A 72,089-nucleotide genomic window follows, 5' to 3' on the forward strand; every position below is an offset into this window, starting at 1 on the left:
ACCCATCCTGAGTAAGCTGTCATCATTGTCCGCTATTGTTGATATGCTGGAGCAGAATGGCGTCTAAGCAGTTGTGGTGCTCTGTTCTAGGGTGAATAATGAACACAGCAATCATTTTGATGTTCCTAAATTTGAATCAATGAAGACGCAGTGGCTGAGTTTTGTTTTCGAAGGGAATCTTCCCCACGATCAACGTCAATGCTTTCATGTTTTCATGCATGACTGCTTTATAAACGTGGGTCAGTATAAGCTGATTTTGCTATGAAGCTGCTCCTGAAAAAGAATGGCACCAACTATTTATGTACTTCCTGCTGCACCTCCAGACGAAGTGTGTAAAGTTTTATTAACCTTTATACTAATCTTTGCAAATCGTGAAAAGGTGATTTAAAAAAAAAAAAAAAAATTCCATGACCATTAGTTGTAACGTCAATCTGTCAACGTAACGTATACATCAGTAAACATAGTGTTCGTATCTCACTCTACCCTGACAGTATAGATAGATCAAAGTGACAGTTAACCAACCATTCAGAAATGTTCTGTTTGAGCTTTAATTGTCAAACTTCTTTGCGGCCTTCATCTTATTCCGGGTGCGACTCCGGTTGTAACTGATACATTGCACAGGGACTCCCCCGCTGCAATACTTTCTCCAAAATATACCCTCAACTGGTGATCGAAGCTCATTATCATTTAAAGGCATGTGCACTGAAACGGCGTGCTGAAAACAGCTGTTTTTGACTACGTACGTTTAGGGTTTTCTTAAAATGCTAATGAGAATTGTTTTATAAGTATATTATAAAGTTTTCATTGACCCTAAACATTCTTCAAAAATGGCATTATATGACCCCTTTAAGAGTTTAGCTCCAAGGAAAATGTGAGCGGGCTATTTGTTGCCTGAAAAGTCAGAACATTACCTCTGTTCAATATAAAACAAGACAATATAAAGGATTGTGGAAACAGAGCAAAGCCATCCTGGAGATTGTACTGGTCAAATGACTGGTGTCACTGTGATGTAATTTTAATGAAATTAATCATAAATCATTAACGTCACTGATAATGGAAACTGATATTAACACAACACTTTCCAAGGCTGTCAATAATTTGTCACTCATATGCTTTATTTCAGATATATTATTAGTAAAGTACCCTAAAAAGACTCTGAATATTAAGAGCTTTTAAAATGGTTACTGGTGTTTTTTGTTTGTTTGTTTTGTTTTGCAAATTTACGACAGCTGCCTACTTATTTCAATAATATCTGTCTGCAGAGCCGCAGAGCCACAGTTTCACCCCAGCAGTTTTACACCAGCAGTTTTACCCCGCGCATGCGCCGTTTCACCACAACAGTTTTAACCAGTTTTATCCGCGCATTCGCAGTTTCAATATAGAAGTTTTACCCGCGCATATTGTTCAGTATTAAAACGATCTAATGGTTATTGCTACCAATTATTTTTGCTTATTACTTATTAGTCTGCAGAGCCACAGTTTCACCCCAGCAGTTTCACCCCGCACATGCGCAGTTTCACCTCAACAGTTTTACCCGTGCACGCGCAGTTTCAATATAGTTTTTGTTACCAATTATTTTTGCTTATTAGGTTTTTGTTTTTTTTCTTTGCTGTTGCTCGCAGGCCTTCAGGTTCCTTTACTGAAATAAAACAGTGCTTGTATCAGGAACACACTCTTTTACATTTTTCCTCCAAAAAATAAAAAGCCTGGCCTACATACACTTAATTGCTCAATGCCTGGTATTACACAAACTTCTGATTAGACATTCAAAGGCGAACTACTGCGGCTCTGCAGTCAGACCCTTCTCACTTATTTGACCTAAGATGTTGTAGCAGAACCACGTGAACAATTCCAGAATGCGCATTTTTTCATTGGTTGCTGCGTTAAATCTTACTCAGATACAATATTGATATTTTCTGATTGGCTATTGTGAAGCCCCTTTCTTTTTTTTTGATTGGGCAGTCTCGACTAAGAACTCCAGGGAAGTCGACGTGCTTGTTCAAAGTGAGAGAGGCGCGACCAAACAAACATTGTGCGCTGCGGCATATTATATATAGTATAAATATTTTTTTTCCGCCTGAGAAATACAATGTGTGGCAGCATGTGCTTGACAAAAGACCGAAATGAGTGACTGTCAAGCGTGACACTTGAGAGCCCTGCTGGACTGACAGGTGAGTAGGCCCTATAGCCTAAATAATGTTGATTTAGGGGTGAACGTCGAAATGATCGTAGGAACGTTAGCTATGAGTTTCCTATTTAAAAAATAGACATGAACGCCTTCTCAAATTGGAATTTTCCACTGGGAAGCTCGGGGATAATTTTGAGACCCGAGAATTTGTGCGGGTCGTATGGTAGTAATCGATTGTCACACGTGTCAAAAAGTAGGCTAACTAATCCATATTTCAATATGAATAATTATTGGAGCTCATTCCAGAATGCCATCAAGCTGATCTATCTAGATAGCACGGTGAATGATTCTATGGTTGACAATGAATGTAACGTTTACTCTAAATATAATTTTGGCTTTATTAAGATTTTCCCTAAAAACAGTGTCCTCCATAATTCTTAACGACAGCAAAGCAGTTGAATGCGAGGAGCTAACGACTTCAGAAGTGGGACTATGAAATTTTCCTTTAGCACAGAAGGCAGCACAGTTTTTACTGAGACTGTGACATCCTGAATATATATATTTTTTTCATCTACTTATTTTCTTGTTATAGGTAATCTTTACTCTGAATTCTAATAAACTTAATTGTAGATTGTATAGACCAGGGTTGGCAGTGTATATTCTTATTTTTATTTATTTATTTTGCCTCTAATTTTAGTATGTTTGTCATTTTTCCTAGTTTAGGGATAGTTCCAAAAAAGAAAATTCGGTCATAATTTACACACTGTCAAGTTTTTCCAAACCTGTAATATCTTTCTTCTGCTGAACACAAATTATTTTGAAAAATATGGGTAACCAAACAGTTGACGGTGCCCCATTGACTTCCAGAGTATGGAGAAAATACTTCTGGGAGTCAATGGGGCCCCCACCCATCAACAGGCATTTACAGACGTTTTCCAAAATATCATCTTTTGTCTTTAGCAAAAGAAAAGAAAGAAATTCATACAGGTTTGAAACAACTTGAGTTATGACAGAAATTTCATCTTTAGGTGAACCAATTGTCTCTGTATGAACTAACTATCCCTTAAAATTAAGGATCATGGTGCCTTATGCCAGAACTTGAATTTTTAGACAGGAATGTTGTTCCAGGATCAACAAATTATGTTGACTTAGGAATGTTTCTTGCTTGGCAAAAGCAGGATGAGCTTCTTTATGGTAGATTATTTTAACCTGCAGTTTTAATTCCAACCATTATCACCACTAGGGGGCAGAAAAGACCAATTAAAAATATCATGAAACCTTGTGGCCCCAAACCAGTTAGTAAGTAACACCAAGAAACATTGATAGCAGATATACTCAATCAAACAGGTCCAGAGACTGTATGTATGGGTCAGTTTGTTTATGTTGAAGGGACCAAATGTCATCACAAGAATAGCAAAAGCTGAATTCCCGTGGAATATGGTGTTTAAAAAGGATAAAATCAATAGATGTCAATGGAAAGTCCCCACCACTATAGATAAACCCATTTGTATGTCAGTGTACGATAATTATTTGAACAATTACAGATTGCAACCATTAATCAAAGAACTAGCTTGACAAACTGTTACATCTACCATGTAACATTTTGCAATAATTCTAAGTGTGAAAGTAAATTTTTCTTTGAAAATAGATTTTATTTTTACTGTGTAGGCTGAAGTTTATTTTAATGTTGTGGTGGAAGTGCCAAAAAAATTGAAAAACTAAGCAGTCTTTGATCACTCTGAGTTTTAATAAGCTTTCACTGGATCATTGTGTATTATGAGCTGTGGAGGAAAGCAGCAGTCCTCTTGTATGACCCTTGACTCAGGTCAGATTGTCCACTCCATTAGTGATATTATTTTGGGCAGCAGTGTTCTCCACAATCTGACCACTATTGATCATTGATAACCCACAAGTTTGGATGAAAGACGAAAGAGACTGGCTGGATACAATCATTTGGCTATTTTTTTTTTACAGCTCTTGACAAAACAAATAAAATGAACTCTAAATGGACTAAATGGTTAGAGTGCGGATGAGGCGGGCGGAGGGTCTAGCTAGCGTCCGTTTTGCTTGACAATACTTTAAACTTCAACAAGAAGTGACGTCACCCGACATCGATCACCTTTAAGCAATTCAACTGACACACAGATAATGTGCCATAGTTTGCTTTGCATGTCAGATCCCCGAGTGCGTAAATAAATGGACACAGAAAGAAATCTTTGCATTGTCAAAAACATTGTAAGCTTAGCATATGCTCTTCTGCAATAATGCTGCCCAGCACCCTAAATTCACTATCCCTACGCAGAGCCTTTTAATGTTAAGTCAGTTGACCTAAAAATGTCAGGCAATTCCCACGTTGTGCCCTTTTCTCCTTTTGGTTTTTGTATGCAGAGGAAATTAGGACTTCCGAAGATACACATCAGCGGTGTTCACACATCAGAACTGCACAGAGATGTTTTTGACAGCCTCTTGTTATTGTAGGAGAGATTTTCTAATCAAAATAGCACACAACATCCTCAATTTTTTGCTGAGAGATGACAATCTCTATGCACATCTGAACGAGAACACAAGGCTGTTTTGATTAAGCATAATATTAAACCTTTCTATGAATGACATATTAATATACCTCTCTGAGATTTGACTCACGATGAGCTGGCCACACTCTGATGGAGTATGACACTGCAGACACACACCCCTCCACACACATTATTCATGGCTCTCTGCTCCATTTTCTCAAACACATTTCTCACTATGTCTGCCTCCTTTTCACCTGCTCTTCCTAGAATCCTCTGAGAAATACAGATGTTCCTTATTTCTGTGGGTGGATGGAGAGACAAGTGTGTGTGCATGACTCATCCATTGTTTGTCTTTTGCTGTAATCTCTCTGAGGGAAAACCATATTGTTTCAGGGAGATGGATTTCAGGTCTGGGCTTATATCTCTCTGACCAAAAGAATGTAGATAAAAGTGGAGTTTTGATTGGCTGTTTGGGGTATTGTATTGCAGATCAGAACATATGCTCTTTGCATCTTTGGTGGTTTGTTGGTGGATCCTGTCTTTGACGTTCTTGCAGCATTCAGTGGTTTTGATGTTTGTGGAATTCAGCTCTGCAGCTGAATGTTCAAATGGGTTAAGGCCCCGATATATTCATGGCAAATTTTTTTTTTTTGCTTGGTGGTAAAAAGAAGTTTGAAATAGCTTTGCAGAGGTTTAGATCTATTGTTAGCAAACATCTTGACACCATCCTTGCTGCTGTGAGCAGTTTTTAGATTATATGTGTGAATATGTGCTTTAGGGCTGCACGATTTGGGGAAAATGTCATATTGCGATTATTGAGGTCAATATTGCGATTGCGATATAATTAATGGTTTCATGTCAACTTGCTTGCTTGGTTGTAAAGCAAAATGCACACACAGATTAGTGATAATTCTGAAATGTGTATTTTTCAACTCAAACTAACAACTACATGAATGATCACATCTATAATGATCAATTAGCCATTGATATCTGGATAAATTAAAAGCTGTTATTTTTTGAAGCCTAATAATATTTTTTTAGGGCAATTTTTAAGTGAACTGCGCAGAGACGATCTCTTCAACATTAAACACAATGCTTGAAACGTGGAAAATTGTCAAATTCAAGGTCCATGCAGTTGTCGGAGACGATGCAATAAACATTACAAAGGCAATGGATGTCAGTGATGTCACGAGTTTACCCTGCTTAGCTTTACAATATGTTAGACAATGTTGGCTATTTAATTAATTTGTATATTTTGATTAGATTACGTTTTAGTTAACCGAATATTTTCAGTTTATTTATTTTTTATTGATTTGTTAGATTACGCATAGGCGAGGACCCAGTTTAAGTCGATGAGGATGTGGAAGATTTGAGTTCATCTAGATACTAAAAGTTCATTGAGTTTAAGTCAGTTCATTGTTTTGTAATTAATTTAATAATTGTATTTTGCAACATTGTTCATATTCGCCTGTTCAGGGACAAAGATGGTGTTTTAGTGGCCAACAAAAACAAAAGCTACTAAATGCTAAAATGTAATTAATATAGGACAATTAAATGATGTGTAATAATAGATTATTATGATATTATCTTTAATAAATTATATTATAAATGATATACAATGAAAAATCCAACCACAGCATAACTTGTTTTCATCTCTAAATGCTAATCTCAAAATTAAATTGTTTACATTGTACATTATAATGCTGTGATACTTGCATTTAGTTTATTTTGATTATTTTATTTAGACAAAATAAATATTTACATTTTCTTGCTTTTATATTTGAAAAAGTTTGTGAAGTTTTCAATTTTCACCTCTAGCCTGATTTCCTTGTGCTAGAATGCAGTGACACACACACACACACACACACACACACACACACACACACACACACACACACACACACACACACACACACACACACACACACACACACACACACACACACACACACACACACACACACACACACACACACACACCACTTTCACCCTGCCCACAGTGGTAATTTAGGCTTGATAGAGAGTGCTTTGGGCTGCAGGGCATCCTCAGATGGATGATTTTGTGATCCATTCAGACAATAATGAGTATGAATTTGATTCATTGGCCGCTGTGGGGGAGAGAAGACAGCCACAGATGAGTTTGATTGGTTCAAAAGCAGTTTATGACTTCATGATGTTCTTCAATCCTGTTCAATTTACTAAAGGACACCTATTCTCAAGACTGTTGCCAACTTAAAGGCTGGCATTCTATCCTAAAATAATAATTAATGTAAAGATGTAAAAATGTATGTGAAGCATGCATATAAATTAATAGATAAAATGCTGAACCTGTTGACTTTAGGTGTTGGAAAACAGACATTAACATTTATATATTTCAGACAGGCACATTCCCTGTGAATGTTCACTGGCCAAGATCTAGGCCTATTATTCATACTGTAGAATATTTTATGGTTCGTTGCTAAAGACTGGCTGAAGCTCTATATTGTAAACATTTGGCATATTGCCTTGTAGCATGAAAAAAAGGAGTATTATAACAGTATTTACTTTTATTTATTTATTTATTTATTTATAAGTTAGCGGTTTGCACTTATTTAAAAAGCCCAGATGATCTCTAAATTTCAGCTCTGATACCACCACACAAATATATTTGCTACATGTCAGATAAAATACTCTTATTCAATTACCTGTGTTGACAGTTTCATGAGACTGAATCTCTGCCAGTGTACTGTAGATTTGCATTTGTTTCTTTTAAGACGAGCCCTGGGATGTCATGACAATTTAATAAAAACTTTTATTTTAATATGAATTTCTTTCCAGAGATGAATTATATTATAATGAATTATTCAAATGTGCTCCAAGTAACTGGAGAAGTTATAGTCGATGATTGAAATCTCTCTGCATAAATTGTGAATATTTCTGTTTAGAAATTGCATAGGACAATATAATTCATTATTCATGCAGTTGTGCATCCTAAAGCCCTCTTCACACCGCCAGCGATGTCACTGTATGTCTCTAGTCTCTGTACTGTGAAGTCGCTTGTGGGCGTTTGTGGTGCTGTCGCTCTAATGTTATTGGTAGACTGCATGTCTGGCCATATCTCAAAAGAAACTGTATGCTGTTGGGAGCTTTTTTTTTTATATCACCACAGCAGTATTCAGTGCATTAAATAATTTACTAGACTAACGATTGATCAATCAACAAATTAAACTCACTCAGCTTACCCAACAAACACACGACGTAACAGTTACGTAATGACTTTACTAATTGACAACGTAACTACAACGTCGCATGCTCGTAATCACAACGTTACATCACAGTTACTTACTAACAATGTTACAAAGTTACATCGTGGCAACAAACCCAGGAATTTCACTTTTCAAGTTGTCACAACGTAACTAGTTACGTTGCCACGATCCGGAGCAAATTAAATGAGTGAGAAAAGGGTTTCTGTGTCAACTCGCTGTTGGAGAGATTAGAGAGAGAGAGAACGCGTAGCTGGTATCTTCTGTATTCTGCGGAAGAGTTTCAGATATTGTATCGAAAAATCTATATTTTTGACAACACTAGATTGCACTTAGTTTATTTCAGATGTCTTTTTATAAGACTACAATTGAAAAATCAACCGGTGTTGGCGGGATGTCAATCCCTGAATACAATGAATAATTGTATGTCTGATTGGCCCAGATGCTACAACATGACGTCAACAGATGTAAACATTCTTACTATGATGTCAACAGATGTACAAATTTTTAATTGATTTGTTATTCACAGAGCGGTTGCTGAGAAATTAATTATTTTACGGAATAATCCAGGTTGGTAAAACATTTGGTACATTTTCCTGTTTTCAGACCACTTGTGGTTTTTAAATTGCATCTTCCGGATGTTTTGCACCTCCATATGGTCTTCAGTACCAATATCTTTAATGGAGAATTGCTTTTAGAAAGAAGAGGGAGACATTAGAAATTAACATCTGTATGAGAAATATTTGTCATTGTCACGCAATACAATGTACAACAGCCAAGGGAATACAATTCCTTGACCATCTCTGAAAAATTCTATTTCCACTGAAAGCTAACCTTTACCTATGAATAAATGTTAGGATAATAAAACTTAGTTTGCTTGAAAATAAAATAAAAAAAAAATTCAGCTCAGTGTTTTATAAAATTAAGCTTCAAGTAGGCAGAAGAAATAAGCAAAACAGCTATAATACTTTGTTATAGGAGACAAGAAAAAAATATTCAGGGCTCGCTGTCTAATGTTGTCCTCAGTGCTTTTATAAAGTGTAATAATAATTACCAAAGTTTTTGCCTCTAATTTTGGGGTCTCTGAAGTATTCATTCATGATGATACTGCAGCGGCTCCTTTTCAAGCCAACTACAGGCTTCAACCCATTTGCATTCTTTTCTTCTTGTCCTTGTTCTTCTACTTCATCTTCCTAAATTGCATTGACTTTTTAAAGGGGGGGGTTGACTGCGATTTCACTTTTTTCATTTTAGATAGTGTGTAATGTTGCTGTTGGTGCATGAACAGTATCTGCAAATTTGCAGCGCTGAAAGTTCAGTATAAGCACTAAGCAGAGATATCGTCTTTTAAAAATAAGGAAGTTGAATGCCTACAAAAACGACTCGATTGGGACTACAGCTGGGTTTTAGACGTCACTAACCCATAGATTTGCATCAACCCTCCCTCCGGAAAATGCAAAAAAGGGCATGCGCATATTTCTGTGGCCCGTCGAGTGTGTTGTGTTCACCAACAAGCAGTGTATGTTTACTCCCCATAATACACTTCTCCAAACTCCCCGCAGACACCATCTTCACTTTGTGGTGCCCAATGAGTGATTCTAGAGCATTTGCACTAGTTTTGATGCCCAAATAAGGAATAGGTTTCTTAGCTAACATTACAACTAAATAAAACTTTAAACCAAAAAAATGGGGGTGGGTGGGTAGGTGAGAGTAATCTTTTTAAAGACACGGTGGGCACAAAAGACCACACTGCTCACTCAACAAACGCCCACATATGCGCACAGAAATATATATATATATATATATATAGAGAGAGAGAATACATATACTATATTTCCAATGCTTGCTTACACTTGTAATGATGCTTGGGCATTATCATGTCTGCCTACACATGTAGCCTGTGATAAACTATTAGTCATTCTTCCCCATCTTCTTGGAATTTAATCTCTGCCATAACCCCGGAAATCCCTCTTCAGGCTGACTGCATCTGAGAGCATGACAACATTTTTGAACTTCTTGGCATTAGACTGTTGCGGACGGTTCTTGTCATTATCGTCCATAAGATAAATCAGACAACAATTTAAAATTACACAGTAAGGCTTTATCAAATCTGATACACTTATGGGAACATCATCTTTTAATATGTATTTAATACTTGACAACAAGTATCAATATGTATTTAATACTTGAGAATACTACTTATAAAAATGCTATTAAAAGGTGAGTGTGGTTTTGTTTTCTTAAGGACTATTTCAAGAACCGTTTAAGCACCCGAACCTTTAAAAAAATACAGAGTTGGTACAGGTATCAGATAAAACACAACCGATACCCAACCCTATCGATCAGTAATATAATCCCTTCCCACGCCCAAAATAAGTGTCTGTGGCTAAGAGTATGAAGTTAAGTCTGAAGTGCTCCACTTCACAGACTATGTAAATTTATCCAATCTGGAGTAGACCTTTTTTGCATTTAGTTAAAGGAGTGTGAGACAGCAGGCTAAAGAAAGAATTGAGGACTCAATAACTAACCTTCATCTGAGTTTGAGCAAATGTGCAGTCTGCTGTGGTTGATCTGAGGTACGACTTCATTTCTGAGTTCAAGCCCAGAGTATCAGTTTAATTAACCTGTTCCATACTCATTTTCTGAAAGGCTTTGCAAAATTAAAAAGAACCTCTCTGGAAATAAGAGACTGCACATATTAATGAACTAATCAATGTTATTAAGCATTTGTTTACAAAGAAGTCCATTGAAACTTTATATCATTCATAACCTGAAATAACCTGATATTTAAACCTGCAATTTAGTATGGTAATGACAAAGACTAGTAATACTTCTTGTTTATTTTAATACAATTAATAATACGCATATTAAGCAAATTAATTGGTCACATCAAAAACAAAACAACTAACCAAAAGTTACTCCTCCTTAAAAAAAGCTAAGTCTGAAAAGTTTGCTGTCTGTTTTAACTATTGTTACCTTAGCAACTGTCTGTACATACATATCTCCCCCTTCTTCACCTTCTGTTCTATACCTCTCAATTTCTCACTAAGCTTTAAACTTTTAACAGCAAATGACTAACCCACTGACTAAACCTGATGATTGTTTTTTCAGTCATGAGATGTAAATACTGATTCATTTTAATTTCTCTTAAATAATTTATTTCATAAGTTCATTTTCTTTTTTTTGTGTGTGTCTAATTGACCATTATTCAATTTACTCCTATGTTTTCAGTTCTGAGTAATAGTACCATGAGTCATACACAAAAGGGGGTTGGCTGGTATCTTTCCAAGGCCAAATGGAAGCGTTTAAAGAAACGTTGGACAAAGGAAAGTAAAGAAAAGGACATTGTGTTTTGCCCTTTGTAACTTAAATATATTTTTCACCTTGTCATTGGTGACCTTGCAAACTACAAGAGTCAGCCTGTTGTTCTGAGTCATAATAATTTAATTAAGGTTTACTCATTCCTACTTCTTCCTGCAGAGTTCACTTCCAACTGTGCTGTGGGGGAAAATTGAACCCAAAAACTTAGTTAATTGGTTCAAGTGAGTTTAATTAGTTGGAACTAAACTCTGCAGGAAAATTGGAGCAACCATGATTCAATTAATGTTTTTTATTTTATTTTTATTTTTTTACTGTATTGAACCATAGATTATTTTTTTATTTAAACACAGAAATTGTCTTGTCTAGATCCGTTCTCTGGTTTTTGTCAGTTAGCAGACTCTTTATCCAATGTACACCTATTTTCTTTTACAGACCCTGAGAAACAATGACTGTCTGAATGGTTTTAATGTTTCCAAAATTTGACACGGCACATTCTTGCCTCATCCGAAGAACTGTCTCGATCATTTTCATGCTGAAGGTCACAAACACATAAATTCAAGTCCCAATGCCCCAGGGGGGCCTGGTGACATTTATAGGAAAGAGCATCCAACTGTTATTCAGAAAGCAGATTGAACACCTTTTATCTTCAGCAATGCAACAGTTCTTCTTAAAATGCTGTACTACTCTGACGTTCCTGTGCAGCCCACGATAAGTGATGTGTCTTTAATTGATGGGCAAGCATTAATCTGAGAATGATGGGAATTGCACCAGGGCATTATGAGGGGACTCAGGTTAATTGATTTTAGTGGGCGGCATGATAATTCCTGGCTTCTCTCTTTGCCTCTGACATTCAAGGCTCGTGAATTTCAACATGAAGTGAAAGAGTGATTCAGACCTTTTGTTTGAACTCGCCATATAGATCTGAATAATTGCGCTTTTCCACTACACAGCACCAGCTCGACTCGGCTCGCCTTTGTTTGGTTTTCCACTGTGTAAAAGTTGTACCTGTACCTGCTTTTGGGTACTTTTTTTTATATCACCTTCGGGGCGAGGTTCTGAGGCAATATTAAAATGTGACGTGAAAACAATGTCGTCTGCTGATTGGTTGGAGATAATCGTCACTATTCACTACGACATCATTGCACGTCATTGATACTCACCAGATGGAGTGTCCAGAATAACCCCGCCATTTTTAAATAGTTTGGCCAGAGATAGTTACTGCTATTATCATGGCTCGGAAGAATACGCCGTGGTTCTGAAGTTCTGAACCCACTGTGCGTTTGTGAAACCAGGAACAATAACATCCCAACACTCGAAAGCCCAAACAGATGGTCTGCCGCGGCGAAACAGATCTGAAACACATAAAGCATGCACATTTTAGTACATAACACTGGTAGCTATAAAGTTGATTAAATACTTTGTATATAGTAGTATAGTATTTACACATGCAAACGTTAGCATAACTTACCCTTTGCGTCGGCTTTGAACAATTGGATGCGTCTCGTTGGCTGAACGTTTTGCTGCCCTTGACACCTGATGTGATCTGCTTCTGTAACCAATCTGCTTCAAAATCCAGCTCTTCTGAATACCTTGGTTGTAACGAGTGGTTATTTTAGATATTGCTGTCATTTACTTGAGATATTGAGTCATTGGTCATATTTAGATGATATTTTCTGATGATGTTATATTATTAAAAACCATGAAAATACATTGTGCTTTGAGTGACAGCCACATCAGTGGGTGCACATGGTTAATTTGTTATGGCTTCAGCTACTGTCATGAGAATCATCGCTTAAAACGTCATTGCTGATATGACGCAGTAGATGCAATTATTTGCAAATTGGGACTTTAATTTTCCTGTTTGATTAAGTGATTAAAGTGTGTTAATTAACATATGCACTCGCACACATCCGCCTACACTTTTCCATGCACACAAAATACACACAGTGGTTTTAGTAATTATGTATCCTTCGGAAGTCAGTTTAATGGCCACTGTTCTCTCTCTCTCTCTCTCTCTTTCACTCTCCCCACTCTCTATATTTCTTTCAGCTAATTGCATACATTTTCATTCCCTGATTGATATCACCTTTTTTTATACAGTATGTAGAAAAATTTAAGTGAGTTCACTAGTGTAACAGCGTAAGCTTCTGTTGTACGTCACGCATCACACACATGACCAGCGTCGGCCAGTAGTGAGCCTACGTGTGACGTAGCTCTATGCTATCACACTACGTTAACTGACTAGAGTCCCAGAGAGAAGGAAATGAATAGTTGAAATAAAGTCGTTTTTTGTTTGTTTTTGCGCTCAAAAAGTATTTTTGCGCTGTTACCCGGGGGCTTGTGGATTCTTATTTCATGGGTTTTACATTCTGAATTCATTAACAGAACCATGGTGAATTCTAAAGCTGAACAAAATCTCTATAGGAAGATCCTCAGAGGGTATGTCTCCTTGGTGACGGCCATGGACTTGACCCAGTCAGACAGTCATAGGAATCTGAAAAGTGCAAGAGTGACCCAGCCTCAACTCACTGCTTAACCTTCATCATATCAAATTTCACCTCCCATCAGACTGACAGGGATATAATGGTGATGTGTGTTTGTGTGTCTGCAGATAATGAAAACAGGTTAATGTGTTTTTCTGTGTGTGTGTGTGCCGCTCCAAGGTTGATAAACTAAGTGGGTTTTGTGTGTGTGTGTGTGTGTGTGTGTGTGAATTTTGATTCTTCCCTCAAGCTAACTTCCAGGCTTTAGGTGCTTTTATTTTAGAGATTTGGATCGTACTTTCTGGACCCTTATCAAAAATGGCAATCAAACACAATCATGCAAACAGCATCGCCACAATTTCCCTGCATTCATAATGCAATTTTTTTTCCAGCTATGGATGATGAGGTTCATAAACTACCCTCAGGATCTGGCCTGATGAAGCTTGCATCTGCTTCACTGATTCGGACCATTTGGTGAGTTAACTATTATGCTATTCCTGTCTTTGTGTGTGTTAAATGTAATGCTATTAACAGAATAACAGATGTTTCTATAATGACTCATTTGAATGGATGATTAAAATATGCATCAGATATGTTTGTTGACTTGCTAAGATTTGATCCATGAATTAACAAAGACCAGAGTTGTAATTTAAGGTTTTAGATGCACAGTTGTACTTGTGTAATTGTATGTCTTGCCTTAAGCATTACATACTTTTTTACAGTACACATAATTACATTTAATGCCAGTTAATTAACTATTGATTAACGAGTAAGCTGTGAGTGACTTAGTATAGGCAATGATGATTATATCTCAATTATGTGATTGACCTTGTGGAAATATGGTCTCCATAGATGCAAGCCACTATTATATAGCTCAATCTTACACCTGGACTATTAGACTTATGGTTTACGACATTTTTTTTAATCAAATAGATCTAAAATGGCTAATCATGGTTTCCCTTGAACAACTCAGTTGGAAGCTTTTGGCGACTTGCAAATCACTCCTTGTAAAACTGAGCAAGATTTAATCCATAATGCATAGTAGTGAAGGAATGTACAGGGGAGGAAGGGGAAAATCGCAATTAAGGTCCAAGTTTTGACTCCTTCCCACTGGTCTTTTGGGTTGCTATGGAAACAATGAGCACTAATTGCTTGGATGCTGAGGATATCTTTTGAACAACCTATCAAGTTTCTGCGTGGGGTGTGTATGTATGCGTGTGTGTGTGTGTGTTTCTGAGTGCTAAACTCCTGGCAATTTGACACCACTTTCCAAGGCTTATTTTAAGCTAAAAGCGCAGTTGAGTAATGCTGGAAGGAGGTATATTTTGTTCTTTTGTATAGTGCATCTCATAGCATCTTTAATGTACTGAAGTAAGTGAATTACTTGCTTGAGATGACAAAACAAGTTCCTTCTACAGAGGGATGAGACTCATTTGCTATAGTTTCCATACTATGTTCTATAAATACTATATTATTGATTATTAATATATTGACTATTAATAATACCGACTATTTCTATGAAAACTTCCTTAATCCAAACAAATGTTATACAGGCTTGCAAACTAAGTGAGATGAGAACCTAACAAAACAAACAGCAAAACTGTACATAGCTGTTTAACATACACAAACAGACGCTGCAAACTTCTGTCTGTTTTACAACCCAATTGTATTTGTTTTCTCACTGTGAGGAATTAGTATTCTCAGTCTCTTTCCTTCTGTCTGGGACTTTGCTTTCCTTGGGGTGAATTCATACTTTGCAGTCACGCGACTACCATGGATAACGATCTTGTCAACAATCCGAAGTAAGGATCACGTCCAACAAAAACAATGTTGCACGTGATCCTTACGTTATGAAGAGGACCGATTTTCAACTGAATTGAGAGATTTGCTTCCCATCAAGGCTGTAGATATCAGCAACTAACTCGTCTTACAGACATACTTTGACTTTACAAAGTTCGGAAACTGGTACGTTACACAAACAGCCACATAAGTGTATTTAAACACCTGAATAATGTAATTATAAGCCACATAAATAATGTTTGATGAAGTGATCACTGCACACACACACACACAGGCATTTTCCCATTCGGCTCCTCTCGACCGCAGACGTAGGTTTGCAAGGCATTTTTCCCGGTGTTTTTCTGTCAATTACTTGTATTTTTCCCCCTTATGAACAACAACTTTTGGCACCTGATAAAAACTACTCGTGTTTTGATCGATTTGAGCAACCATAAACGACGCAAAACATGGGCATTTTGAGTTTGTTATAGTGCTTCCTAAATATAGAAAGTCACTTCCTGCCATCCATCTGCATTTTGCGCCATGGCAACGCAGTGGTGTGACGTCATATGTAAACAAGCTATATCAAATCAAATCACGTTCAAATGAATGCGTTCTCGCCACCTACTGGCGAACGTGTAAGCATGATTACACGATTGACATTAGTGCATCCAATCGCACAACAACTATCTGGCATGTCGTTTACACCCCAAAACACCATTTTTTTTTTTGTATATTAAAACTGGCGATGTCCAGGCAAGATCCTTGAATAGTTTACTGGATTTCGTTGCTAGAGAACGACGTTCTTGCCCTCCAGCCAATACTTGTGACGTCACATGCAAAGTATGAATAGAGAGAGGTTGAATTGTCTGTGCAGCTACTACTAAAACAAACTACAATAGAGCTGCATGGTTAAACGTTAAAAGATTGCAATCTCTTGAGTATTTGTCATGTATGTGTAACGGCTTCACAAACAGTCTTTTCAACCATACAGTATTGTTATTTCTGTTACAAATATTCAAATTATCACATAAGTACTGAGATAAAGGTTTATAGTTCAGATATAAGCACTGATGTGTACGGATTACGAAAGTGATCAAAATAGAGCAGATCACCTTTTGAGAGTAAATTGGCGCTTTACTAAGTGAAGTTATGACATAGTCCCAAAAGACAGTACTTTTAAAAATGTATTTGTCAATTTATTAATTCAATCAAAAGTTTTGTTTATTAATTTATTTGTTTATTCATTTATTGAAAAACGCTTATTCATACAGTAATGAAACAAGTGAAGTCTTCATGAGCGAGTCAATGAATCATTGTATGACAAACATGCAAATTTTATTTAGTTGAATTTTCTTGTCATCTATTTTTTACAAAAACACTTAATTTTAATTAAAAAAATTAAGGATGTTTGATAAATCGGTGTCTCAATGGTAACTGACTGTTTTTCATTTGTATTTTTAATTGGTATCGGTCGATACTGGATACATATTGGTCTATATTAGATATTCAGTTGTTAACATTTCTCACTTACCCTTATTTTACATTTAGAGCATCATCTAACATTTAAAAAAAATCTTAAATTTGTTGAATGTAATCTTGAGCAAATATTAAATTATATTATATCTGTTCATATAGTTTTAATGTTCCATTATATACTGTATATAATGTAATAAATTCACTTTATTTATTTTTCATTTGTTTAGACTAAATATTATAGAATTCAAGCATATAAATGAAAATAAGTACCAAACTTATATGCTTTAGCCAGTGAATCCCTTATACAAATTATAAAACTTACCATATCAGTTCAACCTAGCGATACATTTTATTGGAATAGTTTAAGCCGAGAAAAAGTACCATTGTTCATGTTATTGCCCCAATTCAGATTTTCCTTTCATCTCTCTCACTGTCTCTCGGTATCTTATTTCTCCAGGGATTTAGCTGTATTATCTCAAATAAACCTTTGACTTCATTTATAAGGGAGCTCACAGCAGTCTATTCCTATTCTCAATCTATCATCAGTGTGTGTGTGTGTGTGTGTGTGTGTGTGTGTGTGTGTGTGTCTGCACTGATCATTTTAAATGTCCTTCTCATGTGGATACACGGTTTCAAAGCCTTAAAGGGGCGTACCAAGTTATCTCATGTTCAGGTCCCAATTACATTTTACCAATTACAGCAAAGATTGGTGGTATGAGAAGAACAAAGCATCACTGCATTATCTTCTGGAAGCTCCAGACAGGGATTTGTAGTAATAAGTGAGTGAAAACAACCCTTCTTATATGTCATAAATAATTTCTAAAAGAGTTTGTTAACACCCCAAAAATCAATCTTTAAAACGATTCCTTTTTGTTTTGTGAGGAACGCTTGTGGTATCAGAGGGGATGCATTTCATTTCAGCTTGACCCGAAACAGTTGCAGAATTGTCTTAGAAGTCTCTGAAGAGTTACTCTCTCATGAGTTGCGCTGTTGTACTGCTATGAAGCTCTGCTGTACATGGGTGGAAATCAGAGAACAGACATTCCTTCTCTTTTCTACCCCCCCTCTCTCTTTCTGTCTATCCGCTTGCTCGGTTTTTAATTGGGCTCACTGTGTGCGTCCCTGAAGCTCTCTGTGCTGTGTTTTGTGTGGGTGAGTCTTGGAGTGAATCATAGTAATTTAGGAATTTGGGCTTGTGTGTGTGATTGTGTGTGTAAAAGAGGTTAAATTTTTAAACAAGTATGTCCTTAAATGACTGTTTAAAAGTGTTTGTGTGTTGACTATGTCTAGAATATATTATGTAGAGCTTATTTCATCCAGACTGTAAACCACGTCCTGTTCAACAAAAGCTAACGGTGGCATTGGAGGTAGTTTAGTATATAACATAACTTTATTCAAGATGGCAATAATAACATTTTTATATTTAGTAATTTAGCAGAGATGGTTATTCAAAGCGAAAAGAAACCCCACAAGCAATTTATTGAACAAGAGCAAACAACACTCAGTGTGAGTTTCTAAGCTACAGTAATTTATTTTTCTTTAATGGAATTCATTTTTAGAAAATGCCTTTGGTTATGGTTGGTAGTTTTAGATTTACCCCTGGTTTTACAGACAGGGCTTAGATTAAGCCAGGAGTAGGCCTAGTTAGCTTTAACATGCCTTAAAATACATTAATGGTGTGCACTCTTGAGACAAAACAATGGCACTGACTTAATAAATGTCAGTTCAAGTTGCTTTCCGTTAAGACAGCTCAAACATGCATTTTAGAATGGGACTAGGTTCACATTCTCATGATAATTTGTGGATCAATCTTTCAATCAAAGCCGTGATTAAACGGATGTTTTTTTTATTTTTGTTTAAAAAAAAAAAATGAGTGAAGACGATATATTAGGTATTTTGCTTTTGTGTTACTGGTATCAATACTACTTAAGTATTGTCAATCTATAAGAGCTAAATTTGCTGTTATTACATGGGTCTCTGGAATACTGCGGTAAAATATTTTTTTTCTGTTTAATTGACAGTTGTCCCAGGCCACTTAACTGGTATAGCGTATGAATATATATATATATATATATATATATATATATATATATTAGGGATGGGACGGTATGAAAATTTCATATCACGATTATAGTGTCCAAAATAATCGTGATTATCAATATTATCACGGTTTTTGTTAAAAATTTATGAAAGTGCTCAAAAAGAACTGATGCTCACACTGAAAACATTTCATTTCATTTTATAATTGAAAATCAACAAACAACAAATAAAACAAGTCTCTCTATGCAGTTTTTTAAGCAAGATTCTACTCTATGGCATTTGCTTCTTTATAATGCCCGTCATCAATAGCAACGCATTATTACACAGCGCACATCCATAACATTCACAATGGACGCGCGCTCTTGTTTCATTCAAATGCAACTTGCCGTCTTGCGTCTCCGGTTTTTGATTGTATTGCAAAAATGAAATCAGAGTTGATTTATTTTTTACATAGTTTGATAATATTGGTGTGATATATCTTGTCTGGACGATTGTTTTACAAAATGAATTCATAAACAGGTAAGATTTAAAACATTAGCTAATCTCATTATCAATTCAATATGTCCCCGTAATTATGTGGTAAAAATAAAATCGGTTTAATACGTGATGTATCTATACTTTACTATCCCTTAAAATATCACTCTTAATAATAGTCTTGTTTGAAGTTGTTCGTTCGTCTTTGGCTCAAAGCCACTTGCTACGAACTTTTCTTCGCGGAAGCTTGACGTCTATTTCAAGTGAGTGACATAAAATGTTTCAACTCAAAACAACAATTCGTGCCCAATTGTTTCCCAGACGTAGTTTTGGTATTGAGGTCAAAGTTAACTTGCCTTGCGTTCGGGTGATGATCACACAAGACGACTCGGCAGATTTGAAGTGTTTCTATTGCAGTGACTTTTTGTTCGGCAGACAAGGTGACCATCCTCGATCAAGTTTCCCTCAGGACTTTTGTAAAACCCAAAATATGACCACACCTCAGATTTGGTCCTCTTAAAAGGCTGAAAAACCTCCTGAGCACGGTCACTGCCTTCCACCATTCTATCTCGAATTTAAAAAAATATTGCGTGCTGCGCGCCTGCGTCAGACTGGCCGACAGGATTCAGTGAGTTATTTAAAATCGCGATAATCAAACACGGTTTTAATGATAATTAAATTTTAAACGATAATACTAACCGTCAGTACATTTTATCACGGTTTATAGTGAAACCGGTTATCGTCCCATCCCTAATATATATATATATATATATATATATATATATATATATATATATATATATATTTTGTATAAAAACACCAAGGAACTTTTCCTCTGCGGTCACCGTACAAGTTGGAAGTGGAATTGTCCATTACTGCTGTCATAAATAATTTAGCCTATACCCTACCGCGTCCTACTGTTCTGCGCGCTCTCACGTGCTCTCTGTTTATCCAGCACTGGCTTTGGAATCAACATTGGCCACAGACAAGGTAGAGTATATGATGAATGATTTAATGAAAGTGTTGTAGTCTACTGTCGAGTACGCTCCACCTGTCGTACGCGTGCCATAAAGCAAGTCAAATTTGTAGTTTTCTTAGGTCTCATTCGCACTACAGAAACACAATGCGATCTGGCAATTTTATATAGCATGGATATATCAGATAAAGGACCGGAATGCGGTGGCATAAGTTCATTTCACCATGTCACGACTTGAACCACTGAAACGATTTTGAAAACATTATTTTAAGGTAAAATGGGTTGGTATGGTTACTGTCTATTATGCTATGAAGCTGTTGAATGCTTGAATCTGATTGGACGATGAACGTTCAAAGGTGTGGAAATTACTTTAAAACTACTTTAGCGAGCGGCTAAAGTAGTTCACAGCAGGTGTTGACCACATTACAGTTCTATATCACTCCGCCAAACTATTTCAGTTATTTCAAAGGTCCTTACAGACCAAAACCCACAACTATACTGACCCAGCAAATATTGTAAAGAATAGGATAAACGACAAATTATTTCTATGTTTTTAACTACAAAATTATGTTTTTATGTACGGGAAGCACATACTCTTTCTCCCGGAGTACGGTACGGACACACACTCACATGGAAAGATGTAGTCAGTAAAAAAAAAAAAAAAAATTCAGTAAGATAGTAGTTTAACAGCCTAAAAGCTACATGACAGGTAATAATGGTGTTATTCTTGGAGAAGATAAACTTACAGTTTCGATTTTATTAGAGGCGCTGCTGTTGAGACTGAGAGACGTACAGTCCTCAGGTTATTCACTATAATCTCTCTCTCTTTCCGCTTCGCGTCGTGGCCACATTACCACCTCGGGTGTGCATTATTTTTCTAATAATTCAACGGCCTATGTTGTCAATTATTTCTTTACATGCCTTTGTGGAGCAGTATTTATGGATCACCGAGAAATGGGGATGACATACTTGGCAGTGAAAAAAAAATCCATTAAAATTAAACAAACGCAGTAGAGGAAGAGAAGACCTGAGTAAGGATATAATCTGGGGGCTGTCAGGGCTGGATTTTGATGAATCTTTCTTTTGTTCTTGTTTGCATTGCAAGTGGGGGTGGTGATAATTACCTAGAATTCTTTAGTGGTCTCATTTCTTGCTGTTCTTTAACATCTGCCTTCCAACTCTACCTTTCGTTTTATCTTCCCTCTTTTCTTTTTCTTCTGAACGTGCAATTACAGAGACTTCTTGACTCTTTCTCTCTCTATTGTGAGCTTTCTGAGGCGTAGCATGAGTGCAAAGCTTCGTTTCAGCTGAACAGAGGAGGGATGAAATCTGTTTTAAAGAGTTTCAGAAAGTAATTGTCTCTCCCACATTCCCATCATTCTCTCTCTCTTTCTTTCTCCTACTGTACTTTAGGACTGAAATTTCCATGCATTTCTCTTCCTTTCGCAGGAAACTTGGAAGGCGAGGACTCTGTCGAAGACCGAATATACCAGTAATGCAAATACAAATCAGACCTTGTTGCTTATTCATTTCTTTTGTGTTTTCTGCTCTACATAAATCTGTCAAACAACAAAAATCTCTTTTCAAATCCACTGTTTATTGTCATCAAAGTCACAAAGATATTTATGTAGCAAAATTTAAAACTACACTTTTTTCTGTTTAACAAAAATAGACATGTTTCTTTCTAAGGCTTTACATTTGCACAAAAGAAAAACATTTAAACATGTATTTTTTATACAGAAACACCCTTAAAGTGTAATAATACTCCCACTTTCAAATATCACAGTCGCACACATACTCATACGTGCACGCTACAATAAATAAAACGATACAAATTTACTATAGAGTGACATTCAGATATAAATTACTCTGTAGAAATGATTTACTTTTTAAAAATACAAAAATGTTTATGTATATATACACTGACAAAGAACAGCATTGTAAAACTAAAAAGGAAAATTGGGAAAGAAAAACATTTTGTTCTTTTGCACGTATTCTTTTTTTCCTGTATCTTGTGGCCAGTGTTCCCACACAGAATGTTAATTAAATTCACATGACAGAAATTCAGGCACTTGCACAATATTTCCACACATAATTTTCAGAGGCAAGTTTGAAAAAGAGTGTTTATGCTGTCACAATTTAATCTAACATTTTTTTGAGTCCTTTTTGATTTCACACTCAAATATTTAATTTATGTCCTTTGTTTGTACCCTTTGGTTTACACAACATTTCTTTACAATTCTCTGCTGAAATGAGCTTGTTAATTTCAGATAACTTCATATAAAATTCAGTCTATAGAGGTTTCATTTTAAATAAATAATAAAATAAAATAAAGGCACCGTAAGAACAGGTCTGCCAATTGCTTTGCAATCTAAACCCGGAAGATACAATACATGCTACAAAAAAATCAAAGCCACGTGCCATTGAGTTCCACTAAAACATCATCTAGAAAATATTGTTTCTTATTCTGTTTTTGAAAAACTCACAATTTTAGAAGCAATCTTCTGTTTTCTCACAATTGACCATGTTACTTAGTTGAAGTCAAAGCAATCACCTATTCATAAGTCTACACAGCACTTTATCACTAAACCATAAGAGACAAATCAGACCACGATAATTAATAAGTCCAACGGATTCTCTTTGACTGTTGGCTAACTAGCAGCTCTCGTGGATTTCAGCTTTACAGTAGATTGACTTCAAAATGGATCGGAGAATGAAAGAGGAAGAAAGAGAGAAAAAAGAGAGTTTGAATTTTTTTTTTTCTTTTGCTACTTTAACCTCTTTTGCTACAGTAACATCTTGGATTCTTTTTGAGCTGAGAAATGCAGAGCCTGGTATCCCGCTGTCTTTTCCACTTTCATTCTTCTCTCTCCTTCCAGTCGAAGCTCTACCTTTGTGATTGTTCATCTCTATAGCAACAGGAGACTTCAGTCTGTAGGTCTAGCTTCGACTTCCCCATCCTTTACTATTTCCTTAGCTCTCCCAATCTTTCCATTTTCCTGCTGATGCCTGGAGTCGTTCGGGGAACTGCGCTTCATGAGTCGATTGATTATGTCACTGCAGGTTTTCCGGTACTGGTGTCGCAGAAGAGAGTAGACGAAAGGGTCGCATGCAGCTTTGCTGTAAGCCAGACTCTTACACAGCACGCCCCAATATGGATTAAATGGCTCTGTCATAAACAGCTCCACGATCCTAAAGACATGACACAGATATGAGGAAGATCCAAATACCTAATAAGTCTAAATACCTAATGTTTTACTCTGCAGTTATCACATTTTCGGTATATATATATATATATATATATATATATATATATAGCATATAGAAGGTTATACATTTGTTTTGAAGAGGTAGTGAATGCAGAATAATTTCTATTTTCAGTGTGGTTATGCGAGGGATAATTTGTGACCTGGAGGTCACTAACGGTTGCTCTTAAAAATTGCTTTTGACAGGGGCTTTGAGGAAGAAAACCTACAGCAAGTGTCAGGGATATACAAGACAGTTCATCCTTTCATCTTCTCTAAGCTCACCGAGGTTATGTAACATGCCAAGACAGGAGGCCCGTCTTCATTCAGTCCAGCGCAGTCTCATCCCAAGACTTCATATACTGTAACTGACGTCTTGGGAAGTCTTTTCACCATACGTCAACATCCGCCTTTTTAGGGTACCCTTAAACGTCAGTTAGATGACGTTATCAGATCCTAACCCTACCTACCCCAGACCTAAACCTACCCCATCACCTAACTGACATTAAAGGTAAAGCGTCAGTTGTATGACGGCCCCGGATCGTCAACTAACCGACGTTTAAGGGTACCCTAAAAAGGCGGATGTTGACGTATGGTCTATGTTGACCTATCTATCTATCTATCTATCTATCTATCTATCTATCTATCTATCTATCTATCTATCTATCTATCTATCTATCTATCTATCTATCTATCTATCTATCTATCTATCTATCTATCTATCTATCTATCTATTAGGGGTGTCAAAATTAATGCATTTATGCTTTTGACACATTTTGTTCAGTTTAAAGCATTAAAAATATTTTGTGCAATTAACACAGCATTGTTTTTTCCCCTTATTCTTTTACATTATATGATCGCACTCTTTTGCATGCAAATGCTTTTCAACCGTTCAAGCGCGACAAGACAAGTCTTAAACGAATTAAATGTAGTCTTAAATGATCGTAAAGAGTTGCGATAAAATGGGATCCATGGGATTCTTTAAGTGACGGCAGCCTAATAAACTCGCTGCTGTCTTTCTTTTAGGATAACCAAAGAAAAAAAGAAAATCACTCGTTGCGCTTGACTGAATTACTTTGGTAGTTTTAATAAGCATCAATCTGTATTTCATTTATAAATTATGCAGTGAAGACAGAAGTGTTTGGTAACTATTAAATTGCTGTATATATCCTACCCGTTAGACTTACCTGAAAAATCTTAAAGCACAAGATTACATGGGTCAAAAACTATGAAAACAATAACTTGTGCATTTTTACAAGGCAAGTAAAAATCTCAACTGGTCTGGCTGGGCCAATAGAAAAACTGAGTCCTGATATATTGAAGGACAGGTATATTTGATATTTATTATAATGGGTATATGTGAAAATTGTTTAAGTTCATTTAAATTAAGTTTTATTTTTAAAGCCTTAATGTTAAAATGTATAGCTTCAAGTAGCAAATAAATATGCAATTAATTAGTTATTTTTTTAATCAATTGACAGCACAAAAAATATATATTGATATTCGTGTGTTTTAAACACACATTGTTCCTCATATCTACAAGAATTATTGTCATAAAGGTGAAAAATATTAAGTAATGTCTGGTAACAAACTGTACATTTTTATTTATTTATTATTACAAATTCCCCAGTCAACCTTAAACAATACACAGTGTCCTCCAGCTTTTGAGTTAAAGTAAAAAATGCAGTTAATTACATTCAAAGAACTCAATCTGGCCAACACATCAAAACTGTAATAATAGCATGACTCTCTAAGAGCCCAAGGAAGAAAAGCAGATGGCTCACCTGGTGATGACGTAAGGGGTGAAACAGATGACGAAGGTTCCGATGAAGGTACTAATTTTGCGGGTGGCTCTCTGTTTCCTCCTTTTCTGCTCCTCCAGACAGCGCTGACGAACACTGGACAAAAGATAGACCTCCATTTAGATGATTTCTCTCACTGTATTATGCTTGTTGCATGTGAGATGAGCACATTAGATTGACTTTTATACAGCAGACATTATTTAAAACTGTCTTTATGGACCAGATGAACATGCATACTTAACTACTGACAACATAGGAACCTTCTGACAAAATATTAAAGAGACATTACAGAAGTTTCCATGGAGAGATGATTTTTGCCTAAGCTGTTTTCAGCGAATCATTGAAATGTCAGATTGACTGATTCACATGGTCAGTGTTTTACACAGAAGTGCGGTGTGTTTTGTTGATTGCTATATCAGTCTATAAAAAGCTAGTTTTTTCTTTTTTTACATGAATACCAAAAGAGCCAACAGCTGGAAGTAATTTTCTTTTCAATTTGCATTTGTGGAGTCCTTTGACTCTGATACATCCCCTGCCTGAACACCAGATGTGCTCTTTACATGTGTTGTATAGGACTATTGTAATTTGTCATTGTTGGTTAATAAGTTATGGTGGACACATTGCCATTGAAAGTCATGGTGCTCTGGGCAATGAGATGATGATCTTCACTCTCTGACAAGCACAAATGTCTCTTGATATCTGTTGGCACACTAGAGAGGTGTGTTTAGGTCAGCCACTAACCTTTTTCAGCCTCATTAGTTGAATAACATGTGCAACATTTTTGGGGTGTAACAGTACACAAAACAGTACGTCCCTCGGTTTTGACGTCACGGTTCATACAGCAGGAGGAAAGGAAACTAAACATAAAATTGCCTTAAAAGTGGTTTACTGAACAAATTGAGGCACTGTCTTTAAATTGATATAATTAAAAGTTTCTTAAGGATACACTTTTCTCTAACAATATCTCTGATAATGCTGTAAACTATATAGGGAGCCCTTACTTGCACATTACTATAATATTGAAAGTTAACAACAGAGCCCAAACTATTTGCCTATTCTGTTAATGTTATTTATTTTTTAGATCTAATAATCAACACTCAAATAAAAAAAAAATGAATGCCAAAATAGAAACTGCACATAAGGCAAGTTTTGCATTGTTGAAATATAATCATTACACACTGGCTGTCATTTCAATGAATGACATATATTTTAAACATACATTAAAAATCAAGACATCACTAACAGGTTAAGTAAAATATAATGAATATATAGGTTTATACAGTGAGTTAATTTCTCTTGCTGAGTAACAAGCTGTTTTACTGATGTCTTTCCACCACTGAAACACTGATTGAGCGATTACACGAGATTTAAAACGTTTCAGTAAGTTGTCCCTTAACATACCTTCAGATGTTAATTTGTTTATGAAATCCACAGGAGCGTCAAAATGGCATTCATTGTTTAATTTTCGTGATAAAATGAACATTATTTGAAAAATCGTGCATGCTTATTGCTATTATTGGTAGATAATGGTGGTAGATAATGGTAGATTATGGCGGTTAGGCTACAACACTGTATCGGTCTTCGAAAATTCGCGGCACGAATGGCTACGTGTACCGTTACACCCCTAATACTATTTAATTAAATATTAAGGGAAAAATAGTTTTGTGACCAGGTAAAGTGAGGTCAACCTGGGCTAAGGCTCGGTGTGTTAGCAGGGGGCGGGGTGTGTTCGGTATGCCACGAGAGTATCGCGGTATGTACCGTGGGTGGTGTATTGCAGTTTTTCGGTTTGTTTTGAATATTGTTACACCCTAGCTCTTTTTATGTATTGTGTCATCGCTCCAGACCAGTTACATTTGTGACAGAAATGTAGTTCTTAGGTGTCCAGTAAGAATCTACTATGAATAGTCACATGACCTGAGCTGCTTTAGTTTGATCATTGTGATGCTTTTTTTTTTTTTAAAGATCAATCCAATCGTAAATAAATCACAGGGCACATATAAAGTGCCAATTTTCAGATTTGTGAGTTTTCTACTCTGTAGTTTCCCAGTAATTACAATGTTGACTAATGATGTTTTAAATTATGTTTACTCTTTTTTTCATCATTACACTCAAAAAATTGCTTGGTTGTTTTAACCCAACTTTGGGTCAAATATGGACAAACCCATCCATTGGGTTACATTTTTTAATTACATTTTTAACCCAACGTTTGGGTTTGTCCATATTTGACCCAAAGTTGGGTTAAAACAACCCAGCATTTTTAGAGTGTATTATTATTATTATGTATATGTTGTTTGATTCAGTGGTATATCCAAAAAGTAAAATCCATGTGTTCACTTAGTTTTAGTAACTGTATGATTCAACAGGTTAGATTCCTGTGGACCGAAATGGTGGTGCTGAAACACAGTAAGAGTTTCTCTGGGTTCTATTTAAACTTGAGTAGCCTACTGAATATGTGATTTAATATCTATTTGTATCCATTTGAAATTTATAGATTCAAAGTACATCACAAAAAAAAAAAAAAATCCAAAATGAATTCCCTGTACAAACCATATTAGCTTCAGTTGCATTGTATGTTATTTATTTAGTGTATAATGCTCAGCGCAATACTTATTGTTACTGACTTAATTTGTTGCATTGGACACTTTTTGTGCAGGTGAAATGGGCCATCATGCTTGTATCATTTTCATTGTATTTCTCTGGTAAAGTTCTGGCAACCACCCCTGCCTGTTTCTTTATATATTGATCTCTTACCGGTAAAAATCTGAATATTCGCCTTCATTCTTACCTCGGGTGAATGTCCACTAGCAATAAGAGCGTTTGCATGGTGATCACGTCTATGCGCTTGCAGTGAAAGCGCGCTACTTTGAGCACTTTCAGGTACGTGACGCAGAGCACCACTGATACCAGCAGGAACGTGAGCGTGTGCAGCACCAGCGTGTAAATCGCGAACTGCGTCTTGGAATGGAGCGCCCTGCCGTTACAGAGCGTGCACGAAGCGTACAGCTGATGGTAGCCCACCCAGGAGAGGCACGCGGCAACCACAGAGAAGGACAAGGAGTGCACCCACGTGTAAGCCAGAGCGAGCACAGCGTCCCGGTGTCGGATCCTGGAATGATAACTCAGAGGGAACACCACAGCAACCCACCGATCGATGCTGAGCGCAGCCATACTCAGCATGGAGTTTGTGGTCAGGAAAGTGTCCAGAAACCCGACCACCTGACAGAAAACGTGTCCTCCGGGATGTGCATTACTCAAAACCGCGAAAAGTGTCAGCGGCATGCTGGAGGCGGACAGAAGCAGGTCGCAGAACGTCAGGTTGAGTATAAACAACCCAGGAACCTGCTTGCGAATTTCGGCATTGTACAGAAAGCAGATCAGCACCAGCACGTTGGACAGCAGCGACACTACGATGATCACGACGAGTAGGAAAGAGAGCGCGAGCTCTGCGGTGTGCATGGTGTTCCCCGCTCTTAAAGCCTCCAACTTCGTACCTCAACTCTTGGACAGTTCATTACGGGGAACTAAATTGTGTCAGTACAACTTGTACTGGACGTTGTAACCCTGGACGTGATATCCAGCTGTGCACGGCTGGTCGATGCACGGCTCTCCATGACTCTGACCTCCGTTTATTCCTCGAAGAGTTGGCATAATCCATCCGAGCTGTTGGAACGCGAAATCTGTAGACTGGACTTTTAATCACGCAATCCCTCGCGAGTCGCAACCCTATGAATGCCTCGCAACCCTTGATGAATGCATCGCGCAATTGCGCAGTTCGGGTTTGCGTGCGCTTCTGATGCAGAATTCGTCCTTGAAGCAGCTTTATATGTCAAAATGTCACCCCCCCCCCCCCCCACACACACACACACCCCCTCACACGTGACTAGCGTCAAAGAAATCGTCAGGGAATTGATATTGTGAGGGCACTAAATTTAGAAAGGGTTTATATTTGTCGAAGGGAACTCTTTCACGTCACGATGAGGCAAAAGCCCGAGTCTCGGGGTCCAATTTTAGATTCGCTCACAGCCTCGCACACACATCTTTATACTTATGACGCTCATCCTAAAAGAGTAGAGCAGTCTTTTTTTATGTATTTTAGAAACAAGATTTGTTGCCCGTTTAATTTCAATATTTGAAACTTGGTGGTTTGTAGAAATATGTCTCAAACTTTGATAAAACATTGCCTATAGGCTACTATGAATAAATTTAGAAATTCCTAAACTGCATTAATTAGTGTCAAGTACACAAAACATGATGGGCCAGAATGTATTTCGGTAATGAAATACAGATATGCTAAAGATATGAATATCGGCCACATATTAATTGTCCTCCCCATTTAACATGCTTGCTGAGAGACACGCTGGAGATTTTTTTTAATTGTAATCTCTCATATTGATCAAACGTTTGATTGTCCAAAAAAAGACAGTAAAAAAAATGAGAGCAGCTCTTTTCAACAGCAAATGGAAGAGCTAGGGGCAGACACAAAGATGGAGAGTAAGGGAGAGATTTGAGGTCTAGCACGTTGTGACTTCTAATCAAAGCTTTGGTAAAGTATTGATTCAAGCTACCTTGGGGAGAAAATAGGATGTATTTATTGTTCATTGCCAAATCGTTTCCATTTTGTGTGCTCTTTATTGAACAGAAAATCATATTTCTGTTGAATTCTATTAATGTTTACAATGTTTTGAGATTGATGTAATATTTTAACCAACACACTATTATAGTACTTGAAGGTTATGTTGAGTTCAAAACGCTTCACACATTGCACATTTACTTTGGCATGTTTTTAAATGTCATCTCCCAATAATGAATCACTGCTTATGCTGTGACTTGGCTATAGCCTACTTTTAAATATGAATATAGAGATAGAGTTAGAGGCGAGAGCCATGCTTGATGCATTTGGCTCTTGCTTGCTTGGCTGCGGGATATCAGAAGGATTTCCTGTCACTTTGTGTAAGTGAATTTGTTCATGTGCACGTGTCTGTGTGAGTGCACGCGTGCATGGTTGCATGTTGACATGTAGTCATGGGCTGTGCTATAGTGCTAGTAGGTGCTTCAGCACCCCCAAGAGAGACCAAAGCACCCCGATAGCACCCCCAAAAATATTAATTTCAAGATAATATCTCGTTATTTCAACATAGAGTTTTCCTGCATTGTTTTTTTTTTTTTTTTTTGGTGGTGGTGGTTGAAAAAAAAATCAATTGACACGATAGTAAAAGGTCGGAAGACCGCAATTTCACGTGGAGCATTTGGAGATTTTTTTTCTCTCCCAAATTACCGTGGTGTGTGAATTGCGTTAAAAAACACGTTGCAACTTCTCTAAAAAGCATTCCGCACATTCAGCTGACAACCACATTTCACTAAAACGAAAAAAAAACCTATCTAGTGATTAAATGTTTTCTGTATTGACGCAAATCTTGTGCGATTTCCTAAACTGCTGAGATAATCACACAAGCGTGCTGTAGGCTGGACGTCCAATGATGCGTCACACGTCCAAACTAATTTTAACCATTCACTAATGAATTAAAACAACTGACCTGTCCAACACTGAACTCGTGAGATTTAAAAAAAATCGATAACTTAATTAGATTAGTTAACATTTATTATTAATAAACTGCACTTCTACTGCATTGTTAATAATTTCAATATTTAAAGAGTCTACTCTGTAGGCCCACCATATGTGCCATTTAGTTTCATTTTTGTTAAAACATTGTTTTTTTGTTATATTACGCAATATATTGAAGATATGATGGGCCAGACATGATTTTGATCACTAAATTCAGTTTTGTTTTGTAGAAAGCCTTTCTTTAATGTGGATTTCGTTTTGTATAAATTGTATTTTAATTTTAAATCAATTTTTCAACAACCAATTGCCTGGATTTAATAAATAAGAAGCAAATATAGCAGACAAGGATCATGAAATGGAGGCGCGGGCGCAATTGCATAGCACGTGAACTGGAGTACATCTCATCATAAATTTTGCTCATTTAAATAACAGTGTGTGCATGTTTGTGTGTATACCTTATAATTGCGCAGCTCCCCCTTGTCAATGATCTTGCCCCTGTGTTAAAAAAGATCTGGCGCTGCTTTAATGTCTCACTATGAACTCAAACTGGACAATTCTTGTTGTTTTTGGAATATCGCATTATTAAAAATGACTTCCCTTCTCTTCTCTGATTGGGTTTACTGGCACAAAGACAACCTGCCACTCAAATGAGATGACAGCAATAGCAAACCATGACCATCCAATCAATTCCCATTGGACAAAATCAAGTTCTGCCCTATATTGTTTCTTGTTCCTGATGCTGTTTTACTTGGATATATTTCACAATAGGGAAGAAAAGACTATCGCAAGACTTCCGTTTCATGCTTTAACTGTAGGTCTATTCATAATGATTGCACTTTTTGACTGGCACGGACATGACATTTGAAGTTTGAAGTTCCTTTCCAGATATTTTGCTGGGGAATTACTTTCAGTTTGCCGCCTCCTAATTAGAAAGCAACCTTGACATTTACTTTTACCAGAGGCAGAGGATCAGTTTACACAAACACACACCAGCCCAGATTTTTGTGCTAAACGCATTTCTATTTCACCGCAGTGTCTCTATTCTTTCAACACAAACCCCTGTTTGGACTGCAGCAACACACACACACACACACACACACACACACACACTCACACTCATACTCATACTCATTAGTGGCTCACTGATGCCGCGTAAAGATCGCCGCTGTCCTCTGTTACCACGGAAACACCCACGCTGTCTGTGCAGTGGGTGTGTGGTGGTCCATCCCATGATCCTTTGTGACAGCATGAACGATTCTGACCAATCAGTAGAGCAACTGCACAGATCTTGTTATTCTTCTTGAGGGGGCGATACAGACAGCTTGTCTTGATGTGAAACATAGGCTTTTATCTCCATCTCTTTTTATGCATAGTTCAATAGATTGTTGCTCTTTTTTTATTAGAAATAGTGTTTCAAAGCATTAGCAAAGATTATTTAGTCAGGAACATTCAATCTTTAAATGAAGGCTTTAACGTTTTGTATTCCTTGTATTTTACTTATTTTGTCACATTCGTTATAATAAAAATAATAATAATAATAAAATATTAGTCCACGGTTAAGAGCCTTAATATCAATAGACTGACCCTTTGAGCTTGTGGGAAGCTCATTGGTTGAAATACATGGGTTAACCTATGTTAATGTTGGACTACTGGTATCGTTCTTGCCACGGGACATCATGTACTTTTGGTCCACTGAATTCGTTTCTACATGGCACAATAGCTTTAGCTTTGCAAAGGGACCCTCATCATTTCCTTCTAGCTGTTTTTTTTTTCATTGAATATTAATTTGAGTATGAATATGTATATGAACATTAATTTGCTTATGTATTTTTCTCATAGTTTCTCATACATTTTTTCTCAACTTGACAATCCATCCATCTAGGCATGCATTAAAAATACTGAGAACTTCAGGTTGACTGAGCCCAAGTAGGATGCCAAAATCATTCATTTTTAATGTACATATGTATTTAATTTTGTGCTCCAGTGGATTATACTGATGGTAATTATGTCTAATTAGATTGTTTCTATAGCCCAGAATACACAGCCTGAGATTTGTGTGTGCTGGGAACCCTGGGAAAATGAGTGATGCACACATGATCTGCATGGCAAAAACCATGAAATCCTACCCTGTGGACAAGATGCATTGCATTCTGGATCCACTGCTGGCTGATTCTGCTAGGTTCATTGTTGTGCTGCTTGATGCATGGTTTGTATTCACAATCTAGTTTGTCAAATGCTGTATTTCAAACATTAATATTCTGATTAATTATTTCAGCTCATTTGGATTGTAATATATTCCAGTCTTATGTAATTTCTGCTTTGAGTCCAGGTTTTCTATTTCTATTAAAAATGAAAAGGCTGTAAATGCTGTGCTACATTGATCTGTGCAATGAGAGTGTTGGTAAAGTTCTCTATTATGACTACCAGGATTTCATTTGAACATATTGTCTAGTTTTAAAGGTCTTTTTATGTCAGGTGCTTTTGTGCGGTTGTGGCTCCATCTGGTGGTTCAACTGGTTAAATGTTAGTCTGCAATCAGTTCTGTTGCTTTGATTAAGATTCAGAGGGCAACATTTATTTATTTATTGTCAGTTTCTATTTGTTTGAGGGCGGTTGTTTATTTATTATGTATACACTGCATATTCTGTGATTGTCTCTGAGGCATTTCATCTTTATTTTTATATTGCTCATTTCTTTTCTGTGTTGGCCGAACTGATTTGTCAGTTACGGCTAGAGCCCCGACTGATCAAAGCCTTGTCCTGATCTCACAATCATAATGTTTTCCTGATGAAAATGTTTTTTTGAACTTAGCTATGCGATTAGACTTAATCGGGTCCTTTATTTATTTTTTTATGGGGCCTATGTAAACACAGGAATGGGGCCCTCCTCTATTCAGCATATTTACCTGGGATTTCCCACAACTTCTTCCCAATATCATAGCTTGCACTATGGTATTCTCTACTGCTATTTTAGTTTGAAATAGTTGGGTAAATTGGCTTCTACTCCTAAGCCATACTGCCCTACTTACCAATGGTATCGGCTTTCGTTTAAATAATTGCTAACTTTTTAAGACGTTTAAATGTGAGCTCATTGTTTTCACCACTAGAGGGAGGGCTTGACCTTCATTGAGACCATCCTTGTCCCACAACAAGTCTGTCATCACTTCTCAACAAACCTAATAAACACATCATCAGCATCCCATAATGTCCATGTGCCGTGTCTGGGCACAGACCCAGGGGGCAGAGTATAAGTGCTGTTTGGTCTGTCCTCAAAGGTCATAGTCAGGGTTAATCTGTCATGTTTAGCAAGACTGTGAGGGCACTATTGTTTTCCAACTAAGTTTAATGAGATAATTCATCGAAATAAAAATTAATAAATATAAAGTCAATATTTACTACACCCCAGGTACACCGTAAAAGAACATTATTGTTGGTTTAACATAAAAAAGGAAGTTAGCTGGTCGTAGTTCATTGAAATGAAAAATGTTAGTTGATACAATGAAGGAGATTGGTTTAATATAGAAACTCAAACAATTTTTTTATCTGAACCACATTTATTATCTTTTTGATTTGGCAAATGATAGTAGTTCCATAATTGTAGGATTTGTCTGCAGAATACAATAGAAGATACTTTGAAGAATGCCTCATCTGGTCTATTGTATTATGAAACTCGAGCGTTCAGTCTTCACAAAGGACACTGAACAATTGACCCACAATTTATAATTGGTCAAAACTTCATACTATGGACAAAAACAGCTGAGACAACCTCCAAAATATATTATTTTAAAATGGTAATGGACAGTTGATGTTTTTGTGCTCCACTGTCAGTAAATTATTTCCCAAGGCTCTCTCATTGATGTATTAGGTGTGCACAGGGCAACAACTAATTAGTCATTAATCACCTGTTAAATAATTATAAGCTGCCTTTGAACAGTTTTTGGCTAATTTGCTGAATTTAGATAAACATATTAAAGTACATTTATTGCAGTCCTGGACCAACCAGAGCGCAAATGTCGTGCTCAAGGGCACAGTGGTGATAGTTTAACATTTTTTAACATTTCAGATTCTGGGTGAGATCTTTAAATATGATGCTACACTATCTCAGAGCGAAGTTACTTCACTCAGACAGGAAACAGTAAAGAAAGACACAATGTTTTAAATAACTTGTCAAATGATTATTGTTAAATAAGTGCTTGCAGTGTTCGTTTTAAAAGATAATAACATCAATGAACTTCTTGTTACAGTGTGAGCAGCTTGCAAGGGGAAGTAAGGCCTCTTAGCTAAACACAATGAGATCCCTCTGGTGACCTTTCAAGTGTTGCAGAGGAATGTAAGCAGATCAGGCAGGTATGTGAAAGAGATCGTCCTTGTGAGAAGCAGGCTTGTTGGAACTATGGAGCTTTGAACGGAAATCTGTAATTTAACTATTGAGGAGGAAAAGAAAAGATAGAAAGTTTGGCAACTCTCAAGCATCATACCTGCTCCAGCTTTTGAGTAGTACGTCCAAAACTATTTGTCTTGCCATAGTAATGTACTGTTTTCTAGTCTGTGACTTTGAGTTATTTATGAGTAGACTTCACCGTTTGGAGTAGAGTTCCATGATAGAGATATTTTGGATCTTTTCTCCTGCCAAATGTCTTTCTGTGTCCCTCTCCATCTCTAGTTATCTGTGCTTGGGTGAAATAGCCTGTTCGGTGAATCTGCCACTGGGTGTAAGATGATATTTTCTCCTCTTTCTCTGTCCCCTCTTGGTGTCTTTATTAGCAGGTAATGTCCTAAAAGAGGATTAGAGGAGGAAAAGGGTAGACATAGTCCTGTGAATGGATGAATGGCATAGAGGGGATGGTTAAAGGAGGGAAGGACGGTTTGGGTAAGAAGAAGACGAAAGAAGAGATCACACTGCTCGGGGATATTTGGGGGATTATCTATTTGTGAGACGTATATGAGTCAGACAGACAGAGAGAGGGCAGTCAACTCTGCCAAATACTTGAAAGTATTCATTTAGTAAAGTCAAGGTGTGAATTATGGGGTGGTTTTGCGTGGCCAGAGCCCATAGAAGCTTAAATCCCCCACGAAAGATTTAAAAAACAAAAGGTTGGGTGATACATCTACATACTGTTTAGCTCAGTTTATTATTTTTATTAATTTGTTCCCATTGTTTTAGTTGCACTTAGTGATGTTGTACTACATCTTTTAAAAAATCGAATAAAAGTGTGGCTTCATTCCATTGCAGCAGTGATGAATAATTTAAAAAAACACTGGTCTTGACTCGAGACAAAAATAAAAAAATTAAAACCGAAATAGCAAAAAAAAAAAAACAATGAAAGCTAGTTTTCAGCAGTTTTGCTGCTTCTTACTGGCAAAACTGACATGGATAAACTGTAGGCAAATTATAGAATTACAATTGATTATAAGAAAAAAGAGCAGTAAAAGTTCCAACTCAATTGTAGTTGGGAAGTACTCGATTTAAACGATTTCTAAATAATCTATTCAATTTGAAAGTAGGCACACATTTGGTCTTATTTGTATGTACACTGTAAAAAAAAAAAAAAAACTATTTTCAAGATTTGTTATCACATTTTTTCTTTTGTCAAATCAACTTAAATAATTTATTTAGTTCAGATAACTTATTTTAAGTTTATATGATTAAATCAATCTCCTTCATTGTATCAACTCACCTTTTCCAGTTCAATCAACTTAAATTTCAAGGCAACCAGGTTACTTAATTTTTTAAGTTAAACCAACAATATTTTTACAGTCTATAATTTGTCCAAAAAAAAAAAATGCAAAACTTTGCATTCAGTTATGAATTACATGATGCAAATAATAACATTATTTTAACTGGATATTACTGACTGTCGTTAATCTCAATAGTTTTGACGTTGGCGAGTGTTGATAGATCTGTATCGCAAACCAGCCAAAAAGAGTGCATCAAAGCAGTATCAAGAATATCAAATATTAGGGCCATTTCTAGTTTGGCCATTTCTAATTATTGAAGGGTACTTGTCCCGCTCAATGTCCCCCTGTGGTGGTTATGGCCCTGCTTCTAGAGCCTGGTTGTTGCACTCTATTATGAAACAGTGCAGTGGAATGCAAAACACGTACTGTGAACGTGTGCTATAATGAAGGTCGTTATATAATGATCCAGGTGTACACCAATTCTGGATAATTAAGGATATAAAATCATTCATGGCTGCAACACTGAGCTTCAGGGTCATGGCTGGGCCAACACTGGGACCGAGTCTGTGATGTTTTCTTCTAGTTAACTGGTTAGTTTGGCCGCTTTTCGAATATTACTTGAATTAATTCGTATTCACTACTGAAGTGTCAAAAATAATTTCTTGTAAACCCTATTTTTCACCATTGTTTTATCTCATTCTGATAACGATTCAGTGTGGCAAACTGAAAATGACTCTTCCCTGAACTCTCCACCTGCGGAAGTGTCTACAGCTTTAGTGTAACCTGCCCTTCTGGAGGTTAATGTGAGGGAAATCAGATTTGGGTAGGAAGCATCTCTAAGCCTCTGGAAAGTAGAGGAGCAGAGAGTAAGAAAGAGCTTTTTGTGCTGTGCGAGGATTGAACGCTACGCTGTATGGCCAATTGACTTCTTCTCCAATTCATCAAATGCACTGTTTACCTAATCTGTCATAGCATTTCAAAACGCATTAAAACCGCAGGCAGATAAGCTCAGCATTCCTACTCCTGATTCAGGATAGTCTTACCTTCACCAAAAAGGCAAACCATTTCTCTCTCTCTCCCAGAGGATTAGCTCTTGTGTGAAATGCATACTGTAAAGTGCTACCACATCTTGCTTAAGGACAATTCCACCCACCCCTTCCAGATAAATAAAGTATTATTGTGCAGTTAAGGAAGATTAGAAGTTAGAGCTGGGGGTTGGGGATTGAGGATATCTGAAATTGAGTTTAATGCCATGCTTATCTGAATTCTTCTCGTCTTTAATAGTGCACACTGTTGTGTGTGGCGGAGGGGGAGGAAGCGGAGAGATGGGGTCGTATCCTCTACAGTAGGGCGCAAGAAGGAAATTGTGAATTGAGTTGCATTAAAGCCTCTTTTTGTAAAACAAGACCGACAGTAAAGTGAATTGGCATGGCAAGACGTGGAGGAAAGGGCCAGATGCGAGGTGTCGGTTGCAAATTGAACTTGGACCGTGTGCGAGAGGCCCGTCGTCGGGTGTTATACAAACTGCTTAACACATCATTCATGTCATCTAGGGAATAAAATAACGGAGGATGTGCTATTGCACCATATTTCATGTTTTAATTTCCAGTCTATCCAGAGCAAAGACATATGGATAGACAGGATAATTCTGCTAATATTTACTCATCCCTGTGGCATTTTAAACCTTTCTTTTTTTCTGTGGTACATAAAAAAGTTTTGTCTCATATCGAGCTGTTAAAGGGAACATTTATATTCTGTCATCATTTACTCACTCTCATGTCATTTTAGACTTAAAATTCACTATTATATGACGCAATGTTATTTTGTACCCCATTGACTTTCATTGAATGGACAATTTTTATTCGCTGCAAAATATCCCTCAGGTTTGGAGGGTAAGTAAATAATGACCGAATCATTTTTTTAAGGGGTGAGCTATCCCTTTAACGACTCTATTAGACTGAAAATCAAGCCATTAAAGTCAAAAGCCCACTCAAACTGGCTTGAGGTATGCCGTATTATTCAGACGATGACTCACCCCTCCATTTTGTTTTCTATGGGTTTCAACTTTGAACTTTTAATCAGATAATCTTAATTTCCTTCTGCTCTTTACTATGGCAAGCCAGTTACCATGGAAACAGAGGACCAGTGTGGCCAAGAAGGGCTTTATACCCTGTGCCTGAGCTGTTTGGCCTGCTATCACAGAGCGCACACACACGCACGTTTCCAGGTAGTGTTGATTGATTGGGTGATGATGAGAGGTAAGGATAATCTGAATATTTAGTTAAGGCCATCCGGATGCTATTACCTTTCCCCGCAGGCGTTTCTTCTGCAAAGGGAGGGGAGAAAGTGCGCTCCTCTGAGGCTCATTTCAACAGGCACTTATTTAGGCGTACAGCGCTGCCTTTTGCACACTCACTGTGCACTGACTGATGTGAGAAAGAGGTGAGAAAGTTAATAGATTTTTAGTACTCACTCTTGAGCTTTTGATATTATTCAAGGTTTTTGATGAACTTGTTTCACTGTGCTTTCAAAATTAAGTTATAGCACATGACAGAGTCTCGGCTAGTTCTCTCTCAGTGTCATGTAACACATATAATGTGTGTGTAGGCCTATGCGAGTGTAAGGGAGGTAAATATTTGTCATTCTTCAGGCTGAGAAGAGCAGGAAGATCTGATACAAGTACAAAAGGCTTACAGTGACCCTTCACCACAAACAGACTGAAGTTGATGAGGGATATAATTAGGGAGCGTTCATAAAATACCCATTTACGGTCTCGGACATGCAGAGACAGAATCAAAGCTGGAGTCAGATCAAAGAAGACAGAGGAGCTTTTCTGGCATGATGCAGCAGATCTTATTAAAAAATTATCTTGATACTATAATATGTGTAAACCATTTTTATAGATGTCTTCAAATGCGTTTTTGCCGGCTTTTAGCAAACAGAGGCTTTTTGTGGCTTTGGAACTAAAATAAAAATAAAAATGCTCCGACAATTAGTAATCTGAGCAAAGTTATCACCAAAAATTTCAATCTGCCAGCCACTGCGACCTGGCAAGCAGCACAATCTGATCATACTGTCAACCAAGTTTATTAGAAGAATGTCCATGCACTGAAAGACTGACAGGGGCTCTCTTCCCCTGGCTGGGCTGAAACAGAGGTTAATTGACAAAAGAAACCATGTGTGTGTGTGTCAGTGTGTGCATGTGGGTGGATACGGCTGTGTGTCTGACAGGGTAATTGCCTTGTTAAAAGAGAAACGGAGGCAATATTTTGAAAGAACCACATCCCCATATAATCCGCCTTTGAGAATGGTGAAAGAGTGAGGGTTGCCTCTTAGATCAATTGTACAGTCATTTCAGCTATTTAGAATCAGCTAAAATCTGCTCTAAGAGGGCCATTTGGGTCCAGACACAGAGATCCGCTTTGTTCCTCCCAACTTTGTCAAATCAATCTTTTCTGGCAACATTTTGAAATGAATTTAGTGCAACAAATATGCGTTTTGTTTGAAAAAAAAAATCTCATTTATATATTTTATGCACCAAAAATGACAGAAAAATCTGAATTAGCAGACATTTAAAAATGTTACTACTGGAACTTCAAAGTTAATGCAACCATTTCCTTTTGTTATTCCACTTATGACACGCAGGTGGCACTGTAGCTATACATTTTGTCACGTTTCTTTGCTATTTAGCTTATTAAAACATGGTAACAAAACACGTTTGAAAGAATACACAGCAGTGTTTCATGAACACCTGTGTAAATACAGTTAATTTAAGTTTTTTTTTTTTAAAAGGGTTGCAGGTTTATTTGAACTAAATTAAGTTAATCCTATTTTTAGAGGCTTGACAAGACCCCATAAGGGAAAGCATTTTATTAAACACCCACTTGCTGAAATTGCTTTGACCATAGATTATAATAAGATTTCACAATTTCCTTAATATATTAATCATTTGTTTTGATGCAAAACTCCTTTGATCATTTAAATGTACAACAGTAGTGTGTTATTTCCACACAGCACTCAGTTTACCTCTGTAAAGTACCGTGCATTCCGCTGTTATTCTGTTTCCTTGAAAGTTGGTTCATTATCAGCCGTTCAATCTATCTGTGCAAAACCCCAGTGTGAGGTTTGTAAATTTATCAATCTATCTATTCATTCCTTGCACTGTGTTTGTGCACGCAGAGCTATTCAAATGTTTAAAGGGTTACAAAAAAGTGCAGAGGCTGAAACAGGTGGAGAGGATAAAATTAGAAAAATGAGTGCAAATGTACATGTTCAGGAATCAGATGGCGCACCGGTCACAGGGATATCACTTTCTTTAAGCTGCAGAGAGGATAACAATTAAGTCTTGGATTTACCGTGCGCCGACTTTAATGCGAACATAGCATGACAATGCACAGTATCTGTTGTGTAAATAAGCAAGACTCTTTTAGCATCTCTACAATTTGTATTTACCATTTATTTGCATCTTGCCTAAGACACCATAACCGGATGCAAACAAACACTGAATTCTATTATTCAAAACCAAGCTCTGGAGAAAACCGCGAAACACTATTTTCTAAAATGGACTCGTATCCAACTTTACTATCCTTTCTGAAATGGCTTATCTTTTTTTCTCTTTTCAAAGGACCTCTGACCTAGGCACTTAAACCCTGACCCCTGGGAGCCTGCTGACAGAAAATGAGATTAACTCCCATTAGTCGGCTGCTCAGTGAGGCTTTGCACTCCGCAGGATGTAGTTCTTCAAAATGTAGTGCTTTTTATGGTTGGAGGCAGTCAATTACAATAAATTCACGTCAGGAGTCCCCAGTGTCAGTGTATTTCAGTGTGAGAAAACGATTCAGTTGGTAAACTGGAAGAAAATTGTCTTTGCAAGCAAGGTAATTTAATGATGGAAATGTAAAGAGAAACGATCTTAATCTCAGCTACTGAACTGGCCATTTGGCTTCTGTGATGTGGATGCATGTGATCAGTTATCGGGCAGATAGTGGCCGGTCAGAGGTGAGGTCAATACGTTCCCAGCCCAGGTAAAACAGGTGTACACACAGCCTAGGTTACATACATAGGAGTGTGAGTGTGTGTGTCCCTCAGGACCGGGTTCACCGAGGGGGGGACTGTGTGTTTCCTGTACTCAAAAATGTCTTTGAGAATCAACCTAGTGAAACATGGCCCTCACTCTTGAAACCCTAACTACTCTTGACACACACACATATATGCAGATACACATGATACCGTCTTGTATATAAGCAGGTTCATATGAATATATCAGTTGTTATGTGCGGATAAATTCAAGTGTGTGCACAGGAAAGGCAAAGTTTGTATGTGAGTGAGAAATAAAGCTTAGATGCCACTGTGAACAGGCTCTTTCTCTTACTGTTTCACTCTGTGAATCCAAACAACACCGTTATTCATCCACCAAGCCCCCCCCCCCCCCCCCAACCCCTCCAATCCCTGCTTGGGCCGTAACCATCACTTCCATTCTCCCTGAATGTAGCCGCACCTGAACTGCTTTACCACGGGGGGCTTGTTCAGAGCAGTATGAGGGGCGGCGAGGCCTGAAACCAATCCCTGTTCGGGATCCCACCACTTCCTTCCAATTGTTCCCAACAAAGCCGGACAGGCATAAATGGCCTGCTATCTGTGTCACAGGAAAGTGGAGAGCAATTTGTTTCCTATTAAACAGGACTGTCAGTTCAGTTTCTCATCTTGTTTTTTCTCACTTGCTGTCTTAACGTGTTTTTTTTTTTTTTTTTTTGGACTTTTTTTTTCTGTTTCTACCAGGCCAAAGTGTCAGTCGTGAGGTTTTCCCTCAACAGCTAAGTGGCTCGGACCTCCCTTTTAAACCTGAGAACGCACCTGTTTCACCCACACAGGTAATTGTAAGAATGTAGAGGGGAGACCTTGGGGGTAATGGATTCAGAATAGATGCTCCTACCAACACACACACACAGCTTGAATATGGTACTGAAGAGCCCTGTTTTGCAGTTCTGTAGACTGCACCTGCTAAGTGGGTGATTGGTCTACCCCCAGTTCACGTGAGGGTCACAACAGCTTAATGTGACCCCCATCCTCTCCCTTTCTTTCTTTCCCTCTCTCTTACACAGTCTCAACACAGACCACATCTGCCATTATTCTGCCTGAGGTGAACAGTTCATTCCGCGTTCAGATAGGCGCAGTAGTTAAATAACGGTTTAAATAGACGTCTTTGCATCTGTTTTCACCGCACTGTTGTTATTTCATTCCAGTCTATATAGTGCACGGCTTGTGACGTCACCAAATACATGAATGGTTATTTATTTCATATCTAATGGCAAATGCATTACGCTATTTTCAAATGTTTGGGGTAAGTAATTTTTTTTTTTTAAAGAAATTAATACAAGGACACATTATATTGGTCAAAAGTGACAATAAAGACATTTATAATGTTACAAATATCCTGAAATCCTGATAAAAATGTATCCCTTTCCACACAAATATTAATGTTTTTAACATGTTTCTTGAACTGCAAATGCACATTTTATAATGATTTCTGAAGGATCATGTGACACTGAAGGCTGGAGTAAAATTCAGCTTTGCCATCACAGGAATAAATAACATTTTAAAATATATAAATTAATAATTTAAATTCTGATAATATTTCATAATATTACTGTTTTACTGTGTTTTTGATTAAAAAAAATGCAGCCTTAGTGAGCATAAAGGCCCATTTTACAGCAAGTACAATACCTATAGCGATAAAGATATAGTTCTAAAAATATTTCTAAATATAAACGAATATGAGTGTCCACACCACAGCTATAACGGCACAGAGAAACTGTATCGTTGGAATCACTTTCAGAAGCCCTTGACACTTTGACTGCCAATCAAAATCAAAACTGCAGCTTGTGGATATTATAAACAATGTTACTGTTCACTGGTGTGGGTGCTAACATAGATACCATTATAGTTGGCTCTATAGTTATCCTTCTTGGTGTGAACGGGCCTTAATGGTTCATTAAAAAAATCATACTGCCCCCAAACCTTTGAAGAGTAATGTATATGTGGGCTAGGTAGGAAAAACGTATGTGGATAGATCAGTGATGTTGATTTATGCTGAAATGTATGGAATTCCCCATTACTTACATGTGTGTGAGCCTGATAACACGGAAATATAGTCTGTAGCTTTGCTGAAGGTGTAAAAGACTTTTGCATATTTGCATAGAGATATGATCAAGAATGTGACAGAAGACTTTTGGATTGTGAAGGATGACCACAACATATACAAAATACAGTATATAATAAAACAAAAAGAATAAACCAAAAATTGCTATTTATGTAAAAAAAAAATGCAGCGTATGTAAGTGAGAAATATTATATTTGAAGCCTTTCTTCAAATTCTGGTTTGCATGAACATATTGCCTATATGGAAATGCATGTAAATAGATTTTTCTGACAATGATTTGCATTGTTACTTAAGACAAACACCTAACTGCTGTTTACTTGCACCTTCTTTAGTATAGTATCTATATATTTATCAACAATGTTGATATTATTTACAGCATATCAGCATTTCCCTACAAGTATTTGTAAAGGAAACCCATGCCCTGTTCAACAGACAATGATTTCTATTCTTAAGACAAACATCTGACTTTTGGCTTGAGATTAACATTAATTAAATATCTATGACACTGTTTATATAATTATACTATTATGTATCTTTGGAAACCCCTGCCCCATCTACCAGACTCTATATGGCACTACATTAACACATATGGTTCAGTTCATTTGCCAATGAGCCCCTTTTAAAGAGGTACGATGGATGAAGGATTAAAAAAGGGTTGTTGAAAAAAGATTGAATGAAAAAAAATTACCCTCTCTCCACTCTCCTTTTGTGTGGGGAGTCTGGAACCCCATCTGTGCGAGAGGAGAGGCGTGAAATGTTCTGTAATTACTGGTAATGATGTCCTAAGATCAGAGACTCAGCCCAAACAAGGTAATTACATGATAAATGTGTGTATGAGCACACTGACCTGGAGTCAGCAGGGCCTTTGAGACAGGCACACGATGGACAGCTAACAGAGATATCTGCTCAAAAGGCCCACTGGGACTTGGATAGATCTCTATTGTCTGAAACGCTGTCTCTTGGTAACAACATGGATCGGGGTTCAGCAAAGGGTGTGTGTGTGTGTGTGTGAGCAATACTTGAAATTTCCTTTTAAAATACAGTTATATTTACAAAATATGGAGTGGAGTGGAAAATGATTTATTTGATTTTGTTTGTGCATTTTTTTTATTACAATTATTTTAATAAAAATATATTTGGATTTTTTTTTTTTTTTTTTGTAATTTATATATACAAAGGAAGATGTAAATGTGGAGGGAGGTGGGACTGGGCTAGTGTCAGGGGTTAAGTGCCTCACTCAAGGACACAACATTAGTGGTCAGAGTAGGGAAGATCCTGAGGGATTTGAACTTGGATCTTCTAAGTTATAGTTTGCAGTCCTTATTTAGCCTCCAGTATATTGCTTTGGTGAACTTCAATATACGGCCTGGTTTCGCAGACAGGCCTCAGATTAAGACAGGACAGGCCTTAAATCAATTAGAATATTTAAGTACCTTTTATAAATCTGCAAGAAAAGCATCTTGAGACAAAACAATGACACTGTGACACATTTTAAGATATGCCAGTGCAAGTTGCTTTCAGTTAAAACAGCTCAAACATGCATTTTAGTCTGGGACTAACTTAAGCCTTGTCTGTGAAACCGGGGGATTTTATTATGTACAGTATAATGTCTTTATGAGAGATGCACAGTACATTCATTATCAAGTAAACGATGCTGGTTCTTTTTTATTTCTTGATTGATGACTATTTTTGTTTGGTTTTACTACAGTATATATTACTATAGATACTGCATTTCCACACGATTAGCATGGCCTAGGATGTAAATGTTGAGATTAATGCCAGCTTTTCATTTCCATGATATACAGTTTATGGTGTGCCTTAATCAATGTGAATTTTTCAGCCTTAGATTTGACTGTTGTCCATAAATATCCTTGTATTGCATGGATGTGGAGGCAGAAAGCTCCAGAGAGACGGTTATAGTCCACGATCACAGAGGCCATGGCAAATAACTGATCCTCTACTGCTTCACTTTTTAAATGCAAATAAGGCCCTGCAGAGCAAACAGATCACATGTTTTCTTTTGTCCTCTTTTGGTTTAGAGTTGTTTGTAATGTTATTCATCTGTTCTTTAGAACTGTTCTGCGAGTTTACAGAATGCATGATAATGAGATCATTTAAATTCTTACTCATTGTTTTTCAAAAAAATCTGATAGTCATGCAAAAAACATATTTTGAGACTATTAGGGTAACTTCAAATGAGGAATCATAGTCAAGAAAAAACAGCCAGGATTTGCCTGAGATTTGCCTAACCTCTGAAAAACAATGCCAGCTTTATTGATGAGTATTTTATGCTCCATAAGCTTGGCTGCCGTTATACAAATGACTGTTGTATTGCTCTCTGGTCGTAATGAAAGAGGATATTAAACATCACATTTTCATCTGTTTATTCATTAGCCCAATTCCAAATATGCCTCAGCAGTTTTAGGGGGAAGCATGCCTGGGTTTTACATCTGCATTATTAATTACTTCAATCAGTAAATGTAATGAATGTTAATTTACTAGAGCATAGTAATGCATAATATAATAAATCTAGTATCAAGTGTGTAGACCACGATACAGAATCAAAAATATGATGTGTAGAAGTAGTTGACCCACCAATACCTCATGTCACCTATAGATGGCGACAGTGCCTCATTTTCTGTGTAATGCCTCCATAGGGAGGATTAGATTTAAAAAGCCCAATTCTTTTGGATTACATGTGTGAAGTGTAAATTTACGTTTTTACTTTTAATTGTATTATTTTATTGGAGTTTTTATTTATTTATTTATTTTCAGAAATGCTTTCTTCTCAGTATGAATTTTATGAGACAAACAAATGTAAATAGAGCAGAGATAAAGCGAGACATGGATACCATGTAAATGACCTGATTTGTATTGGGCGTTCCAGACTCCTCTAAACATACACAAGCCCAGTAAAGGTTTATGCCTGTTAGTTTTATATTGCGATAAAAGATTAGTTGGTAAACAGATAAAGATACCTGACACAGAAGAAGTATTAGGGAAATGACGGTGGGCTACTGCACACAGCACACATCTGTGTGTGAGAGTACAAAGTCAAACAAGAAATGGAATGTTGAAGAAATAAAGGGACATGAGAAGGCAGAAAATGTATGAGAGAGGGGGAAAAGGACAATTTGTCACAAAGTCACCCGCATAAAGGCGGAGAAATGTGCGAAATGCAGTAATTGCGTGAAGCAGGCAGTGTGTGTTGAATAGGAGCGCTGTGAGTCGGATTCTGCTTCCGTGTTGCGCGCGATCGGAGGCATCTTCAAGAGCGTGTGCGTGAATATGTTACTCATTACCGCGGGCAGATACAAAGCTAGAGAATGCATAGCGATTGTTCTCTAGTGCTGGAGAAAGACAGTCCTCTCCTCTTCATTAGCACTGGAGAGAGATCAGGGAGCGAGTGTAATGAAGAGGGGGATCATTCGGTAAGGTTTACCCGGGCAACGCACGTGAAGTTGTCGGCATAGCGAGCACGGTTTCACGGCAACTGTCTCTTTTGCGCGGCGCCAAAGACTCGTCCATTATTAATACACAGACGTGTATTTGGGGGATGAACAGAATGGACAGTGACTCAATGCCCCCAGCCACCAAATGAGTGTCGTTGAGTCGGAATGCTCTGTGAATAATTACTGTCAATTTAAGCGTCTTTCAATGTATGAGAATCTTACAAAACTAGTTGGATTCCTTAGGGATATACATTTATTAATTTCATTAATATAGCCAATAAAATCAGAGGTAAATCTGGATTTACTGGCATTTCTGATGGTGTGCCATCGAACAAGCCTAGGCTACATAAAAAATTATCATTGGCATATGGATATGAGGAACATAGAACCTTTCCATTCCCCAAAAGGGTTCTTTGGATTATATATAAAAAAATGTTCTTCGCAAAAAATAGTTATCACGTTATTTGCGTCTTTGATGCAAAAACTCTTTTGGAAGCTTTATTTTTAAGAGTGTGTCTTGCGGAAAAAACTTTGACCTAGCCTAGTGTTTTGACTTTGCTGGTCTCCTTTCAGGCTGGTCTCTTGGCTCGCTTTAGAGAGTTTTTGGGAAGCTGGTCCTTTTAAGATTTAGAGGTTCAGATTTTTGCCAGCTAAGATAATATTTTTTTTACTCTGGTTTAAGAAAATTGATATTGTTGCACAGTTGATTTAATGGCAAGGTAAGCATGGTATAATTGGTTTTACAACACAAGTATTATGTGATTGTCTGAGAATATTAATTAATTCATCTCTGGCATATTTCACACACAAACTAATGTAAACAGTTTAGATAATAAAAGACATTTACAGCCGTCCTGACCTATAGGAGAAACTAACTGTAGAATTGTGTTCATGACGTAGGATGACAGATTTTCTTTCCATTTTATGCAAATCAAAAAAGCATAAAGAAAAAAAAAAGTGGTCTTAGATGGAGGTTTTAAACACACAAGCCCACCATAACCCTCATAATGGTGTGTATGACAATGACACTGTGCGTCTGCACGTTGCTTTATGGCCCCAATGACTTCAATCACTCCCTGGAAAAACAAATCTGATCTGGTCTACCTGCCTCCATCACGCCATCCTCCAGAACAATGATAGATAGATAAAAGCCAGTGTCTGTGGGTTTGTGTATTAAATAAAAAAGACGGATGTCCCCGCGGCTGGCTGTTTGGCATTGCCTGATGCGAGTCATTTATCTAAATGTAGCCGTGGCAGCCGGGGCCCTGGGCTGACAGAAATGACCCATAATTTGCTGCTAACTGCAGTAGCGGGTTCTATAATAAAAGCTTTTCATTAGGGCTGAGCAGCCTGCACCAGGCACAACTTAGCAAAAGGGCCCTTCCTCTAATTGCTAACCATTACAAATATGGTCCATTTGGTGGAGAGAGAGAAGAGGAGGAGAGAGAGAGAGAGAGAGAGAGAGACAGAGCAGAGAGGAGAAGAGGGTGTGGGATAGGTCTGTGTTTCCCCTTCACAAAGCGCACCAATAATTGAACAATTAAACTTTAGCAATGTGATTACCACTCACCATAACTAAAAGCAGCTGTGTGAACGGCACAAGGCCACAGTGGGCGGAAATGTGGAGTCTGTCTGAGAACGGCGAGGCCGGGATGGATGAGGTGTCATCTTCGGCCCGTGATTACTTACCGCTCCGAGCCTCGGATCCAAAACAACAAAAGAAATACCATGTGATTTGTGTGATTTAAATAGAAGGTGAACATAAAACAGAAGCAAAGCCTTAACAACATAACAGAAATCCTCGGCCCGTACGACAAAACAGATATACGAGTGCCGTTTCTCTTCCTTCTTACTGAAAGAAAGGACAGATCCGTCTCTCTTGTTGAAAAGCAGATGTTATTTAGAGATCCTTTTTCCATAAATCCTCAGCAGCTTGAGTACATACCAATGACTGCTGGGTTCTGCTGTGACAGGCCAGCCGAGGGTGTGAATGCAGCCTTTGTTTAGACACAACTCTGCGATTATAAATTAGCATCAACACAGAGTTATGGGTAGATGCGGACAAACAATTCCATGCCCTAAAATGCTTCTGTCCATGCCGCAGCCTGTGGTCTTCACCAGAGATGCTCTTTTGTATGCATTTGTGTGCATGCGCTGACCTTTCCTTTGCTGCGACTGAACCTCTCAATAATCTCCTCAAACAAAATATAAACAGAGAGCAGCGCCCTGCTGCCAGCGTTTGGTTAACAGGGTCTGATTAGAAACAGCAGGTGTTCCTCTCTGAGCTTTCTGCTGCTTGGAGCCATGAATGGTGGGATACAGTATGGGCTGTGACCTCTTTATTCAAGTACACAAAGACACTGATACTGCCACTGATCCCGTCATTACCGTCCTTCCCTCCCTGCCAATTAAAACCCACTTGTTTGATGTTCCAATTAACGCGGAGTTTAGCCGTTTCAAATGTAGCGTGTTTGTGTGTGCATACAAAAACGCTGAGGATCTTTCCATTAGTTAATGCATAAATTAAAATGAGAAAAACATTCAAATCTGCCACTAACTGCTTTCTTGGTGAATTAGTGTTTCATCCACTCGTTCCTTCACTGCAGCGCCACATCAAAAGAAATTATATGAAAGTTTGTTTTTTATATCGAGTTAGTATGATGTCATTAAAATACCGTGTACTACGATAAAAGGAAAAATCGCTGACTGCGCATGGATAGAACACGGCCATTTTATTCACTAAGTTAAGTTCTTTTTATTGAATCAAAAACACACTAAATATATAGCGGCTGGTTCTTTTTAGTGAATCAACATTCAACAGCATCTACCACGTGACGAGTGTAATCAGATTCCCGAAAGAATTGACTCTTATTAGTGAATCATAAAGCTTGAGCAGTTTTGCCTGTTTCTGCAATAGAGTGCAGAAGATATGACGTCATTTTGTAGGCCAAAACGCGGAAGTGAGTTACTTTTTTTTTTTAGCACTTCTGGTTCCCTCGCCCTAAAGTCTATGGGTTTTTTGAATGGGTTTTTGCTAAATCGCCTGAAATAAGGTCTGTGGTTAACAAAGCCTCTAAATATTTTCATATTTTCACCGGCTGACATAAAACACACAGTTATAACACGCTTGTGTTTTTTTTTACTTTGTGTCTGCTTGTGGGTTTTTCAACTTTATATAGGCTTCAAAATGTATACATTTTGGATTAACTTGTAAAGATTATCTTGATAGACAAAATGTGTAAGGGTCACAACTCTTTGTTGAACACAGATCTTATATTTTTTTTTTGCAATTTTCCAAGTCTGTGGGGAATATGCATAGCTTTTCGGTCGCCGCTAACTTCCGGGTTGGCCTACAAAGTGACGTCATAACTTAGGCACTATATAGATTCATCTGTCGAATTAAGTAAAAAAAAAAAAAATGGTGGTGGCTGGAATCAACTGACAAAGCCTTTACTGAACTGAATCCATCAGAACAGTTATTAAACCATGTCTGACCCACTGAACGGCAAATTATTATTTTCAGGTACGTCCATATTGAAGAAAGTTTTGTGCCTGTGCGACACATTACTGAATGATTGTTCAAATCATATTTTATGTTTATGTATATTTTATATAGGCCTACTACTATGCCTTTATTTATAAAGGGAAATAAAATGTGTATCTTCAATTGTGTATTTAATTTTTAGTGTGATGCACTAAAATTTAAACACTACCGGGGCGGCAGTGGCTCAGTGGTTCATGTAGGTTGTCTAAAAACCGGAAGGTTGGTGGTTCAATCCCCGGTTCCACCTGACCAAGTGTCGAGGTGTCCATGAGCAAGACACCTAACCCCAGCTGCTCCGGACGAGCTGGATGGTGCCTTGCATGGCTGACACCGCCGTCGGTGTATGAATGTTTGAGTGAATGGGTGAATGTGAGGCAAATATAAAGTGCTTTGGTGGCCATTGGTTCTGTGAAAGCGCTATACTGTATAAATGCAGTCCATTTACCATTTAATGATGAGACTTCCTATACTGTAGGAGCCATATTGATGTGCTTAGCCTCCATTAGTACGATTAGCATTGTAAACACAGTGTGAATTATAATGTGAAGGCAGATTCCTACATTAGTGTTGCATATATCATCATACATGCAGTATATTTTAATTATAAGTGTAGGACCAACAGCTCACTGTGATCTTTGTTGGCCTTTGTCTTGCGACACTGATCCATACTGTCATCCAGGCAATTCCTGGAACTCCGCAGCAACTGCCATCACTCTATTCTGAGGCATGCTGAAGAGCGCTCTTATCAAATACAGTACGTTTGCTGTCAATGGTCACCGTATCAGACCAAGAGAAAGAAGATACAAATCATCATACCAACAAATTTGTTCTTGTATTTGCATATCAGTAAAAGCTTTGGATAAAGGGTTAGAGGGCAGCTCACATCACATAAAGTTTCAGTTAAATAGCCGCTGGTTGTTATTGTCCGGCTTTAGATGCAGTTTTGCATTGCTGGAGCCTGCTATACAAATGCAGTTTATATATGCAAAGTTACTGGTGCTACATACAAAACAAAATCCCCTTCCCCTGCACCAGGAAATTATCCACGATTCAAACTTAGTCAAATGGCTCTAAGGGGGAAAGTTAGTCTAATTCAGTCCATCACTGAAAGAGTCACTCAGGTATGGATAAAACTAGCTTGTTCCTTTTATATTTCCTTTAAAGAAGTAAGAGAGAGAGAGAGATATAGATTTTGCATGAATTGAATCAGACTCAATTTTGTACAATTCTGTGTACAACAGTCCACAATAATTGATAATCCAGGAATCCACAATAAAAGAAAGTGGACATTTATGGACACTTTTTAATATATTATGATAACTTTTATTTAAATGTAATAAAAAAATTAAATTAAAAGTCAAGGCATCATTAATACTTCTGATAGGTTCAGGGAAGGGAATCTAGAGCATCCAGTGGTTGTGAAAGTACCAGACACACAACACTAGGTGTCCCCCCTTCTCCTCCGGTGCAATCGTATGTCATAAGATTATGATATCACGGGTGGTACTGGCACCAATCTACTAATTCTTCTTTTAGATCTTTAGCTATTCTTGCGTGAACGAGAGAAGGGAGTTCATTTATGAGATGGATTTCTCGTTAAGGCCAAACAAAGAACGACTTGTGTAACAGTCCATCTGAACTCCACATATGTTGTCTCTTGGCAGTGATGGCTGATAAGACATTAGTAATCTACTATAGCATCAACGTAGACCCTTTATCTGACCATTAGGGGTGTAACGGTACACAAAAATCACGGTTCGGTACGTACCTCGGTTTTAAAGTCACGGTTCGGTACGTTTTCGATACAGCAAAAAGAAAGAAATGCCAGAGAAATGTCCTATTTGTTTAAAGAAAAAATATTTTTAAATAAATGTGAGTTTTCCTAGATCTTGAAACTTTCAGGTTTATAAATGGGGGTCATCTTTGAAGGATGAACAAATAATGTTTTGGTCATCACATTAAAAATAACATTTAAATATATTTATTTATTTATTTAAGTGCTGGAAAAAGATGTGTGAAGTACTTGAAAGCATTTCACCATTCCAGCCAAACTGGTTCCAGTTAGTGTTACTATATTAAATCCATGGTGAATGTTGCTGGTCTGTGGACGAAAGTATTACTAGTTCATTCACGGCACAATGTTTCTCCTGGTTTCCATGACAGCGCTGTTTGATCTAATAGAGATCTATGGTTAATAACGGAGAAATGTGAACGCTTCTCACTAGATCTCGCAGCGATGTTATTACCTCAGTGGCGAATTCAAATGTTTTCTTTACCGGATCTCTTAGCGCGGTGTGTTAACAGTGTTGCTTGATCGTGATCGGCTCGCGCTGCATAATGTTGCTGGTCCGAACTGATAAACGATCCGTGAAGCACATAATGAGTAGCGCAGTTTCGTTCTGCTTTCATTACATTTGCCATTTGATGTTGCGCAACGTTGTGTTGGCCGCGTCAGCGCGAATTTTGCCGGCAGGAAAAATGATCCAAGCAATCGTTCGGTTTGTATGCGTACCGAACCGGAAGCCTCGAACCGAAACGGTTCAATACGAATACATGTACCGTTACACCCCTACTGACCATCTCAGACTAGTTTATATTCACTTTATTTGCTTAAAACCCAGTCATAACAAAGGTAAAACAATTGCTATATGTTTATTGTGATTTACAAAAAAGAAGAAGAAAAGATTAATACATAAAATAGGGCTGGACAACGATTAATCACGATTAATCGCATCCCAAATAAAAGTTTGTGTTTACATAATATATGTGTGTGTAGTGTGTATATTTACATTGTATATATAAATACACACACACATGCATGTATATATTTAAGAAATATTTGCGTGTATATACTGTATATTATTTATACATCATTTATATTAAATGCATGTGTATGAATGTGTTGTGTGTATGCATGTATATGCATTTTTTATATGCAAAATAATTATACACAGTACACACACATATATTATGTTAACACAATCTTTTGTTTTGGATGCGATTAATCGCGATTAGTTGTTGCCCAGCCCTAAAATAAAACGGCTCTTATTTCTTTGCAGTGACTTGGCAGTAAGCAGGATTGTGGGAATGAAGCAGGACCCACCAGAATATTGTTCAGATGTTTTAGCTCTTCATCTGTTTTTCATCTTTAATTTTTTTTTATAACACTTAGATTTACTACAATAAGGTGCCATTAAAGTTAATTCATAAACATTAACTAATGAGCAATGCATTTATACAGTATTCATCTTTGTTCACGTTAGTTAATAAAAATGCATCTGATAATTATTAGTTCATGACAGCTCAGGTCTATTAAATAAAATTAACAGGTACAGACTTTGATTTTAATAATGTGTTGGTAAATGATGACTACATTTTAGAACTACATTAATGCATACACTAATGTTAACAAATAATGTAACCTTATTGTAAAGGTTATTCTAATTCAATTAAGATTATTTAAGCATCTTACAGTTCTCTTTGCTAGGGTCACCTATTGGGCCTTGCTGTCATTGTCATCATTTACTCACCCTTGCCATTCCAAACCTATGACTTTTTTTTATTTAGAAGAATGTTGATTGGTAACCAAACAGTTTTGATTTCCATTGCATTGACTAATATATTGCTATTTTAGGTTTTGTAATCAGGCTCCTAATAGTGTAGGCCTACTTCATAAGAAGTTCAGTCAACCGATGGAATAATTTGGGGTCCAATAGAGTGCCGAAATTATCACGTCACTTTGTAGGACAACTTGGAAGTTAGCGGCGCATGGGTTCCCTCGACTGAAAAGCTACTGTATGCATTTTCCCCATAGACTTTTGGAAAATCGCAAAAAATAAGATCTGTGTTTAACAAAGAGTTGTGACCCTTACAAGTTAATCCAATGTATACATTTTGAAGCCTATAAAGTAAAAAAACAAAAACAAAACACAAGCAGACACAATAAAGTAAAAAAATAAAAATAAACACAAGCAGGTTAAAACTGGTGTGTTTTACAGTATGTCATCAAAACATGAAATTATTTAGAGGCTTTGTTCACCACAGACCTTATTTCAGGCGATTTAGCAAAAAACCCATAGACTTTAAGGCGAGTGAACCGGACGTGCTAAAATGCTAACTCACTTCGGCGTTTTTGCCTACAAAGTGACGTCATAACTTCGGCACTCTATTGGGTATAGTTTTGATAGGATTAGGATTTGGCACGACTCCAGGCCTCTTGGTTGAACAACTCTGGATTAAAATGAATCCGAGAAAAAGATCGTCCTCCCCCATCCGGCAGCAGCTGGGAGTTTAATTACCACACCTGATTTATACATCATTAACACACAGCTATAACTTACCTTTCGCGCCAAAGCACTGCCATAAGTTTCCTCTACTTTTCACCAAACAGGCTTGAAATCACAATGGATGTGCGTTACTCTGGCGGGAGCATATGGTATATTTCTCCGTCATCAATAATTCACGCGAAATGAGCAAAAATTAGTCGGCCCGGTTACTGCCGAGTTTGTTCCGCATTAATTTTGCCGACATGTTCTAAATGGGGTCGTTAGGCTGAAAACAAAGTGCCTCTCTCTTTTTCTCTCCGTGTATTTAAAAGAGAGAATTGCTTTGTGAGAGTCTTGTTCACGATCTTACACCTGCTCTCTTTGTAAATAAGAGTATTGTTTACAACCCATTGCAGGCTATGAAGTATACGTGACTGATTATCAAATTTAGTTCTAATTGAGAAATACTTCACAAGCTGCCATAATAAAGAGAGAGATCTGCCATGCAATCCTAACCGATTTTGCAGCAAGGCATGCTTTAAATGATCGTTGCAATGATGGAATTGTCGTCTACACACTCGCATAGGCCGACGTCTGTATAAACCTATACAATCCTTAGTGCTTCTACATATTGTTGGCTTAACCTCGCATGGCCCTAATCTTTCTGTGCACCGGCTGCTGCTCTAGTGCCACTCTGTCACTCACAGTCTATGAGGTTCAGCTGAGCAAGAAAAGGAAAAGAAAAGAACAGGAACAATAAGGTGAGAAAATGTCCTTCTCAGTCCAGGCTGGCTCAAGTGCCGGCCGTGTGAGTGAAGAAGAGAGCTGAAGAGGTGGAGGACCATTAGACCACAGGGATTATTAGGTTTTTAGGGGAGGTATGACCCCTCCTGTCTTCTCTTCTGACACTCACACTCATTCATGCACACCTAACCTGCCATGCCAAATGTAATGAAAAGTCTGACATTGTGGCAGAATTGGATGTTTGAGAATTGTGCTACTCTGTTGAGAGAGAAAGAGAAGCTCAGGGAGCAAAGGTCTGGATGTCACCTTCCATCGTGATCCAGATGATTTCTAGATTTCTAGAGAGATGATTTCTAGTTCCGAATGGAATAGCTACTTGTTTGTGCATTACACTCTGCATGCACAGATAGATCAAAATGGATATTGTTTTTTATTAATAATATGATTCATTAGGTCAATGCTTTAGACAAAATATAAATAATTTAAAATAAAATAATTATTATTTAAATTAGGCTATTATAAGAATACATAATTCATTATAAAATTCTATACTATTTTGCTAAAATAAAAACTGAAACGCTGAAAAGTAAAACCAGTCTTATTGAGGCATCCTAACATTTATAATGTACAATTTAGAAAATTGATTATTTATTTAGAGATTTGAAAATGATTCTATTTAATGGTCATTAAATTATTACGGTAAAACAATTATTATTATTTTTTTTAATGAGCATTAGATGATGGCAATGTTAATCTAAATGTGAAATGATCATGAACAATATCCACCTGTTGCGACAAATAATGATGTCTGAAGTCTTTTGGCCGAAAACAAATAAATATATATTTTGCATTTTTAGTATGGGTACTACTTACTATTTCTTTAGTATGTAAAGAAACTTACTTTAAATTTTCTTTAGTTTTAAATAGTATGTAATCAGCAGCCATTATTCCACAATAAAGTCATCATATTGAATTTGAGTCACATATGACGATATCTTGGAAATAAAACATGGTTATTTGGCAGATTGGTTTAAAAGTCTTAATTTTGACTGTCTGATAAGTCCAGGAACAGACTATTAAAAAGGGTTTGCAATTTACACAATAGAAATGAGAGATTGAGAGATTGAAATCGAAATTTCCCACACTGCATTATTGATATAGCAGGCTCTTTTATATACTGCATATTTGGACAAAAAGTAGATTGGCGGAACTTTTCATGCCAATTTGCATACTTTGCACTGCTGTTGAAATAATAAAGAGTATGTTTGTAATGTATTCTGAACATCACCTCAGCTCACAGGTATTGCCTCCTGCTCTGCTCTTGTGGAGGAATTCAAGCATTGAAAGAGAGAGTGGAGAACACAAGGTCTCATTAATTCACCAATGTGGTTAGTTAAGCTTAAATCATTTGCCTAGCTTTACATAGTTCAGACCCTCTGCTCATATCACTAAATACTCACTAAACCATACAAAGCTGGCGAAACTTTTACCGCTCCATTGGTGCATACAGTAGATTTCAGTCAGCGTACGGGGTTGTCATTAAACACAGGCTAATGTGAAAGAGTCTAAGCCTTCAGCCCACACCTGCTACGTACTTGCCAGCTTTCTTGAAATTGCCAAAAGGGATTGGTGTTTTTAGTGCCAAAAAGCCTTTATTTTGTGTCAAATGTCTTGATTTATTGTGCTTCTGCAAGGCTGTTTTGAATAAATCAGTCTTAACAAATACTGCATTTGAAGATGCAGTGTGTAGGAGAAATGCAAATAGGCCTATGGAGGTTGTACAAAAACGAAGTGTACTAAAGCACAAACAGGCCGTTAATTGTACATTGTAAAGTACAGGACAGGCATCGAGTTCAAGATGGTGTTTGTGTTGCTGTGGTAGTGGTTATAATGTGATGAGACTAGAGGTTTCAGAGTTAAATGTGTTGGAACAAATGCTTTTCATTGTCATTGATTGTTTTAATTGAACAGGACGAGAATGGGCCATTTCTTTGCTGAAGCCTGTGGGTAAAAGCTCTAACAAATCTTTAAGACAGGTATGATGGAAAGTAAAGGAAAAAGTCACACCGTGAAAATTGCCTTTAAATGGACCATTATTGTAAATACATGCAGATTGTTCAAAACGAGATTAATGGACAAGTATTGCTCAGAACGTTTATACTGGATATTGACTCTCTCTCCCGCAGACTCTCTCTGTCAGGTGAATGTCACATCACTGCTGGGAAATTTAACGTTGCTTTTAACCTGTGCTGCCTTGTAATTACCTTGACATTTACCCTTCATTAAATCAACTCTGCAGCAGCCATTTTATTTTTCCCGACTCTCCACATCGAGGCAGACGACAGTAATTATGCATGCTAATAATTAGAAACAGTGGGCTGTGAAATGCAGAGCAAATACTGTAATTTCCCATGATTCCTGACCTCCCCGGCGTCGTTCATTATTTTTGTGGCGAGATAGAGAGTTGAAGGGCAGAAATACGATTAGAGAACTGTGCGATGAGGCCGAGTGAATGAGTCGGTGACAAGGGGAACGCCTGCTACTACTCTCATTTCGCCCAACGCTTCCGCTATTAATACAACTGCCGGGGAATTGGTGCAATGGTGGATGGTGGCGGTAACGATCCACCAGGGACTCGTCAATCAAACTTCCCAATGCCACCCCGAATCGAAATTTCATCTGCATTTGAATTAGCAACATTATTCGCCAATTTACCTCAGAGTGAACATTTTTCCATTGGAGATGGAATTAAATTAGAAAATGAGTGAGTCTTTAATTTCCAGATTATTAATCACAGAATATAATTCACCTCCACATACCTTAAGGGCAACCACATTATCCTAAGTGCCATTTTACCTCCTGACCGTGAAGCTGGTGCACTGATGGCGAGGTGTCATACAAATCTAGTTTTTCAGAAGCAGATGATAAAAGAATACATCTCGCTCCATCATGGAAGACATAATATTAGCAGCACTTCCTGCCTGGGAGCTTATTTGACATGAAATTGGGTAGTTTTTAACCTATAAATGCCGCAGTAAAATTACTTTTCTGTAAGTGGGGAAAGTCAGCATTATTTAAGATTTATTCTGATGGGAAATGGGTCATGTACAAAGACCGTTCATGGGGGGGGGGGGGGGGGGGGGGTTGGCTGAGCTTCAGCAGAATGAAAGTCTTGAACTAGCAAAATAGTCAAGCACTGTATTTAGAGGTTGATTGAATTGATTTTATGCTTATTCTTGGCCTGTTGTGATACGTACTATATAGCAGCCATACTAACCAAACCTTCTGGGCATGCTTAGAATGCCAAACCTTTATAAATGATACCTTTAATATTACAATTTGTTCTTGTTCATTACTTTTTAGCATTTATGTGCTTATTGGTTAAGGTTGTTGATGGTTCTGTCCACTTCAATTGAAAACTTTTTGTTTTAGGTAAATGAAAAACATGAAGCCTACAGAACCGGAATCGTTGCAGGAAAACCTCTCAATATTTTTTTTCATGGTGTTTGCAGAATCTATGTTTGAAAATGGCTGTTTATTTAACAGGCTTTATTTTCTCTATGGTGAATTCAGGCAGAGTTTGAACCATGACATAGCGGAGGGCAGCGCTGCCGTCAGACTGAACTTAATGCCAGGCAGTAATGGTGGCTCTTAGTCAAACCTGAAGTCCTGGGGTACCACAGCGCTCCCTGTGCAGGTGTGCATGAATATTAATGTTAATACTTTTAAAGCATTACAGACTTAAATGTGACAGAGCAGCTAGCGGCTAATCACAGATAAAAGCCCATTACAACTCTAACTACTGCTATGTCTGTGGACTGAGCCACTCTGAAGGTCAGTTTGAAATGTTTTAAATCAGAAAACGCGAATACAATACTGACTTTAACTCTATGTTTTATAGACTCACATTATGAAAATGGTCTTGTTTAAAATAGTACATCAATTGTGCCTAGTTGTGCTAATGTGCTACAGCTAATGTGCATGTTTTGCTGTTCAGAGAGTGTATTCAGTTTGACTTAAGGACAGTTTGGAAACTTTACCTGGCAAGAGATAAATAACACAATCAATTAGGAGGTAAATATGCTGTAGCCTAAGAAAAAAACTGCATCTCATCAAATCTTGTCTTTAAAGGCTGTGTTGCGATGGTGAAACATGCAGGTGTAATAGACCAAATCAGATTGATAAAACAAGGTAAGAGGTCTTTAGTTTTCGTCAAATTGACTGTTCTTGTTTTACATCTAAGCAATTGCAGAAATCTCAGATTAAAGCATTATAAAACTTAAAAAGAATAGGTGATTGAAGGAGACGCATCAACATTCAAAAGATTGGGGTCAGTTTTTTTATATTTATTTTATTATTGAAAGATTAATACTTTTATAAAAGTGACAGCAAGGGCCTTTTATAACAAAAGGTATTATAAAAGATTTCTATTTCAAATAATTTTTTATTCTCTCTCTCTCACTCTAATAATGATTTCTGAAGGACCAAATGACACTGAAGACTAAAGAAATGTTTGCTGAAAATTCAGCTTTGCTATTACAGGAATAAATAAAAAATGTTATTTGAATTTGAAAAATATTTCACAATATTAGGCTACTGTTTTTACTGTATTTATGATCAGTTAAATGAAGCCTTGACAACCCTAAACTTTTAAACTGTTGTGTATATCTACCTAATCTAACACTTTTATTGGTGTAACCTAATGAAGTCAGGTTTATATATCATTACATTTATTTTTCAACCAGTTTATTTTGATGTTACCACACAAAGCACATTTTAGGTCACCTATCACAATCACCAGAGAGAGTCCCTTGATTACCATCAAATGGTTCTATCACTCTAGCAAAGACTACATTACCCATAACCCACTGCCCAGACTATCAGCCATGATTGTATTTAGCTGTTGCTTGTTAGTTTTTGCCCATATAAACCTAGTTAATTCAGTCACTCTTCTCTAGTTCTTGTTAGTCCAGTACTGCATTTCTGAGCCTTGTTCCTTGAATCTTTGTTATTTCTGTTCCCTGGATATCACTGGTTTTGCCTTAACCCTGGACATTGTCTTTGTTTTTACTACCTTTGCCTAACCTTTGTATATGTGTGTGGATTAACCCATTAAACTGCGTTTGGATTTGGTCAGTGCATCTGATAGTGCACAATTAAAAAAAATAAAATAAATGACGGAAATGTGATCCTGATACATTTTGCTACTGGATGAGGAAAAAAAAAATTTTCTATTACAGTTACTGTACATCATGTAAATAAATAACCTAGGTTACGCTCATGAACAAGTACATAGAGTACATCCATAGAGAATTGAACATTTGATTGTATTTAGCACTGATCAGTTTGATCAAAGATTGTTAAAACTCATCAGATGCCCCACAGTTTTGTTGAAAAGAGTGTTTGTCTCGAAAAGACACAGTTTTTATGAATTGTGATCTTAGGCAGATGAATAAAAGAATTATCCAAACCACTGAGCTAGGGAATACTCTGTATACAAGTATAGTTAGAAAAGAAGGGCAAGAGTGTATAACAGATAAACAAAGGCTTATATATGTCCAGCAGAGCGAGGGAAGATGTCACACAGCATGTAGGAATACAATTTAAAGCAAGCACTACACTCCATCGCTAAAAAGAGATTAAGACCTCATGGGGTCAGTTGCTAGAGATAACACACAACAAACAGCTCTTACAGCTAACGCCTTCCGACTTTATAAAACAGCAGCCGGCTTCACGAGACACCGCGCCACAACAATCCATCACCGCGAGGACGTGCTTGCCAACGCGATAGTATGACAAATGATGGCTGGCTTGATTGAAACCTGACAAAATTACCTTTTATTTTATAATAATGTCTGGCAGCAAAGCCCAGCCCACGATAAACACAGATCCATCACCTGACTGTCAGCGACCGACTCTCTGTAATGGCTGATCAGCGAGTTTAGCCTTCTAGACTCCAAACTTACCAGCAAACTGTCAACACGAGCCCATACCGCCCCGACACTGACAAATACTCACCCTGACAGGGCCACAAATCACGCGCTGAAGAGTTTTAAAACTCAATATTCACTGGCCACGCATCTGCGGCGCTCTTGTTAAAAGTGTATTACGGCGGCCTCCGCTACCAACACACTCTTTATTATTACTGTATTGACAGCGACTATAATAAAGTTGTGTTTTTGGAAAGCTCGGAAGATGGGAAAGGCAGGGACGAGGGAGAAATACAGCCTGAGAGGGGGTAAAAAAGCAATAGCTATAATGACAAAGGTCCCTTCTCTGGAATATGGTGAAATGGCTCACTGATTGAAAAATGTTGTGGTGAAGAAAAAAAAATCGTGAAAGTGTTGTGATTGATGACTCTTTCTCTCTTTAATTCCTAGCCTCAGCTCTGAAATACACAAGCAATAATACAGAAAATGACTTGGCGTCTCACTCACAACTGTACACATGTATTGAGTTCTCAGTTTCGGGACCCGTCCTAACTCAAACCAACCAGATTATCACACCGCATCATAATTATCATTGGCTTTTGTTGTCACGTCTGTTTTTTGTCACATTTGTTGACTGCATTATATATTTGTTTTTGTCAATATCATATGTACTTTTATTAATGTCATAGTTCAACCAAAAAGGAAAATTGGGCCATTTATTCACTCCCATGTCATTCCAAACCTGTATGACTTTCTTTCTTCTGCAGAACACAAAAGATTGGGTGTTTTGGACCCCATTGACTTAAATTATATGGACAAATACAATTAAAACATGCTTTAAAATATCCTTTTGAGTTCCACATAAGAAAATATCTTAGTAACACTTTATAATAAGTAAGTATATAGCAATAAAGTACTTACAAGTAATTGGCATTATCTTATAATTAATTCATAGTTTATATTGTAGTATCTACATATATATTGTAGTATATTGTATTGTTGTATATATATATATGATCTCTTAACCTTATCCCCAAAGCTAAACATAACCACTTTAAGATGAATAAATATTTTTAATGCTATAAATATGTCAAGAACACACATTTGTGTTCATAATTATTGGCAACCCTGGTAAATATGATCAAAGATGGCTGTAGAAATACACCTGTATTGTGTAATCGCAATATGCTTTAGATATATTTTACTCATAAAAACTTCTAGGGGTACCAATAATTGTGGCCAATGTGTTTTGGAGAAAAGTACAGTTTACAGTTTTTGGAGGTGAAAAAGAACAAGTCATTGTGTAATTTACAGTGAAAAAATGTAAATTGACATTCCCACACTGTACACTACATTTAATGTATTTTCATAGCTTTCTTAGGTTTTTTTTTTCTAATCATTGTACATTAGGGTTTTATGTTATATTTAATGTTGTTAAATTAATGCGTATTGCATTTTTAAATATCAACATGTTGCCATGATGGTGTTTAATGTTTGTGTGAATGACACTGTGCAGCTTTTATTTATTAGTATTAACTTTCCAGTGGAAGAGCTGCTTATGAATGATCATCTGACTCATCTGAATCCAGTATGTTGTTGACAAAACTCTTTACATGTTTACTAATTAATCCAAACTAATTTTGTTAATTACAGTGACAATAAATGAAGAACTCACTATTTGCATAGCCTATTAATATATTAAACATGTAGAGACTACAATATATAAACTACAAGTAGCTGTAAACTAATAGTTTGCAAATGATTTGTAATTACTTTATTACTTATTATAAAGTGTTACAAATATCTCATACAGGTTTGGAACGACATATCAGAAGTGTCATTTTTACGTGATCTATTATTACATGATCCCTTCGATTAAGTGTTGTAAATAGATTTATTGGTTGTTTTAGCCCTATGATAACATTCCCATGCTTGAGCATCGTCTCTAATCGTAGTGTAGTGCTCATCGTGGTTAAACCACGGCGGCCACATAAGCTCTGTCACACTCTGGATACGGCCCACTAAGTGTGCTTTAGGCTCATTGTTAACATAAGGCCAAATCTGTAATATAGCATGGACAATTAAGTGCACAATTTTTGTATAAATGCAAAATCCTTCACTGTGAATAATTCAGTCAGCCCTCTCCAGCTCGTTTAATAGAATGGCGGGAGAGTGAGGGAGCTCATTTGGCCGTGCAGCCGGGTTTAATTAGATTTTATGATGTATGGTATTGCTAATTCGGTGGCCCTCTGTGCGCTGTCTAAGGCGGCCCTTTGCTCTCTAACTCGGCTGTCACGGACCCATTTTTAACCGTATTGAAAAATTCAGGCTTTATTATCGCCCAGCTCACTCACTCCACCCAATCAGAGCGCAAAGTAATGAGCTGCTTAACTCTCTCTCCCTTTTCCTCCATATCTAATTCCCTCCCTCTAAAGGAAAAGCACGAAAAGGCAAGAATGAGGGAGGAGCGCATTGGCTATTGAGTTAAGAGGTTAGTAAAAATGAAATGAAAAGGACAAGAAGTTAATGGAAAAAGAAAAGAGGAGTGTGCCGATAACGGACAACCCAAGCGGGAATGAGTGACTGGAAGAAGCTAGTAAAGGAAGTGGATGAGGTAATGAAGAGATGGGAAGTTAAAAATGTGAGCGGGGTGGGGGAGATAGAACGACATTGATGTCCCAGCGTCAACAACCTCGCCGCATTAGGACTAGCGGTACTGATTCATGAGGGAACTTTCTACAAGCCTGTAGCCATTAGCCCACAGTTCCTGCGGCTGTCAGCAGGCTGCGGCCGATGCTGGCTAATGCACTGTTCCTGCATGAGCTACCAGCCTAATACATCTCACTCGAAGAAAGGTCACCACTGGAAGGCAAACAGATTGGGGGAAACACAGCAGGATAGCAGGGCATTGGAAGTGGGGGTGCAAAGAGTCTCTGACCTGGTGCCTACACATATACACACAAACATTTCCTTGGCTATTCTAGAATAAACCTTTCTAGCTGACTAGGTCAACAACAGCATTATAATTTTCCCAGAAAAGGAGAAATGTATCATAGGGAGAATTAAGAGGAATAGATGGAAAAGTGCAGTCTGACAAGGCTGGGAAGAAGAGAGAGTGTGTGTGTAAGAAATGAGATGAATGTGGCAGAATTGAAATTAAAGGTGTAAAAATTAGATTAACGGTCAAAGGTGTCAAAACTTCAGTTAATGAAAAATATCTTTCGACTTCTCTAATTACTTGTCTCCTCAAGCAGGTAACGGCAGGTGAGAGATTAAATGATATTTCTGGACAGATGAACAGCTCATTGCTGCACTCCTGATATTTCAGTCTTCTAATACTTTGGAATGTTAGAAAAAGTGAACATTTTTCATATATTTATATAAATTGTAGGACACGTTAGGGTTCTTTTCTTAATCATCTTTTTGCCTAGTTTGTAATGTATTTTTCCCCCTTAAAAAGCTTTAGTCAATTGGCAAATAGTTGCATTTTGATTTAAGCATTAACCTCACCACATATTTGTTTTATATACAGAAAAAATAGAAATGGTAATGGGTGATCTTGATATTTAGTATAAAGATTTTAGTATTCTTTTAATACATATCGGATCCAGTTTTACTTCTCAAAATGTTTTACTGCATTTTAATTTTAAAAACTTTACTGACATTCAAAATTAAACGATTAAGTGATTTTATTTCTTATTTCTTTCTTTCTTTTGTAACATCTAGAGAGAAAACAGACGCACAGTTTTGGTACCCATTGGGGAAGTCCGTTGACTGGCACTGAACCAATGCAAAAGCCACATTAAAACCTACCAACCTCAAAATCTAACAGTAATCCATTTACAACTAATCAAACATTTACAGAAGTACTGCTCCAGCCAGAGAGAATGATTCATCAACCACAAACCCCATGTTCCCTTTCACCCTACATCTCGTTATTCACACTGTATCTCAATCTACCTATGCAAATGAGACGCGAGGACCGTAGAGATGGAGAGAGAATGATAAACAAATATTCATCCATCCTGCTGAGGAAATTAGAGGAAAGAAGGCTAGACCGAGATTTGGGCCTGGTTATAATGCCAGGTTTGTGTGAGTGAGTGAGTGAGTGTGTGTGTCGCTTTCTCTTGCTCTCTCCATCTTTAGCGTGTGAATTATGCATATGGCAATAGCCTGTCAGCACTGTCGAGGTGAATTAACTGAGCACGTAGCAGCTTTTGTTATAAATCCCACAGCCTGGTTTTGTACCCGTTTCCCCAACATTCTGTATACCTGTGCGATGACGGATTAGCGCGCTGTTCAGATTAATGTCACCGCCCCGCGCCAAGTTCACTAGTGGGGGTGGGGTGGTTTAGATGTGTGAACCCCAGGCCCTTGGATTGAGAGACCTCAATTTTTGTATCCTTCATTTTTTTTTGAGAGACAGGCTCACCCCTTCTGTATGGTAATCCTCTGGTGGGGTCACCACAGGCTAGGCGGCTGTGACTGTTCCCCCCATTACGGGCCCCATTTGTATATCAGGTTGTAATTACACCGCGCCTGCCCTCAGGCCTACATTGACCGATCTCACCTTTCAGAAATATACGATTCAAACACAATATAATTATGGCTGTATTAAATGACTAATGAATTCACATGCTGCTAAGTTCCCTCCGCAGCCGTCATTTGTAAATATTTCCGACGTAATTCTTTGAAAATTTATTTTCCAGAAGCCGATATGAAATAAGGCAGGGTTTACCTTTTAAAGGTCTCGATTTTTTTTATTTTTTTTCCCCCCTCGTAGCCTCTAACTCTCCGATGCAGACGCGAAAACATCTTGTCCCAAAACTCTTCTGTGGTTACTGAAATGTCCCCGCTTATCATAAAGTCAGAGTGTGGCAGGTTATTATGCTAAAGGCCATTTCCAGTGTTGCTCAGCTTTAAATGGTTAAAATCAGGGAGCTGTTTTGAAATAAAAATCCGCTGCCTTCTCATACACCCTAGACGCGTATAATGCTCCTGAAGGTGGCGGCGGCCAATTCTTTCTCCCTCAAAATAAAGTGTACCCTTTTTTATTTGAGATGAAAATGTCAGTAATTTATCGAAGATTGATGATGTCTTACATTTGTACCCAATAAATGAAAAATAGATGAGCCCAGAGTTCTTTCGTTTAATATTTAAGGCAATATTGAAGCCTCCGCACAGCCACTGGAAGTAGTTTTATTTAAGAGGAATAAGACTATTGGGCATTGTTTGCTGAGCACCTCATGTTTATTTGATGGGATTTTTTGTGGCTTTCTGAGGAATTCAGACGCTATGGAAATCGCACAGTACATCTGAAACTACTCAGTGCTTTTTATATAGCTGGTGTATATAGCGGTTTGTGTGTCTTATCTGTCTGAATAGTTATGTTTGTTTATTATCCATGCACTTCAAAAAAAAAAAAAAATGAAAACAATTGTGACTTCACTTTGTAAGATGTGTATATACAAGGGGTGTAACGATACCCCCAAATTACGATTCGATACATCACGATACTGAACTCACGGTATGTGATATTTTTGCATTACTCCAAGACATATGATAGAAGGTTAATAACTGTTGATTAAAATGCTAAAATTGGTATTAGAATGGATGTGGAAATGAATAGGCTTGGACTTAGGGATGGTTGCCCAGTGCACAGGACATTAGTGACACCAGAATAAAAATATTCATGATTCTGAAGCTGAAAACAGAATTCTTTTAGACGAATATGCTTGCACTCTTTCATTGACTAGATATAATTAAAATAATGTGGGCTTCGTTTTGCTGTACCATGAGACATTTGGCATTATCAGAACCCACAAATATTCCCTTGTTGCATTATTAGTTTGTTAGGGTTAGTTTTAAGCTAGGCTATATTTAACAAGAAAATCAGACACAGCTGGGAGAGTTTTCACAAGGATTATGCCCCACCTACAAACTTTTTTTTTTTTAAATACACAATCATAATTCAAGTTTTAAAAAAGAGATCATCCTTTGAGCCAGTAATAGCGCATCTTGTTGAAGAGTTCATGAATGTCAATTGCTCGAAAACGGACTCATTCATAATGAACAGCACCTAATTTCATCCTCCGAGAGCTGCATTAGTCAATAAACTGCTGTACTTCTGAGGTATTTGCGTGATATAGATGTATCTCGGAGCAATCGGGCCTGCCATGGAGTTGAGTAGTACTTCTCACTCTAGTGCTGGCTAACTGCCTTATTCAATCTAAGTGCAGAACAACGGCGGGTGCTGGTCTCTCCCGCATAAGGAAATTAAATCAAGCCTCAAAATCTGTACCCCTAGCAGGCAAAATAAAAAGCCCCCCCCCCCCCCCCCTCTCTCTCATGGCTCTGAAATGGGACTTTACAAGCTTGATTCTGGGCCTCTGCGTTATTTGATTAACGTCAATTTGCCGGTGTTTGAACCGTACATCAGAAGGGCGAGTGGCAGCAAGTCAGCCGCATGATCAGGCCTCTACACACACACACTTGAGCATGAGGCCTGCAATCAGCCACAGCTGAGGAACAAGTGGCCCAAACACAGCTGTCTGTCGGCCCACACCCGCCCCGGTAATAACGAGCAGGAGCTCGGCACTTTCACAGAGATTAAAAAAATGAGTTAAGAGAGGAGGTGGGAAGGGGGAGGGAGAGAACTAGAGAGATCTTAGCGCTGCCGTGACAGACAAAGCGAATGCACTCTGTGAGAAAACGAGTGCGTTGTAAAGTGGAGCGGTCTAATGCAGCCAGATGGAGATAGAGCTGGATGGTGACCAAGGTTATATAAGCTTCTAGAGTTTGAGAGATCTGATTGGTGGGATCAACACTTTGGCACAGAGAATGAACGGATCTAATGAGCGCTATCTGCAAAATGGCCTCCTGTAGAACTTCAATGGGTTTGTCCTATTATTGCAGACGTAGTCCTCGTGGAAAGACAGAGGTGGAGGATGGCCCACTCAAAACACAGCCGTCGCACTCCATCTTGGTTATCACATGCAGTCAAAATACTGAAACCTGGCGATTGCCGTCGCTATGATGTTGTTCACCCTCTTGCGTTGCAAGTTTTACATAAAACGTCTGTCTCATGATTTTGTACTGAATGCTCCACAGGGCTTGCATGTACATTGAAAAACAATTGGAAAGTGCTTGCAAATTTCACAAACAATTACAAAGAAACAACATTGAATTAAAAGAAAATATATTTTAGTACCAAAACTGAAATAGTACTTTCTTGTAAAATGCACTCCAGTATTTAGAACTTTGAAAAATCTAAAAAGTTGTATTGAAGGTATATCTTTGGATATTTCTCGGATATTGGATTTTTTATTTAAATAAGATCTGTAAGTTAAGCACTTGTTTCATTTTTATTACCACAGAAATGTTTTGTGACTTATTCCTCCAGCAAAAGGAATAAGGCACTTACAAGGAAAGGGAATGTGAACCCAAAAATTATAAAGTTTCAAAAGTTTAGTCACAAGAAGTAAGCAATATGTGTGTTATTATTTTATTAAATTATTTTAGCGTGCAAAAAAAGCCTACTTTTCTGGGTGAAGTTGCAAAATAAGCAAATTTAAGAAATGCCATAAACCCTAAAATGTATAATAAAAACCCTAATGTATATATATATATATATATATATATAAATATATATATTAGGGCTGTGCAAAAATTAATTGTGATTAATCGCATCCAAAATAAAAGTCTGTGTTTACATAATATATTTGTGTGTGCTGTATATAATTATTTTGTATATATAAATACACACACATGCATCTATATATTTAAGAAAATGTGTTATTCATATATGAAATATTTATATTTATATAATATAGATTATGTATTTATAAATATATACAGAATTTAAGCGCAAATAATTCTTAAATATATACATGCATGCATAGGTATTTATATATACAAAATACTTATATACAGCACACACAAATATATTATGTAAACACAGACTTTTATTTTGGATGCGATTAATCACAATTAACTTTTACACAGCCCTAATATATATATATATATATATATATATATATATATATATATATATATACTCTCTCTCTCTCTCTCTCTCTCTCTCTCTCTCTCTCTCTCTCTCTCTCTCTCTCTCTCTCTATATATATATATATATATATATATAGTAATAAAGATTTTGCTACCAAATTCTATCAATTGTTCTGAACCTGGAATATTTCTTAAAGGGTGTAAATTCTTAAGCGTGACCTCATCCATTAACCTCGGGTGAAGAAGAGGGTCGGCTAGCTAACCAGTGTAGCCTCGGGCTCTACTTTACCATAGCTGCAGCTGACTGTGTGTACGCTGTTGTGTTATGCTGGCGTCCGCGACCACCAGATGGGTTCCATGTTGTAATTCACTCGTTGATACCCCCTATTGGCTTATTCAGATGATATTAACTGACAGTCATTTGCTTACGGGACACAAATTAAATCATCCGGTGGCATTAAGGAGCGGGCTCTAGAGAATAAATACAGCACTGTGAGAGATTTTGTTGCATGATTTAAGGAATGAAAGCAATTGATTGAGCTGGCGCCCTGCAGCTGTGTCCAGTAACAAAGTAGCTTTGTAATATATACATATATTTATATTTTTACGTCTCAAGTCAGTTTTACTGCGCTATTGGGTAGTTTCGAAGCCAGTACAGATACCTAGATTTTACAGTCGGTTGTGATTATGACTGATGTCTTCAAGGAGGCCGTGCTGGCATGTTCGATCTGGACACCATGGTACAGAGGGCCTGCCCTCAGCACAGCTGATATGAATTACCCACAGGTAAAGCAGAACAATCACGAAAGAACTGTGGCCCGTCCATTGCTGCAGCATTTACAAGAAATCAATATCAATACTTAATGTAAGCTGGGTGAAAAATGAGCCAGCATAGAGAGGGCATAATAACAGAACAAATGAAAGACCTTGGAGTGTCTCCCCTCCCGGTGGGGAACGAGGGGAAAGGGGGATGGAGAAAATGGGAGAAAAAGAGGAGAGGACAGAAATTCTACTTAAGGGGTGTGTTGTTTGTATTCACAAAACAAGTGAAATGCTACTGAGCGTTTTAAAGTCACATGTAAATTTGGACTGTGAGGCCTGCAGTAATGGTTTGGGATTTTCGATGATGCTGAGAACTGTTGAAACTTTCTGCCATCTTTGAAACATTTATTACATTTGAAGAGAATTCAGGAACAGTGTGTATTGTGAATTTACATTTCGGTATATAAATATGTAATACCTGATATAGTTTGAAGTGTCCACTGAAGTGCCTTGAAACGCACAATGTGTTGACGTAATTTCCACTGAAACAGGAAGACATGGTGGGACATATCGTACAGCTTCTCTTCTTTTTTTAAATAGCCAATAGTGTTTCATTTATATCACAGCTCGGTGGGTTAAATGGGTCCGATAAGTTTTCTGGTCTGCTCCGACTCGCGGAAATGATCTCCTCTGTGCTATCCTGTCCTGGACCGGAGCAGACTGTATTGTGCACTATAAATTCATTCATTCAATATAGAAAATAGTAAATATGTGAACAAGTGACTGATTTTAGCCGCAGAGAAAATCAGAGAATCTGATGAGAAGTAATCTGATGAGTGATGTCATCAAAATCATTTATCCATATTGGCTGGAGTGACAGTGAATGCTGTGAATGCTTATAAGTGAATGCTTATATCTTCTAAATGATAATTTGGATTTTGGAGCACACTAGCTTATAGATAACAGTAAGGCAAACATATGCCAAAAAAGCCAAAAAACTTCAGTTTTAATATCATGGGGACTTTAAGTATACATGCACTTTTAAGGGTTGATTTTTATTAAATCCAATAACCAAATTTCTAGTTTTTCATGACTTTGCTACTTTTCATGCATTACGATTTTTAATTCCACAATATGTAAAAAAAAAATAAAATAAAAAAAAATAAAAAATCATGAATGATCATGATTTATATATGTATACTCGCATTGACCATCCTTCAGCTGTGAAGTTGTTTGTCACTCACAACCCACAATTATGCCTTGTCTTTTTTGTGAGGTTAGTATACTTGGTTACCATGTAGACAACAGTGTCATTGAAGAGCATGCTTGAAATGAAGTCTGATACATGGGTGATGGAAAAAATACCGCAATTATGCAAAACATGAAAAAAAATATGAAAAGTTATCCTATTTCTACCACATCTTATATAATGTATTGTAGTGACTAGCATTGTGTAATGTAAATGACATTTGTTATTTAAAAAAAAAAAACAATCTCATA

At 37.3% G+C, this 72,089-nt stretch overlaps 2 protein-coding genes across 3 annotated transcripts in view; one reads left to right on the forward strand and one right to left on the reverse strand.

Moving 5' to 3' along the window:
* The window catches only part of chst15a (carbohydrate sulfotransferase 15a), a 24,015-nt gene extending 22,951 nt beyond the window's left edge, over positions 1-1,064 (forward strand). For both annotated transcript variants that reach the window (XM_039669922.2, XM_039669923.2), the window contains exon 8: positions 1-1,064. This exon is cut by the window's left edge and continues 779 nt beyond it. The gene's annotated coding sequence lies outside the window, so the exon portion shown is untranslated.
* Positions 1,065-22,011: 20,947 nt separating this feature from the next.
* On the reverse strand, positions 22,012-29,331 carry gpr26 (G protein-coupled receptor 26). Its single transcript, XM_039669921.2, is given in 4 exon segments — positions 22,012-23,391; positions 23,393-23,627; positions 25,465-25,578; positions 28,271-29,331. Coding segments are annotated over 4 exon segments (1,089 nt in total). The 5' UTR covers positions 28,942-29,331; the 3' UTR covers positions 22,012-23,322.
* Positions 29,332-72,089: the final 42,758 nt, after the last annotated feature.

This window comes from Pimephales promelas, chromosome 15 (genome assembly GCF_988280905.1).
Source record: "Pimephales promelas chromosome 15, fPimPro1.hap1.1, whole genome shotgun sequence".
NCBI lineage: Eukaryota > Metazoa > Chordata > Actinopteri > Cypriniformes > Leuciscidae > Pimephales > Pimephales promelas.